This window comes from Notothenia rossii (assembly GCF_949606895.1).
Source record: "Notothenia rossii genome assembly, chromosome: 1".
In the NCBI taxonomy this organism is placed as follows: Eukaryota; Metazoa; Chordata; class Actinopteri; order Perciformes; family Nototheniidae; genus Notothenia; species Notothenia rossii.
This window is the reverse complement of record NC_136912.1, coordinates 88,040,396-88,111,805: the sequence shown is the minus strand read 5'-3', so window position 1 is coordinate 88,111,805 and position 71,410 is coordinate 88,040,396. Positions and strand designations below refer to the sequence as shown.

General features: G+C 42.0%; 4 protein-coding genes across 7 annotated transcripts; 3 read left to right on the top strand and 1 right to left on the bottom strand.

Moving 5' to 3' along the window:
• Positions 1–2,837: 2,837 nt before the first annotated feature.
• Positions 2,838–5,065, bottom strand: foxq2 (forkhead box Q2). The gene is made up of 2 exons (XM_079640678.1): positions 4,237–5,065; positions 2,838–3,608 (listed from the first exon to the last, which is right to left on the bottom strand). The coding sequence occupies exons 1-2, from the start codon at positions 4,732–4,734 to the stop codon at positions 3,234–3,236; spliced, it is 873 nt and encodes a 290-aa protein (XP_079496804.1). The 5' UTR covers positions 4,735–5,065; the 3' UTR covers positions 2,838–3,233.
• Positions 5,066–12,513: 7,448 nt separating this feature from the next.
• pias4a (protein inhibitor of activated STAT, 4a) lies at positions 12,514–29,593 on the top strand. The gene is made up of 11 exons (XM_079693354.1): positions 12,514–12,670; positions 14,330–14,714; positions 14,845–14,929; positions 15,033–15,074; positions 15,213–15,303; positions 16,251–16,379; positions 21,029–21,134; positions 21,301–21,374; positions 21,563–21,723; positions 22,673–22,824; positions 26,227–29,593. The coding sequence occupies exons 1-11, from the start codon at positions 12,644–12,646 to the stop codon at positions 26,490–26,492; spliced, it is 1,518 nt and encodes a 505-aa protein (XP_079549480.1). The 5' UTR covers positions 12,514–12,643; the 3' UTR covers positions 26,493–29,593.
• Positions 29,594–31,148: 1,555 nt separating this feature from the next.
• map2k2a (mitogen-activated protein kinase kinase 2a) lies at positions 31,149–40,595 on the top strand. The gene is made up of 11 exons (XM_079673707.1): positions 31,149–31,833; positions 32,478–32,688; positions 34,188–34,334; positions 34,470–34,547; positions 34,970–35,021; positions 37,039–37,163; positions 37,751–37,964; positions 38,170–38,234; positions 38,349–38,410; positions 38,716–38,761; positions 38,856–40,595. The coding sequence occupies exons 1-11, from the start codon at positions 31,745–31,747 to the stop codon at positions 38,964–38,966; spliced, it is 1,200 nt and encodes a 399-aa protein (XP_079529833.1). The 5' UTR covers positions 31,149–31,744; the 3' UTR covers positions 38,967–40,595.
• A 510-nt stretch (positions 40,596–41,105) lies between these two features.
• Positions 41,106–66,152, top strand: zbtb7a (zinc finger and BTB domain containing 7a). Of its 4 annotated transcripts, none has more exons than XM_079646567.1 (5): positions 41,219–41,257; positions 45,773–45,841; positions 53,709–54,272; positions 54,985–55,889; positions 58,353–66,152. In XM_079646567.1, exons 1-5 carry the CDS (start codon positions 41,234–41,236, stop codon positions 58,777–58,779), a joined length of 1,989 nt encoding a protein of 662 aa, XP_079502693.1. In that variant the 5' UTR covers positions 41,219–41,233; the 3' UTR covers positions 58,780–66,152. The 4 variants fall into 4 exon arrangements, with proteins under 4 accessions (XP_079502694.1, XP_079502693.1, XP_079502695.1 ...); XM_079646566.1 differs by lacking the exon at positions 41,219–41,257 and adding an exon at positions 44,405–45,531; XM_079646568.1 differs by lacking the exon at positions 45,773–45,841 and having other exon boundaries at positions 41,106–41,257.
• The last annotated feature ends 5,258 nt before the right edge of the window (positions 66,153–71,410 follow it).

Below are 71,410 nucleotides of genomic sequence, written 5' to 3'. Positions count from 1 at the left end.
TAACGCCGGGCTATTGTTCATGGTGGGACACAACCAGAAAATAGCAGCTGTTTTTTTCAACTATAGCGCTTCCTAAGCCTTAAATACTACATTTACTTCTGTGCAATCATGCTTTCTAATAGACTTAGCAATTTGGACTGCTCCAGGCTTTGGGCCTATTGAGAGTTTTTCACGTTCAGTTGCAGCACTAAACATCAAAATAAAATCTTACTAAAAGGAGGTCGAACGAACAGTAGTTTTACAGATTTAATTTGTCAATCACGTTGTTATATCCATTCATAACTTTGTACCGTCTACTTAAAAAAGAATTCTTATTTAACTTGAATTATCTAATTTCCTCTCTATCCTGGGCTATGTTTTTCTCTGTCTATGTTTTTTTCAACTGACATCAGGCCTTTTTATTATTCTTAATTATATGCAATTTTACAAAATACAGATATTAATATGCTTGTCTACTAAATACAGTACAGACATATGTTTTTTACAACGTATAGTCTACCTAAAATCGCCTTTACAGCAGCAATAAAACTACATTAAAATGAAAGATGTTATAGAGGTTCATTAGTGCCTGACCAGTTGCACTGCAGAACTATTTGTAAAACAGTTGTAGAGTTGCAAATAAGACATTATTGGTGGGGATGATTTATTACCATTCGTAGTTTTAATGCACTACAGCTCTAACTTTCTAGCAGTGTGTTTTGATAAAAGTGTGCTGCGAGACATTCAAACCAATTAATTTAATATTAGGCTGTACCTCAGATGAAAAACTGTGACCATTACATTTTTTTCTTTAAATAATAACTCCCGTTTGTGTATATATCGAATTAATTCAGCCTGGTCATTTTTGAGCATTAAGACTATAAATAAAATCCAACTCTTTTATGTTATTCCAACTACAATGTGTCAGTGTAACCAACAGTGTCACTGAGTTAATTTCATCAATTTAAAAAAAGACAAAAACAGACAGACTCCTTATTCAGTTAATTACATTTGTTTAATATGAGTGTGTTTGAATCATTTCAAACATGCGGCTAACTAAACATATTTCACACAAACCGAGCCACCAGCTGAAAAAACACCTTTTTTGTTGTTGCTGTGTATCTCTTTGATCTATCTACCTTTTCATGTTTTATCCTATGTTTTTACTGCTGTAGTCTATAGTCAAATCAATGAGATACATGTAAGCTAACGGGAGTCAGCTTTGGAATGCTGCTGTAAATGTGTTGGATTAAAACACAGCCATAATGTTTCATCGCCATCTCAGCAGGACTGATCTTCTTACCTCACTCTCTGCTAATCAGGAACAAATCTTTGTGCCTTAATCTACGGCCCCCCTGCACCCTGCCGCCCATCCCATTAGATTAGCAAATGACATGCACATATGAACACACACACACACACACACACACACACACACACACACACACACACACACACACACACACACACACACACACACACACACACACACACACACACACACACACAAACACAAACACAGCTTGTGACCTCAATCTCATTTTCGTAGAAATGTAATTAATTATAATGTTGTGTTAGTTTGTCAAACATAAATTGTGTTTTTAAGATCTCTAACAGGAAAAACAATTCAATTTTTAACAAATTATTTCAAATGTAGACACAAAAGCACAAAAAAGTACATAATTCAAAACAATATACACTTGTTTTGTTATTTCGATTTGTGGGTCTGTGTGTGTGTGTGTGTGTGTGTGTGTGTGTGTGTGTGTGTGTGTGTGTGTGTGTGTGTGTGTGTGTGTGTGTGTGTGTGTGTGTGTGTATGTGTGTGTGTGTGTGTGTGTGTGTGTGTGTGTGTGTGTGTGTGTGTACACCAAGCATATGCAACCAAATTAAAGCCTTAAAGCTGGTGAATTGAAGAGGATTTGATGCACAGTGCAATTCATGGGAATTAAGCAAATTAGGTCTCCAATTAGCTGCTGACATTGAAGATTTGGTAGACAACATTTAATTAGATGGATCTGTCATTGTTCTAATGAGCATCGCCTGAAAAAAAAACATGAATAACTCCCTCCCTCCCTCTCTCTCTCCCCCTCTCTTAAGCTTTATCCTTCTGACATATTGTTTGTGGGTTTAGAATCTAATTTCATGTCAAATATCGCCTTATTCAAATATTCAATAATTTGCAAATAAGAAGCCCACATGAGCCGAGACAAACAAACTTCAGAAAAGTCAATGTATGACCTAATCCTCTTAGGCTGGAGCACTGTGGATGTAAATGCCAACCTTTGCAAGTCAGAGAGGAATTTCACTATTGATGTGTGATTCGGACAGGTGGAAATTGACTTCATTCTTAATATGGCAGTATTTTGGAGTCACTTTATAACTGCACTGTTCCTGCTTAACAGACCCTTTAAATTGTAATTGTAACTGCAGAATGTCTGTCATTGTTTCACTTGCTTCATGTTTCTACCCCGACTAGTTTAGAGACCCTAAAAAAACCCTCCCACCTCTGTCCAATAAATCAGCGCCCCCTCCTCTCCCTGCCGCCGTCCCTTTCCTCTGCTTCCTTCATCCCCTGACCTCCCGTGGTGCTTCTCTCTCTGCAGCCGCAGTTATGGATTACACTGTGTGATAAGCTTCCTATTTCTTGAAACTATTTCGGATTGCTCAGATTATCTGGCCTCATATCCTTGGGAATCGGCTTTGGAAAGCCCGATTTTAGTCTCTTAAGGCAAAAGATTTTGCATCCCGACAGCTTTGAGTAATTAGCATCTAACACCGGGTGGTATTTTAGCATTGGGATCACTTTTAGTGGTATCTGCACTGCAAGTACACACACACACACACACACACACACACACACACACACACACACACACACACACACACACACACACACACACACACACACACACACACACACACACACACACACACACACACACACACACACACACACACACACACACACACACACACACACACACACACACAAACACACACACACACACACACACAGGTGTAAATTCAATATGATTTAATGAGATTTTACCAAAACATTCTGTGTCTAAAAACACTTAGAATACAAATGAAAAAAGGTGCAGCAAGTGCATAAGAGTCATACATTTTTATCATTGAACTTCCTAAAGAGTCACTTATTGTTAAATATAATGCAACATTGTCCACATCACCATTTCAACATCACCTAATGACAAAAATGTTATCAAATATAACTATATTTCAGTACTCTATTCACATTAGGGTACAAAGGCATGCAGGCCCGGGTTGAAGCCCCCCTGTGGCTGCAGACTGGACCACGGCCAGTAGAGTCTGGGGGCCAAGCAGGACAGAGGGAGGGTCTCGGTTTGAGGGCAGCACCAACAGGTCGTCCTGTGGGGCCGGGTGAAGGCGGGGTGGTAGGGCAAGCTCAGGGAGGAAAAGGAAAGCTGTCCCACCACCCTGCGCACCCTCCGCCGTGCCCTTCTGCAGTGGTAGTCCCCCTTAGAAAAGTTCTGGTAGTTTGTGGGGTGAATCGCCCAGAAGTGGCCTTTACCGTTGTCACTGCGTCCGGCTTTGATGAAGCAATCGTTCAGCGACAAGTTGTGACGCACACTGTTCCTCCAGTTTTTATCCTGTTGGAGTGTGAAAATAAATATACTTAGGCCAATAACCAAACCAGAAGAGTTAAAACAATAGGTGTCCCCAATTTAAATTAAGTGCATTAAGTGAGTAATCCTACTCAGGAGGCCACAGTTCCTGTTGCTGGAAGGATGTGCCATGGCGTGTCAAGCCCGTATATGATCGCATCAAGTCACATCACACCTTCAGTTACCTTTTTAGCACGTCAAACCACTAAACAACTTTAATCCAATAGCCTACATGCAATCTGTTGTTGGACCTGGCAAACGCAGAAGCGGTTTGCAACCTAGCAACAGGATTACTTTATTTGTGAATCTAGTGACACAGAGAGCACCTAATTGCCTAACCAGGCAGACAGATTACGCGTGCCAAATAGGTTGCTTTACTTTGGAAAATGGCTGCCATGTTGTTATTCGGCGACTGAATGAAACACGCTTAACACCGGTTCTCGTTATCTGTTTCGTGGTCGACTAACAAATAGTCCTAGCAAAATTATTTTAGAATGTGCCCACAAACAACGATCCCTGTAATGTAGCTTTAACATCAACTATCTTGTTATTTCAGTGTCATCTATGCCTGCAGAGTAAATAGATTATCACAGGAGAATTGACGTTAACATACCTTAGTCTTGAAGTAAGGGTAGTGGTCCATGATCCACTGGTAGATGTCACAGAGCAGCAGTTTCTTCTGGTCTGACGCCAGGATTGCCTTGGATATAAGTGCGATGTACGACTGGTTGGGTTTGTCCTCAGACTTTTCTGGACTGATATCAGTCGAGGTGGTGGTCGTCACTTCCCCCTCCCTTTTCTCTTGTTGCTCTTCATCCCCTTCCTCTTCTTCTTTGACTTTCCTTTCTTCAGTCTCTGACCTTTGTAGCCGCTTCTCCTGTATCTCAGAGCGAATCCCCACCTCTCCGGGTTTAGGAATCTGATGATTTAGCATGTTGTTCGCTGTCTGCTCTGCTGTACGACTTCCTGTCGCTTCTTCTTTGGAACCTTTGACTCCTTTATTGAACAGAAGGTAATCGATCGTGAAGCTCAGCCCTAACCTCTCTCTGCCGCTGGCGCGGCTGCTTCTGTCCTCCATTGTCATCTCTGAATTCAGGTATCTTAGACTCATTACAGACGTTGTGTTGGCTCCAAGCTGGACAAGTATCAAGTGATAAATGAAAAGTCTCTCTTTCCAAAAGTTTCACAGCATGGCTATTTTCAAAATGCTGTACCGTTTATAAACTAACCGCCTTGATTCCATTCGCTTCTTTCGTGGAAGTCCTACTGTTGACAGGATCACAGATAAAGATGAGCCTCTCAACTGTTGTTAAGCTTGATGCGCTTACAATCTCAACTTGTGGAAATGACGTCAGTCAATTAGTATTAACACGGCCACATTGGTTAGCAACACATTTTAATACAAAATGTTGGCCTCTATGATGAACCTGACAATCAAAACCAATATGCAACAGCCTTTTCGCTCTTGATTCGAAGAGTTGTGCTTCACGGTTGTGAAATGCCCCTATTTATATGACTGTGAATGTATCCCTCACAGAAATGGGTAAAGAAGGCACACAGGAGGTCCATGTGGGGGGTCTTAAATGAGGCGGATTATTTTTATTAACCTAACCAAATCTGAGTAATTACGGGGGATTAAACACTTTAAGATTTAGTAAGACATGGTGTGCAGAGGATGGGTGCCGTACATTAAAAAGCCTTTCAGACACCTATGTTATCCTGCTAAAGCTGTTTTGTCTAATTGGGGGCAACTTCAATTACCATAGAGCAGTAATTAAAGTGCCAAGTTAGTTGAGTTTCGTTTACAATAATTGTAATGCATGCAAATAAAGGTACTACAAATCCACAAATACATATTACACTAAAACATGTTTTAATTGTGGGGGCTTTATTTTTGAATTTTCTCCTGCCTGATTTAAACATGTTCCAAGGTAACACAAGATGAGACGTTTTGTCAAATAATTGATTTACTTGTTTTGGTTAAAACAGCATCGAACAACAACTAAAATTCTAATATAGCCCTGCATTCATCTGATTGTATGAGCTTTTTGCATCTTAAATTATAATGTTTATGTTTTGGTAAAATTGTATTATGCCACGCTGAATACCCCCGTAGCCTCCCCTTTGTAATATTGTATATAACCTCCCCAAACTATCTTTTGGTTTACCTCAGAAAAAGCCAGAAATTGAGAAATGCAGTTATGGTCAATTTGAACAAAGGGCTTAAAATAGAGAGCACTTGACGATTTGACAGGGTTACAGACCTAAATCTGTGAGTGTGGACATTTGGATTGGGACTTTCTTTCTACTAAGTGGGCAAGGCCTGATGTATTTACATATTTTTTGTATCTAACATGGGATATTAACAAATGTAACAAACCTATTTAGAGTTATAAAGGTTAGTTAGTTTGGGAGTTAGCGTCTTTTAGTTGACATTAGTTTAAACCTATGAAAGTTTCACGTATATTGAAGCTCTATAGCCAGATCTCGCAAGACTGTGACAGACAATTCATTAGTATCTTTTGTTTGGAAAAAAAGAATGTAGTGTCACGTAGTTTCATGTAGTGTTACGCTTACCGCTTGACGTACCGCTTGCACTCAGACTGTCAGGGAGATATCCTATATAACATTTTAATTTAAGTAAAAGTTCAGGGTAAAATATATATGTACAGTATATGTATGCATATATATATGTATTTGTATATATGTATACATACATATATATATATATATACATATATATACACATACATACATATATACATATATATACATGTGTATATGTATGTATATATACACTGAACAAAAATATAAATGCAACACTTTTGTTTTTGCTCCCATTTTTCATGAGATGAACTCAAAGATCTAAAACATTTTCTACATACACGGAATAACCATTTCTCTCAAATGTTGTTCACAAATCTGAAAAAATCTGTTATTGGGAGCACTTCTCCTTTGCCGAGATAATCCATCCCACCTCACAGGTGTGGCACATCAAGATGCTGATTAGACAGCATGATTATTGCACAGACGTGCCTTAGGCTGGCCACAATAAAAGGCCACTCTGAAACGTGAAGTTTTGCTTTATTGGGGGGGTCTGGGGGGGGTCCGAAAACCAGTCAGTATCTGGTGTGAGGGTTAGGGTTAGGGTTAGGGTAATGTTGTGAATCGAGTGGCCTGTGTTCGTCGTCCATAACATACGCCTGCCTATACCATAACCCCACCACCACCATGGGCCACTCGATTCACAACATTACCCTAACCCTAAAACTAACCCTAACCCTCACACCAGATACTCACTTGTTTTCGGACCCCCCCAGACCCCCCCAATAAAGCAAAAATGCACGTTTCAGAGTGGCCTTTTATTGTGGCCAGACTAAGGCACACCTGTGCAATAATCATGCTGTCTAATCAGCATCTTGATATGCCACACCTGTGAGGTGGGATGGATTATCTCGGCAAAGGAGAAGTGGTCACTATCACAGATTTTTTCTGATTTGTGAACAATATTTGAGAGAAATGGTTATTTTGTGTATGTAGAAAATGTTTTAGATCTTTGAGTTCATCTCATGAAAAATGGGAGCAAAAACAAAAGTGTTGCGTTTATATTTTTGTTCAGTGTATATACAAAGGCATAATACATACGTATATATATACATACACATATATATTTTGTATATATTATCAAGTGGTTTCATGACAACCAACACAAGTATCATGTTAAATTAAGCTCTGTTGCTTGGATATCACTAGATCCTGTTACATCAGCGTAATATAAAAGTACATAACGATTGATGTTCACTTTAGCATAATTACTAGCTAGCCGCTAGCTGCTAACTGCCGCGGCCGCCTCGTTAAATTATATCAAAATCCATCATATAAAAATCCATTACCATGCTGTCATGAACGCGCGGTGCTGTTACGTGTACAAATTGACGTGCTTAATGTGAACGAGCATTTTGGGGGGCGTGGTTAAAGTTGCGCATGCACTATAAGCGCACATACGGGTACTTCACTGGCATGCCGGGTTATCTGTGACGTTTCGCTCTCTCAAAAGTTGGGCTATTTTATCATCATGCGCCAATGAGCAACACTCATAGGAATGAATGAGGCCCCGCCTCCCACGTTGTATCCAGTTCTTATACATCCATGGTAATATCTATCAAACTATAGATCTATAGAACTAAGAGTACAATATACACTTTTCGCCAGAAATCGAATCAAAAAGCATTTTAATGGCCAAACTATTCCAAAATGTAGGATTTTCCAGAGAGGGTTATTTGTGAATAAACGTCCCTCCGGAGCGATTCCAATGAACGGGCCGGGAGCATGTTGTTTCTTACACGACCGGTCGTGTAAGAAAAAACACTTTAAAATGTGTCTCTGGGTCGAAATAAGGGCATGAACAATCGGCTTATATGGTTGTTTTTTGTAGGAGGACAGGCTGAACCAACTACATCATGGTCGCATGGCTGCCCATCACCAGCGCAAAGCTAAAGGCGGCTAATGTTCGGAGTGATGACATTTAGTAGTTTATTGTGCATACATTTTTTTTAATTATCTGAATCCATAGAGCTCTATTGCCCAATACATTTTTATGTTGAAATAAACTTCTAAAATGTTATAATTTGGGCTCTTATTGTGATGATATTTTAATATCAACAGTAAATGTATTTCATTTTTTGTTTTGTTAATCTGAAATAAAGAAGACTTGTTTATGTTGTTCATGTCATGATATATAAAGGTCATAAATCCTGGGATCAATACTTTTGAATGTTGACATAAATGTAGAATTGTACCTATAAACACAGTTAATATTATAAGCATTTTACAATTCATACGAGTCATTACATGTTTTTTTGACCAATTATGAGGTTTACTAAAGCAGCAATCCCCCCTTAAATCTTAATGTCCTACCTTAAATGTGCCTTAAAGTGGTAAATTATCAATTTAAATTATATCCATGTTTTATATACAGAACTTAGCATGAACATAAACAGATAAGGGTCTACGTTTTGTGGAGTCTATTTTTAGCAGTGTAAATGGAGGATTCCACTATCTGTCTGCAAAGCAGCTTTAGCGAAAACAAATGACTAGGATAGTGGAAAGAGGAGGGAGGGACTTCGCCGGCCGGCCGAATGCTGATTGGAAGGTCGTGTTGCCAAGAGACTCTGTCTGATTCTGCGCACCAACGAGAGAGAGCCAAAGTCTAAACCAAGGTTACTCTCCATCTAGTCTCAACCAATCATAAATGTACAGGCAACACCTTGTGTAATAAAAATGAATAGAGAGGCGAAGTCCCTCCCCTTCCGGTCAAGCTCCGTGGACCTTATTTCGGAAAAATTATGTATTGAAGTCAATGGGGAGAGAAAGATTTTCTTTTGATCCCGTTTGAATTGTGCAACGAATTACACATATTATGTTTGTCAATTTCAAAGATAATTTTTTTTTCAAAATTGTCAAAATTTTTGTAATTTGTCGTAAAACTGTGAAGTAACAATTTTTTTTGTGTGAAGCGCTCAATGAACTACAACTCTGGCCTTGCATACGTGACCAACACCAAGATGGCTGTCACGTTAGCACATTTCACCTCTTTCTTTCAGAATGGAGCGAAAAGTATTAAAAGAGGTGAAAATCACTACAAGTCTGGCCATGTTGAGAACTGTCCATACACAAAAGGGGATTTAGTCGGTTCCAGCATGTGGGACCGGCTTTACAAGATTTCGGTGAGTAACACGAGTGTAATGTGTAACCTTAATGTCAGCTAGCTAAATTCACTTACGCGACTCTGGGATTTGTAGTCTTTCTAGTTGCGTATTTTTCATAGTCTTGTATTTGACAAACTGTGACTTTTTTGACATGGAAAATATTTTTTAAGATTGACAAACATCATATGTGTAATTCATGGCACAATTCAAACGGGATCGAAAGATAAGTTTTCTTTTTCAATTGACTTCTATACATAATTTTTCAGAAATAAGGTCCCATGGGGCGGAAGTAGATGGGCGTGACTTCGCCACTCTATAGAGAAGCGAAGTCCCTCCCCTTCCGGTGGACCTCCATGGGACCTTATTTCGGAAAAATTATGTATTGAAGTCAATGGCGAGAGAAAGATTATCTTTCGATCCCGTTTGAATTGTGCCACAAATTACACATATGATGTTTGTCAATTTAAAACATAATTTTGCAAGTCAAAAAAATAAAAATGTGTCGTAAAACTGTGAAGTAACGCATTTGTTTTTGTGTGAAACGCTCAATGAACTACATCTATGGTCTCACACACGTCACCAACACCAAGATAGCCATCACGTTAGCACATTTCACCTCTTTCTTTCAGAATGAGGCGAAAAGTATTAAAAGAGGTGAAAATCATTACAAGTCTGGCCATGTTGAGAACTGTCCATACACAAAAGGGGAGTTAGTCGGTTCCAGCATGTGGGACCGGCTTTACAAGATTTCGGTGAGTAACACGAGTGTAATGTGTAACCTTAATATCAGCTAGCTAAATTCACTTACGCGACTCTGGGATTTGCAGTCTTTCTAGTTGCGTATTTTTCATAGTCTTGTATTTGACAAACTGTGACTTTTTTGACATGGAAATTATTTTTTAAGATTGACAAACATCATATGTGTAATTCATGGCACAATTCAAACGGGATCGAAAGATACGTTTTCTTTTTCCATTGACTTCAATACATAATTTTTCAGAAATAAGGTCCCAAGTAAGGAAGTAGATGGGCGTGACTTTGCCACTCTATAGAGAAGCGAAGTCCCTCCCCTTCCGGTGGACCTCCATGGGACCTTATTTCGGAAAAATTATGTATTGAAGTCAATGGCGAGAGAAAGATTATCTTTCGATCCCGTCTGAATTGTGCCACAAATTACACATATGATGTTTGTCAATTTAAAAGATAATTTTGCAAGTCAAAAAAACAAAAATGTGTCGTAAAACTGTGAAGTAACGCATTTTTTTTTGTGTGAAACGCTCAATGAACTACATCTCTGGTCTCACACACATCACCAACACCAAGATAGCCGTCACGTTAGCACATTTCCCCTCTTTCTTTCAGAATGAGGCGAAAAGTATTAAAAGAGGTGAACATCACTTCAAGTCTGGGCATGTTGAGAGCTTTACATTCACACAAGGGGAGTTAGTCGGTTCCGCGAGAGCCAGAATGCGGGACCGGCTTTACAAGGTTTCGGTGAGTAACACGAGTGTAATGTGTAACGTTAATGACATCACTTACGCGACTCTGGGATTTGTAGTCTTTCTAGTTGCGTATTTTTCATAGTCTTATATTTCAACAGTTTTACGACAAACTGTGACTTTTTTTACATGGAAATTATTTTTTAAGATTGACAAACATCATATGTGTCATTTGTGGCACAATTCAAACGGGATCGAAAGACAATCTTTCTCTCCCCCATTGACTTCAATACATAATTTTTCAGAAATAAGGTCCCATGGGGCGGAAGTGGCGTGACTTCGCCTCACTATTGTCGCACAAGGTTAGGGGCTATTTCCGGAATTAGTCGTTACTAATTACAGCTTTGCTGCCTGTGAATGTCTATGACGTGACGGAGTCCTTGGCCAAGTCAATATATATATTTTGCTCTCTTATAATAAATAGTTAAACTTAGAAATTGTCTGTTTTTCCTGGAATTTTTAACACAACAGTTTGTGTGCATGAGTTATGCTGATAGACTTGTTAACAGCGGTATAGATTAAACCCCCCCTCGCTAAAATAAATATCAGCCTACACATTTTCAACTCAGCCTTTAGATTACAGTCACAGTGTATTATTTGGATATATGTGCTTTGTTCTGCATATTAGTGAGGGAATTAATGAAAGGACAGTGAGGTCAAATCATGGACCATATTGCCCTCTTCTGTTTAAACGATGCAACATGTCATGCATACACAGTAGAGAGCAGTCTGTGCTACCTTTTTATTAGCAAGCCTTTGATTACTAATAAGCTATATTAATAGGCTTGTGTTATTTTCATTTTGTGTGAAAATTAATAAATATTACAATTGAGAAAAAATAGCTCTTACTGTAGAGAAATATTTAGTAATTAAGGTCTGCATTTTTAAACAAAGTTTAGATATAAAAAAAGCTGACTGAATCCTATATTTTATATATCCAATATTTGTTATGTATAAATCCTAATCATGGGTAGCCTTTTACATTATGCAGAGTGCAGTGGCAACACCAGCTGTTCTTTTTTTAATACAGAACATTGTTTTATTGACGTTTCACATCCAAAGTTAAGTTAAGTTAAACAAAACACACTATGTTACTTATTACACGATACTGCAATTCGTTCAATTGATCTGTGTGTTTCCATGAGGCTTTTCTTTGCCACATATGAGTTTCTGGAAAAGCAGGACTGGATTGCCAGGGGGAGTATACATGTGTCCTTAAGATACCATTTTTCTCATTTTGCAAAAAGCATGACAGAGAATGGTAAATGGGGTTTAGACAGGGTATGGCTGGTCTATACTTTTACCTGTAATCATATATCGTGAATTACTCATTTTAATTTAATTATGAACATACCTTAAACAAAGCATTACCTCCGCATGTCTCGGCTGGACGAATGACCCGAAACGGAGTACTTTGCTCGGACTGGATTTGAACACACCATGTGACCTCATCCACTTGACACACCGTGCTTTACATGCATGTTGAATTTAACACATTTTCAACACACACAATCCCAATATCTCAATACTATTAAACACAAATGTTAACGGTATCAAAAAGCTTTGACACGTGATATCATTAATTGACACTGAGGCCTATTGTGGAAATGAGACCTGTCTCTTAGTGTTTTTTAAAAGTTGCACTGTAACTTTAAAACATGGTTGTCCCGCCCACTTTGTATGTAGCTCTTCGGGCTCCGGTTAAAACATCACTGTGATTGGCTGAGGGTAGCCGTCAACCAAAGAAGGCTCTGTGTTTCATTGGTGAGAGACTAGTCGTCGTCTCTGACTCTCGCGGTACTGCTGCACGAAGATGGCGGCCGAACTGGTGGAAACGATGGCAAGTAGAGCTGGTTTAGCTTTGTTTTAATGGGAAGGAGGCACAGGAGTGTTGCTTTAAAACTCATCCCGGCTGGGGGAAACTTGGGGCTTTGTGTCAATGTAATTAAGAGCCTATACTCCTAGAAAATGTGGCGTATTACATTCACGGCAAAATGAACTAGCTTCTGTTGCTAATGTAGCTAGCCTGCTAGGTTATGTTAACCAGGCAAGTGCGTTGGTTTGGCTAGCATCACGCTGGCTCTGAAGGGAAGAAATTAATGATCTGACCATAAAAACACTGGAGTGGGGTTGCTGCCAGTATTTTCCCCTGCTCGTTGATAATTGACGTTATTAGGCTTGATGTCTGTATGTATGTAACCGGTTAGTTTAGGAAGATGTGCACCTGTCAAAATGTCCAGTTGCCATGATTGAATACCGACAGCCCAGTCTATAGAGAAGCTAGCTGGCCGATTAGCACAGGCTATATTGTTCAAGTGAGGCTATAGAAATGGCAACCCTTATAGCTGCATACAACACGTCCATAAGATGCCTCATGGACAGCCGCGTTTTTGTACAAATGTAATCAAGACACAAAGCACTTCTGCCACTGATGCACAGCAAAACAATGTCGGAGAAAGCTAAAGCATGTTACATTGCTCAGGTTTTTTTCTTACCACAATACAAAAAAACATCCTTCCGCATGCAGGCGGTTTTGTTATGTCTAGTCCAGTTTTAAGATAACCGACGCCACTTATTTTGTAAACACTGTACTTGTTAGTGTTGCTAATCGAAACACGGACAAATCGTGCCGACTAAACTATGTGTTTAGGTTTTGATTGCTTTTATATATGCTTTCTTTCATCGAGGTGTAAACATGGGCTTGTGATGTTTTTGAATTTAACAGAAACAGTCGATGACTTAACAGTAAATCTGATTTTATTGACTAACATCGTGTCCATCATTTATGGATCATATTGAAATATAAGTGCATTTTGTGTAATTATTTTAGATGTATCGATTTATATCCTCAAATTTAACAGCAATCTGAGGTGGTCATGCCTTTTACTTTTCAGGCTTATACTATTGCTTTGTTGTCAGTGTAGTTTTTGCCTCCGTGCTTTACATTTAATACGGTGAAATGCAGATGTGCAGTCATACATTTTAAATGCTTAAATATTTTTAAATAATGTTGAAATGAAAATATATTGTGATACAAGTGGTCAGAACAAGAAGGCAGGTTCAAACCTCTGTTGGATTAAAGTGACTAAGGGCAAGCTAATTTTAGCGGATATCTTAATGTTTGAGACTTGTAAATAATAATGTGTAGAGCCGGTTAAAAAATAGGAGATGTGATTAGACAGGATTTTCCACAAAGAATTTCAGTATTTCATTTTGACAATAATAGATAGTCAAACACTACACTCGGAAAAACGTAAAATTCGTGAAAAAGTCAGAAGTAGAAGAACCCAAATATGTTAGCACTGTTCTATCTAGTGAATGGTTTTGAAATATCAATTTTACACACTAAGTATCAATGCACCTTGTATTGTGACCTAACTTTTAAAATGGGTCTGGACTTGTACGTTTATGATGTTGTCCCTCAAACATCACCAATTTACAGACTTCATTGTCCCTCTATGGTGTTTCTCATGTTTTGTTTGTCTTGTCTTCCTTCTAGAACATGGTCAAAAGTTTCCGGGTCTCCGACCTGCAGACGCTACTGGCCTCGATGGGCCGCAGCAAAAGTGGGCTGAAACAGGACCTGGTAGGGCGAGCGCTGAGGCTCGTGCAGACCGAATACAGCCCCGAGCTCCTGAAGAATGTTAGGCAGCTCTATGAGTCGCGCTTCCCCAGAACATCCGGCTGGCTTGCGGCGAGGCGTCCAGAGGGCGTTCCAGTTGCATACTCGTCTCTAAGCTCCTCCCCCACTGCCACCTCTCAGGGCGCAGACTACCTCAACGGCGTTTCCAAACAGATAACCACCACACCTGCAGCAGAGGTCAAGCTGGTGCCTCTGCCCTTCTACCAAACTTTGGAGACACTGTTGCAACCAACAGAGCTAAGTTCGTAAACAGTTTGATCTTTCTTTATTCTTGTATTGAAATACATTTTTTGTATTTTATATATAGTACGAATGTTATGTTTGCATGTCTTGCAGTTTTTGTGATTAATTTGATATAATAATATTTACAGTTGCCCAGAACAATGAGAAACTGCAGGACAGTCAATGCATATTTGAGTTGACACCAAACCAAGCGGACCAGATCAGAAACGCAACGTAAGAAAACCTTTCTCCCCTGAACTTTATTGTTACCATCAGCTCTATTTATAAACTCTGTAACTAATGCTCAATTTAATTTGTCATTTTTATACTTTCTTAGGGAGCTTCGTCCAGGAATCAGATCAATCCAAGTGGTTCTTAGGTAAGTCCCCACTTATTCCCTTTTGAATATATATATATAATATGAGGTCCTCCCAAGGATGCTCAATGAAGAAATTGTTATATGATACTTGGGCAAACAGCATTGGAAATGTCCCTTTTTTATATCCTTTTGTTACAGAATCTGTTACACAGACTCCATCGGTGTCCAAGAGGACCAGTATCCTCCCAACATTGCTGTCAAAGTCAACCAGTCCTACTGTCACGTGCCGGTGAGTTGATTGATTCCTGAGACATGCCACACATTCAGCGTACAAATCTGACTCGAGCTTGGCTGTTCTTTGGCTCCTGTTAAATAGTTTCTCTGTCATTCATTTTAAATATAGTTAGTGAGTCACTAGTTTGGGTGTCTGGTCACGGCCAAGCTGGTCTCATGACGTATTGTAGGGATGAATTAATCCACCCTTATGGAGGCAAGGAAAAGTAGTATCCAGGTACAGATATTGTTGGATAGCCAGCATTAAGTAGGAAACTCTCCTTCTGGCAGTCTTAGTGTTAGAGTTGGAATATGGAAAAGCTAAAACCTCCGAAACAAGTGTTTGCTGAGTCATTCTTGTGTTCACAAGGTGTATCCACAGGAACTCAAACTGGAAGGACAACTTTCAAATGTTTTGAAAAAAACAAGAAAATGCACATTTTTGTGCTTTTGCATTTTAACTGTTGGTTGCAACATAATAACTCGAGTCTTAAGTGTTGTGCTTTTAAGCCAAATGTAGTAACAGTGACAGATTTGTTTATTACATTTAGGCAACAACAAAGATATGTCAATAGACAGACATGATATGAATTGTGTTTTATACAATATGTTTTTGTAATGAACCCCCTAAAGTTTGCAAAACAGCAAAAACAAAATGGTTATATTCTTGCCATTTTAAGAAAGCAATAGCAAGGTGATTGAAGAAGTGTGCCGAACAAGATGGAATATTGCAGTAACATTTGATGCTTAATATTGGATATAAACCATACTTAGAATTAATTGGAGAGCCTTCTTGGCTGCTATGCATTAGATAAACATTAATCATTTAGAGAATCGCATACAGGGAAGAATACAACAACACTGTAGAATGACTGTTCTGTAACATTTATTTGCAACAAGTACCCCAAAGTAACGTGATTACAATAATATTTGAATAATGATTTGGTATTTGTCTGTTTTCAGGGCTACTACCCCTCTAATAAGCCCGGCGTTGAGCCCCGTCGCCCTTGTCGTCCTGTAAACATCACTCCCTGGTTGCATCTCTCCAGCATCACCAACAGAGTCACCGTCACCTGGGGAAACTTTGGCAAGGTCAGAGTTTACTGCTGAATCTTATGTTTTGGTTTATCATTTCAAGCTGGGACAAAACGTTTTTTCTTACTTAATCATGTGTCAAACTTAGGCGTGCATGGTATTATTCAAGAATAAACCTCCCCAGGGCAAAGAGCAGAGGTCTGTACTACGAAGCCGGTTCAACCTAACCTGGATATGTTTGAGTTACCCGGTTTATGTAATCCAAAACAAACGCGCTCTCGCTAAACTATCCTACGACGCTGGTTATCAACTCTTTAACTCAAGCCCGCTTTGCCCTATCTAGTTACAGCGCGTTCACATAAAAGGGGTGGTATTTGGAGCATTCGACCAATCACAAACATGGACAAGCGTACTGACAGCGCAGCGCGTCATACTTCCTGAATGAAAAGTCAACTTTAATTACAGATATTAAGACGTTAAACTTTAAGCATCCATGACTTAAACACTTTATCCAGGATAAAAGCCACATAGCTGAATACAGCTGGTAAAAGAAAAAGTGTTTGAATGTGAACATTAACAGGTTTCAATGTCAATCAATCAATCAATGTTTATTTATATAGCCCAATATCACAGATGTTACATTTGTCTCAGTGGACTTCACTAAAGCCCCGAATGCCCAGGCCAGGCGACGCCACTGGCCCTAACTATAAGCTTTATCAAAAAGAAAGGTCTTAAGCGCACTATTAAAAAAAAAACTGATAGGGTGTCTGCCGCCCGAACACAAACTGGAAGCTGATTCCACGAAAGTGGAGCTTGATAAGATAAGGATCTGGCTCCCATTGTACTTTTAAAAACTCTAGGAACAACCCAACAACCCTGCATTCTTGGAAAGCAATGCCCTAGTAGGGTATAATGAGTTCAATAGAGTTCTTTAAGGTAAGATGGCGCCTGCCCATTAAGGGCTTTGTAGGTTTATGATATCACTCCCCCGTCTAAGACACGAGTGGATCTGACTTTGATTACATTTGACTCGAGTGTTTCGTCAACTTAATGTGTTGCTTAAAATAATACTTCTGCATACAGTATGTGACACTGTAAGTGTTGCACGGCCAGATACGGCTCAAGAAGCTGACTCAGATAAGGAAATATATGATACATTATGATGTGATATGAATGATAATGGGACACATTGACGTCTGCACTCACAGTGCAGTGGACTGTAGACTACGTAATGTTACTTTGATCCGGTTACTTATGTTAACTTGTGGCAGATATTCAAGTACCGTAATTTTCGGACTATAAGGCGCACCTGAATATAAGCCGCAGCAGCTAAATTGAATGATGTGTACATATATAAGCCGCACTGGACTATAAGCCGCAGTGCAATAGTAGCTACAGAACATGTGCTGTGTAAACTGTACTGTATCACATAGCGTTTCAGACACACAAACTTTTCAACTTTCAAACTTAAACGGTGCGCTCCCAGCGCACGTACCGGCAGTGATCTACAGCAGTGGTTTTCAACCAGTGGTACGGGGACAAACTGTCTCGCTCTCGTAATGTCTGTCTGTCTTGCTCTCGTTCTGTCTCTCGTACCACTCTCGGTTCCGCTTTTACTTTTGCGCGCTACCTGTCTCACTCTTTTCCGGCCTCCAGCTTTTCCTGCTGGAGCCCGCCGCTTAAAGGTGGGGGGCGCGGACCGGCCATAGAGCCCATAGAGTTAAAGGTGGTGGACTGTAACCTGTAAAATCCATAGATTTAGGAGGTCCCCTAGTGGCCGTTAGCTGGAAAGATCCATAGATTAGCCGCACCGTTATATAAGCCGCAGCGTCGAAAAATGGGGGAAAAAGGCGCAGCTTATAGTCCGAAAATTACGGTAAGCTTTCTTAACTCTAATGTTATAATAATCAGATTGCTCTGAAGATGGGAGGTGATATTCTATTCATTTTCACGTTCACACAGTCTGTGATTTTTGCCTGCCGTCTTTCTTGCAACGGCAGTCTAAACTGTATTTCCTTTCTCCTGCAATATGACTTGATCACTTTAAACTCCACACACTAAGCTCTGATTGGTCAGCAGGCAGTGCTTTTGCTAAGAGTTGATCTCTTAGCCTGCAACCTAACCTGCTCCGGACCAGGGGCCTATACTACGAATCAGGATTTTTGTTTAGCAAGCTAACTTCAGGGATTTCCGGTCCTACGAAGCTGGTTCACTTTTTAGCGGGCTAGGTAACTTATGCTGAGCGGCTAGCCTGCTCCGGAGCAGGATAGGTTCCAGGATAAGAGATCAACTCAGTGAAAGCACCGCCTGCTGACCAATCAGAGCTCAGTGTGCGGAGGAAATACAGTTTAAACTGCGGTTGCAGGAAAGACGGCTTCTTGAGCCGTATCTGGCCGTGCAACACTCACAGTGTCACATACTGTGCAGAAGTATTATTTTAAGCAACACATTAAGTTGACGAAACACTCGAGTCAAATGTAATTAAAGTCAGATCCACTCGTGTCTTAGACGGGGCAGTGATATCATAAACCTGTTAATGTACGCATTCAAACACTTTTTCTTTTACCAGCTGTATTCACCTTGCAGGTGCAACTATGTGGCTTTTATCCTGGATACAGTGTTTAAGTCATGGATGTTTAAAGTTTAACTTCTTCATATTTGACTAATATTATAGATGACTTTTCATTCAGGAAGTATGACGCTGCGCTGTCAGTACGCTTCTCCATGTTTGTGATTGGTCGAATGCTCCAAATACCACCCCTTTCATGTGAACGCGCACCTAACTAGATAGGGCACGGCTGGTTTGAGCGATCGAGTTGATAGCCAGCGTCGTAGGACAGTTTAGCGAGAGCGGGTTTGTTTTGGATTAAGTCAACCGGATAACTCAAAACATATCCAGGATATGTTGAACTAGATTCGTAGTATAGGCCCCAGGCTAGCCGTTCAACATAAGTTACCATGGAGATCTAGCCCGCTAAGAAGTGAACCAGCGTCGTAGGACTGGAAACTCAGAATTTCCCCTGAAGTTAGCTCGCTAAGCGAAAATCCGGCTTCTAGTTCCAGATAAACAGCTATGTGATGAATACACTCTTAAGAGCTCTTGTGTAAACCAACTAGGGATGAGTAATGGGAAAATTGAAATCAAACACAAAAATAAGCAGGTTTATTTTTGCAGTAATAGTGTTTTTCTTTATACGTGGGTTTTGGTAATGCCCTATTAATTATAACATACCTGCCCTACATTTGCCTGACAGATGACCAGCTGTGAGTGAAGAAGACATAGCCTTCATCAAAACTCTCATTTAGCTGTTTTGTATGATATTTTATACAGGGCTCTTGAGGGACTTTGTGTAATTTCCATGCAGAGATAGAGGCGTGTTATTATTGATCTGTTCTGTCATGAACATATTTCAACATCCTCCTTTAATCCACAACATGATTATACTACTTGTTAAAACCAACAGCAGCACTACAAGTGTGTTTCACTTGAAGACTGTTACTGATTTACAGGCAAAACAACCCTTTTTTAGGTTGTTTGAAGTTGAATATGGGCATACAGAATTGATTGCTCGGCATCAGGGTGTCCGCGGGGTCTTAAAAAGTATTAAAAGTTGATAAATCAATTTAGCGAAAATTAAGGCTATTAAACAGCATTTTCCAAGGTATTACATTTTGTAGCTTGTTTTCAATAAGTATATAAATTGTCCAAAGAGGTTGTATTCTACAGTCTGCCTGAATGTAATCATTGCGTAGCTGTGTAGTGTAATTCTGTGTAGTTTATTTATGGCATCCCGTTGGGTTTGACGTCATCTGAACCGGACATCACACGCTCACTGCTTGATGGCGCGCGAAGGCCCCTTTACGCCGGTTGCTAAACAACATCGTTATGGGGGAAATGCAAGTTTGCGTCCAAATGGTTGGAAGATAAGGAGGAAGGACAATCAATACTGAATATAGTCAATGTGAGGTAAAGTGTGTCGCCAATGTAACCGGTTAAAACTCAAAGTGGCGATGAGGTCTTAAAATGTATGGAAAGGGTCTTAAAAGGTCTTACATTTGACTTCAGGATTCCTTCATATACCCTGGGCATACTTAATCAAAGCGAGTCCATAACCTCATGGTTGGCCAACAAGTGGGGGAGGTGGGAATTTCAGTCCATCAAATAGCATCGAGGCATGTTTGCACTAAAGTTATTTAGTTGTTTACTATACTCAAAGTATTTAGGGAATTATAACAGGATCCCATATATGGTGAACATTCATTATAAGAAATAATTTGCTGTGCTACTGAAATGTGCCCATCTAATAAAAGACTACATCTTCCATTTAATACAGTTATGTAATCATGAGGGTTTCAAAGTAAAAACTTGCCTTTTTTATTGGGGCGGCTGTGGCTAAGTGGATAGAGTGCTGGACTTCGAACCAAGTTCAAGTCCCACTGCAGTCAGCATGTCGTTGTGTCCCTGGGCAAGACACGTCACCCCAAATTGCTCCTGTGGGGATTGTCCACAGTACTGAATGTATGTAAATCGCTTTGGATAAAAACGTCTAACAAAGGACATGTAATTCTTCTTCTAACAGAATACCAAATCCAAGTAGATTTATCTTCCAATAATAATTTTTTTGTGTTAATGTTTCCGTTTTCTTGCCTGGCTTTGAGGTTCATTTTGAAATAAGTGCTCACAGCCTGTGAATGTGTGTTTCCAGCGGTACTCTGTGGCAGTGTATCTAGTGAGGGTCTTCACTGCAGCAGACCTCTTCAGCCAACTCAAGCTCTGCTCCGTTGAGAGTGCAGAACGCTGTCGTGAACGCAGTAAGTCTTACCTCCATACTCTGCAGAATGTTATGCACAAGTGACTTTGAGATAAAATAAAACTACACGAGGCAGACTCAAACTGTATTGCGAGTTTAATTGACCTTACTATCTCTGTAAAAATACCCTGACACTTCTGGATATTTTGTCTATCATTTATGTATAGTCCAAGACAAACTACGCTATGATCCAGAAAGTGAAATTGCAACCACAGGCCTGCGGGTTTCTCTCATCTGTCCAGTGAGTACACTTTTTTATAATTCCTGACACGTGAGGATGTGAATATGTTTCTCTGCCTTACAAGTTTTCTGTTAGTTCCGCAGTATCAAAGACCAGTTTCAAAAATGTTTTTCCTACAATGAATCTTGAGCTCTTTAACATGCCTCCCTCCCTCCTCCCTCCTCCCTCCTCCCTCCTCCCTCTTGCAGTTGGTGAAGATGCGTCTCGGTGTGCCATCTCGAGTTTTAACTTGTGCCCACCTTCAGTGTTTCGACGCAGTCTTCTTCCTGCAGATGAATGAGAAGAAGCCAACATGGACTTGCCCAGTCTGTGACAAGCCCGCTCCTTTTGAACTGCTCACTATTGATGGGTAAGGAGACGAAGCATGCTCTGACTCGTCCTGCCCCCGCAGCACCATCTCCCGCTCGATAAATTCTGGAATTTACAATTTAGTGTAACTCTAGCTATCTGTGGGATGAAGCCAGTGTGAGGAAAATGTTCAAGCTGCTCCGATGTTGGTGCATTGGTACAAGTTGAAACCAAACTATGTTTTCATTGGCGTGACAGAGGGCGGTTATCTGCTGTGATTTGTTATTAGACCTGCCTTCAGGTCAAATATTTAAATTGATTTGACTTAATGTAACAAGGCTGTAGATTGGAGAAACATGTAATTGTGGGATTCAATATGACAAAACATGTTATTACAGTATTAATTGCTCAAAGTGATTCTCAACACAAATAGTAATTAGTACTTTCAACAAATTATCGTTATTTTTTACGGTATAGGTGCAAAATGTTTAGCAATGACTGGTCTGCAGTGTTATGGACAGCCTTTGAGCTAAATTCTTTTTTTTATATATATTTGTATCACTGTAGCAGTAAACACAAATACAGCTGCAGTTTATTGTATAAAAAAAGAATTAATGACAACACTTTCATCCACAGCCCTTTGGGCATGTAGTGTCCTGCTTATTGTGAGCAACTCTCACAGGCACTCCCCTGCTCTCACAAAGACTGAACGCATTGTGTTACGTTTTGGCTCGAGGTATATTTTCATTCCTTGTGTGAAAGTCCCAGCTTAACTCATCTCTAGATTACAGTTTCAGCAGTTTGGTCACTAAATGTTTATTGAGTCATTTTAAGAGAGGTGTTTTGGGGCAGAGACAATTACAACATACAGTTTGAGTTGTTAATAAATGGCTTGATTTGTTTTTCTTCATGTAATTTAATTGTGATTTAAAATAAGAAATCCAACCCATGCAGACCTCTTCTCAGTGTATGTTTTGAGAGGTGCCTCTAACCAGCAGTGTGTATTTCAGGCTGCTAGCTGAGATTCTGAAGGAGACGAGTGAGGACATCGAGGAGATCGAGTACTTAACCGACGGCTCCTGGCTACCCATTAGTGACGAGGAGAAGAGGGACCGAGAAAGAGAACGCAGCAACACACCGGATTATCCTGTTGTCGATATATGTGAGTGACTGTTACGTTCGCTATTGGGCTAGGGGAGCCAAAGGGGGAAATAACACGACCAGAGTGGTATTGGTAATAATTATAAGTGGTTTTATTACACCAAGAGAGATCTTTAACAAGGAAGTTTATAAACACAACAAAACCCTCCCGTTACACGGGGTACAAATGGTGACTCAAGAAGCTGCACACACGCACAGTTGTAGCTGGTCTACAGGTGCTACTTACCTGGGTCTAAGCTAATACTTGTTAAACAGATCACAACAGGTGCTACTCACCTGGCTCTAAGCTAATACGGGTTAAACAGATCACAACAGCTGGTCAACAGGTGCTACTCACCTGGGTCTAAGCTAATACGGGTTAAACAGATCACAACAGCTGGTCAACAGGTGCTACTCACCTGGGTCTAAGCTAATACGGGTTAAACAGATCACAATATTACACAATACGAAGCTACAACACTCTACTTGCACTCGGCTAAGTATCTGCGGATTACAGGGGGAGCTAACAGTATAACACACACAAGAAGTATCGCAATGCTAGAGGCGTCTGTCTCCCAACACAGAGCCTCCCGAATGATCTCCGTTCCCAGCCTTTGTACTCCTCCCCCCCCCGGGGAATGTGCCGGAAAGGGCGGGGATTGGATAACGTCTCATCCAATCACCTCTTCGGATGCAGCGAGGGCGGGACGTCTGCGGCTGTAACACCCCCTCCCTTAAGACAAAACCCCGCAGGGTTTTTGATGAACCATACCCCACAACATAACGAACACAGAACACATCACTACAGTCTGGACAGAGCATCTGCAAACACGTTCTCTGAACCCTTTTTGTGTCGGATCTGCAGGTTGTAGTCTTGGACGATCAGAGCCCACCGCATGAGACGCTGGTTGTGATTGTACATGCGGGACAAGAAGACAATGGGATTATGGTCGGTAAATACTGCAACTGGCAAAGAACTAGATCCGACATAAACTTCAAAGTGCTGGAGAGCTAACAACAAAGCAAGGGTCTCCTTTTCAATGGTAGAGTACCGGACCTGATGTTTGTTGAACTTACGGGAGAAGTAACAGACAGGATGATCCACTCCATCCGCATCCTCCTGCAGTAACACAGCACCGGCCCCCACTGCACTGGCATCCACCTCTAGTGTAAAGGGCTTAGCCAGATCGGGAGCAGCGAGCACAGGAGCGTGACTTAAGAGTGTTTTTACGCATTCAAATGCATATTGGCACTCAGGGGTCCAAACGTAGTCCGCCTTGGGACTTATCAAATTAGTTAGCGGTTGGGCTACAGTGGAAAAGTTGCGACAGAAACTGCGGTAGTAGCCTGCCATGCCGAGGAAACGGCGGAGGTCACTCCTGGTGCCGGGCACCGCACATTCAGTCACCGCAGCTTCCACTGGTCGGACTTGGCCTTGCCCAACCTGCTTCCCTAAGTAGGTGACAGTAGCTTTCCCAAACTCACACTTGGCCAGATTCAAAGTAAGAGATGCTTGTGCGAGGCGGGTGAATACCTGACCCAATATCTGCATGTGCATCTCCCAGGTGGGAGTGTACACAATGAGATCATCTAAATACACATTACAGTTATTTATTCCTGATAATACAGTATTCACCAGTCTCTGAAAGGTGGCAGGAGCGTTACACATACCGAAAGCCATGACGGTGTACTGTAGGAAACAGTCAGGCGTAGCGAAGGCGGAGATTTTCGAAGCACGGTCTGTTAAAGGTACCTGCCAATAACCTTTAAGCAAATCCAATTTACTGACGTATTTGGCGGAACCTAAATTGTCGATGCAGTCCTCCATTCTCGGCAATGGATAGCCATCGGGCACCGTAACAGCGTTCACTTTACGGTAGTCCGTGATAAAGCGCGGAGAACCGTCAGATTTAGCCTCTACTAGGCACGGGGAGCACCATGGACTAGAGCTCTGTGTAGCTAAGCCATTAGCTACCAGATATTCCGCCTCCTGTTTCATAAGGGTGCGCTTGGTCGGATTTGCACGGTACGGGTGCTGCCTAATCGGCCTCGCGCCTTTTACATCGATGTCATGCGTTATCACATTAGTTTGTGTCGGGACATCCTGAAAAAGGCACGAGAATTGAGCCACTAACTGGGTTATGTCATGCTGCTGCTCTGCCTGCAGATGACTTAACGTAGTGGGCAGCGTCTCTATCATCTCCGAGTTACATAACCGGGCACCCGGCTGGTGATGGGAACGCATCACCAAACCGTCATCAGATGGGCCGGAACTATCTGTAACAATTAATGCGGAAGCAGCTACTCTTTGATTACCCAACCCCCCAGACTGGCTGTCAGCAGCGATGCGCGAATGATAACGTTTCAACATGTTAACATGGCAAACGCGCGTTTTACGTCGTCTCTCCGGAGTGCAAATAACATAATCGGTGTCACTAAGACAGTCACGGATTTCGTACGGCCCGAGGAATTTAGCGGAGAGCGCAGCGCCAGGGATAGGCATTCGAATGAGACGTCGCCGCCACGAGGGCCAGCGATCGGCTCGAGGTTATCTAGAGTCACCAAAGCGGCCGGGGCACCCCGGAGAGCACCCCGCATGGGTTTTGGGTCTGATAAATGCACGCATCCCCGAAGGTCAGCGTTCGTTCGCATGTATTAGCTCTAGAATTGCCACAGTTATCCAAGTAACGTTAGAGCGATCAAAGGAACCATAACTGATTTAATGAGCCATTCGCAGTTTCACTGTACCGGCCGTGTGTACTTAGACTTGCATGGCTTAATCTTTGAGACAAGCATATGCTACTGGCAGGATCAACCAGGTACGTCGGCTGTAACAGTGACAAACCCTTTCAATTTACAGAGGCCCTAGTATGCGTTTTGAGGTTTTCCCTCTCCTGTAGTGTGTTATTATTATCTCAAGTCCTACAAGGCTAAAATCCCAAAGTTCCCTCCAGAGGGAGTTTCTCAGTGACAACACTATGTAACACTCATGCTTCTATTGGCTAGCGCTCCAAAACATTGTACATGACAGGCTAAGGGGCGGGACATCTCTAAGCGGTTTTCCAACCACAACAGAGTCAGCCAGCTAACCAATCAGAGCACTCTGGGCTCTGGTTTCACACAGAGGGGGAAAAGAGGTGCTGCAGCACAGGCAGACCTTTTTGAACATTAAAGGTGGGGTCGGTAATTTTGGAGAAACCAGCTCGAGTGCGCTAGAATTTGAAAATACACTTGCGGAAAAAAATCTGCCACTTACATACCCCACCTTTAAAGCAAGTCAACATGTCACAGTAGAGGCACAAAGTATGAACTGAAAATGTGCATTATGTGCCCCCTTTTTTTTAATAAATTGTTTTAACGTGAAGATGGTTGACCATTAATTTGTGTAAATGTATCCGTTTTAAAATGTCTTTCATGTCTGCAGGCATTCCTGAAGCAAACGGTCATTCACCGGCCCACAGCAGCACCAGCCTGACGGGCAAATCTGGAAGCGGTTCTGTGGCGGGGGGCTCCGGAGCACCTGGGGTGCCGGGGGGAGGCGCGGTGGTAGATCTGACTCTTGACTCCTCCTCAGAGGAGGAAGGGGGCGGGGCAGGGGGAGACAGTGAGGACACTGAGGACAGTGCCGACAGTCCCGCCCCGAAGAGGGGCCGGTACAACTACGACAAGGACCTGGTCACTGCCTACTGACCCCACAGCTCTCTCCCCTCATAGACTGACACACACACACACAGACAGAGAGGAAGGGGGCTCGAAGGACAGGAACACTCGAATCCACGAGATGCAATGACCCTCCCTCACCCCCAAACGTCGGAGCCTTTTAGCAGCTCTGGTTTCTACCCAGTCAGAAAACACACAGTCCAACATGCACTGTTAACGAATCTTCAATCTAGAGTGATTAGGATTCCTCTTTGTACTGCTCACCACTGGAAGTAACTCTTTTTGGCCAACCGTCACCTTGCAGTGAATATCTGTACCGTCCTGCCTCTACTTAGAGACTGAATGGATCGTGCATCCCCCCCTTCCCTCCCTCCTCTCCCTCCTCTCTCTCTCTCCAGACTATTTCCTCTCTACCAACTCATCTCTCTTTGTATTGACTTGGAATCACGGGCTCTTTTAGCCATTGGCGTTCGATGTGTACGTCTCTGATTTTTGTCACATTTGTGATAAACAGGCAAGTTGAAAACAGAAGCTCTTCAGCTGTTTTTGGTTAAAAGGTCAAAAACAACAAATAGAAAATGTGCGAGAGGACAAGACAGAGATATCAGGAGTGTGATGCAAATTGAAACCTCTCCAATTGACATAATTCTCTGGAAAGAAATAAACACAAAGCTTGAAAGTTTTTTTTTTCAGGAATATATCCTTTTTTAATTATGTAAGGACAAAACACAAGTGTGTGATACTTTCCATTTTTATTTTGTCCTTTAGCTAAAGAGAACCTACCTCAGTCATAAAAAAACTTAGCAGACTGATCAGAGAGTAGCTAAGAAAGAAGTGGATCGATCGATGAAGCCAATTTTACACTGGAGATTTTGTTTTCCTACATTGTTCTTTCTTTTTATTTTTTTTATTCCATCTTTCCATTCAGCTTTGTTCCCTCTGCAATAACAACAACTTTGTTAATGAGAGATTTGTGGATAGCCAGGCTAACTGAAGGTGTCAGTGAGGCCAATAGTTGTGGCTGGGATTGTGCCACTCTGTAAAACACAACTGCAGATATTGTGCTGTTACAGGATTTATTAGGAGTGATATATCAGCATTGCAAATTGTAACTCATCATAATTACTGTGCGGCAGCTGTGCCAAAGCAGATCTATTTTAAGAATACACTGACAGGTAATGGTTGTGAGATTTTGGTGCCTTTCTTTTGTTTTTGTTGAGTGATGATGATTTGAGCCCATTGTTTTACGGCTCTCTGAGCTGGCCAGCAGAAAACCCTGTCTGACAGATAGTGTTTTATTTCATGGAGGATTTCCTGGTCCGGGATGCAGAATAAAGTCAATTGGCAATGCTCTCTGATGCTTTTGATGCCCTCAGACAGTAGTATCATATTTATTTAAATGCCTTGCATTTTCTTAACAGTTGTGTGTAAAGCTACAGGATATTTGGCGTACAGACGGGGAGTTATTGGTGGCAGAAAGCAGGACTTGTGTTCTGCTGTGGTGTGAGTGTTATAATTGGTCCAGGCTAATGGCTGGTGCTGGTGATGAACACTCCTTTTTCTTTCCCTCTGAATGCATCCGACCTGGGTCAAAGCACCACTCAGAGTACTTTACTACGGTGGGTTCAGCATGTCTGACACAACCAAACTTAATGAAGTGTCAATAAGTGCAACCCCACCTCGCTTAAAGTCATTGATTGGATTACAAATGGTCTTGTCTGGAACAAGTGGAGCCGCTTCAACCAACAATCCCCTCGGCCACCGCTCAATGTAGATAAGGTCACATCTATTTGCTGGAGTAGAATTGGCTTTTAATTGCTACATGCTGTAGGCATTCAACTAATATTCCTCTGCACCTGCACTAGTTTCGTCAGTATGTGATGGCTGTTTCTCAGAAGGATATCCATGCCGAGTTTAGGTTGTCTGTGAAGGAAGGTCATCAATGTTTGCTTGAAGATGAGAAAATGTGTTGCTAGAGCTGTTTGCACTCATCTGATGCTTCATTCCAACTTTAAGGCTTATTTATTTCAAAGCCGTCATGTAATGAGTAAAAATCAAGGATCCCTGACCATCGTGATCAGTGCTCCTCAAACATCTCATGCGTGGGAGTCAGAAAATGCGGAAGTGGTCGAGTAGTGACCCCAATGAGCTCTGCGTTGTATGTTTTCCTCTTTTTATCATCACACTGTCAGTTTGATCAGCTGCACAGAATCTGGTTTTCTTTTGCCTTCCTCATAAACACAGAAAAATGAAATTTTCCTTATTAATCCGGGGCCTCACTGTCACTAGCGCATTCTCCCATAAGGTTGATGGTGAACGAACAGGTCGAGTCAAATCTGATCTTCCATTTCTCTCTTCCTTTTGACACACTTTGTAGAATCAATATAATGTTGAAATTCTTTTTGATTATCCACATAAATTTGATCGATGGCTCTTCGCCTGTAATACATCACTCTATCCCTGAGAAGGATCTTCCATACTGCTTTGAAGAGAAATGATGTAAAGAACTATAATATCTGTCTTTAACAAGGCAAACCGTATTTGTAAGTAACTGCTATACATGTACAACAATGAGACAGTTCATTTGATAAGCAAAGAAGGTCATTATTTGAACTCATCTTCTAAATTTTTTATTTTCTTGCCTTATGGTTAAAGACGGCAGGTTGATTCTGTGGACCTGAGCCGGAAGTGTCTGCAGATGTTTGGGAGCTGGAGAGAGCTGGGGGTCTGGTCTTTTTCTAGTGGCATCTCTTCTTCTTATAATACTGCATAAGGTAGCATGGGCAGAGGCTTACAATCCATGATGTAAATGTTTTGTTTGTTGTGTTTTTTTATATGTTCATATTAAAAGACAATAACATTTAAATAATATTTTATTAAGCCTTGAATCACCTCCAGTTGTTCAGAATGGCAAACAGACAATAAGAAGCTGTTGAGGGCAGCAGCACCTGAAGCTGATGCCACAGAGGACTGGGAGGTGGAGGTCCAGATTATTAGTGTCCTGTACCAAATGCTCAGATATGGAGACACATTTGATGCCTGTTGAGGGTGAAACTGTAAAATTTCAAATGATCGTATTCTAACAGCTGTTATTGACGTGTGGAATTAATTAAAATCAGTTCTTAAAAACATGTCTGCCCTTTGTTTTGTTTTGGAATGTCTATTTATTCAACTGGTATCCACATAGGCAAAATACATCACATATTTTTTCAGCACTGATCTCTGCAGGTCTAAATTATTCTGAAATGTACTCACATAAGCCTTACACTTTGGGTTTTAATTACATTGAAGTAGTTGGAGACTACGAAGGAAGGAGGTGAATGATGGGGGGGAATGATGGGTAACATCAAAATCAGCAGCCGCCAGCTTATATAACTTGTGTTAAGTAAAGAGAAATAGAAAAAACATGTTTAGTCTTAAGTGCTTGGTTATATACCAATATAGTGATATATCCACTAAACCAGAACTCATCTTACATTTTGGATATAGTAATATGTGTGCGTGTCTTTGCCTGGTTTTAAAGGCTGCATTGCAGTAAAGTTGTGATTTAATAAATGTATTGGATTTGTAGCTTTTTTATTGTTTGCCTTTAATAACTTGGTCAATAAAGCTAAATTGTGAAGTATACCAATACCAACCATTTCCTACGAGACACAATGTGGCCCCTCAATGTAACTCTTAAGAGAAGGAAATAATCCTATAGATACTAAACCAAAACCGGGAAATTGTTTTTATTATTCTCCAACATAGATGCAAATCGTTTATTGAAAGTTAAGTTAGGGGAAATACCTCCGGTAAAATACTATAACTTTTCAACACAACATGAAGCAAAGATTTCCCAACCAGTGATAAGCACATGGAACATATTACCTAACCGTAAAGATGTTTCACAACCACTGCAGCCTTAAGTGGCTCCATTTACATGTTTTATTCAGCCAGGGAAATGAATTTACTTTTGAGTATGAATTTTTCTTTTCATTGCATACTCTTCAATCATAAATTATTTATCATATTTGGTTCCTCGTGTTACAGTTGGGCAGTGGCGGTAGAAATATTCACATATTTTAATTAAGTAAAAGTAGCACTACCAAATGGTAAAAATGTCCCATAAAAAGGACATTACGCTATTAAAAGGTATATAATGTATTTTCCAATCATGTATGTTAAAAGACTGGACTATGATTATTGATGCATATCATCTCATAAATCATCTCATAAATAAACATTGAAATATAATTATAAGATAAAGTAGTTAAAATTGAGATGATTCATATTTTGTAATAGCCAATAATATGCTAAGTAACTAGAAACTAAAGCTGTCAAATAAACGAACAAAAGTACAGTATTGACTTTAACACATAGTGGAGTAGAAGAATAGAGCAGCTTCAAATGAAAGAAAAAGGTACAGAACCTCAAGTATTTGAGTAGCCTATTTTAATACATTACACAGAATACATTATTGCCACTCGGGGGCAGTGATGTACTGTGCAGCTTGTTTTCAGACTCCAATTTAAACACATAAAAAGGGGGAAGATAAGATATTGTTAAACTGTGATTTTATCTTAAAAACAACATACTGGAGCTGTTATTACAAAGATGTTGCATCTCCCATGAGATTTCTGCATTTCTCACTCAAACTTGTCAGATGGCCTCAAGTCTCGCGATATTTCGATGGCCTCTCTCTGTGGGTGTCATACACAGGTCTGATGCTGCAGCTGCTGCTTCCTGTATTGAAGCACCACCAAACAGAACCAAAGCCCTTCTCGCTTCAGAGCCCAGTGCCCGGTGCTGAAACAGGGAGGAATTTGTAGCTGAGGTCCCGCGGAGGGAAGAAGCCGAGTCGGTGTCCCGGTGAACCCGAGGCGGCCCGGTGAGAAGCGAGAGGCTCGTTTAGGACTCTAGACGCAGGGCACGATTTTTACTGGAGCTGGTGCTAGCTAGTAGCAGCAGCTAGGTGGTTAATGGCAAGTAGCAGCAGGTAGATAACCTAGAAGAAAGCAGAAAAAAAGAAATGTTTTTACTCCAAAAGCTATAGGTGCACCGTAAAACGAGCTGACTTTACGAGACTGTTCTCGATATGGTAAAACAATACACAAATATCTGACTGACATGCTACCGAAAGTAAACTAACTTTGCTAACATTAGCTAGCCACCTATATCTGACCCTGTTGCTTTTTTTCAGACAAGAGTTTCTTAGCAGGAAAACGTTAGAATAGACATTTCACAGCTTTTACTGCAGGTTTGTGCATTCTTGGAGAAAGTAGTTTGGGGTAATTGTTGAAATGGCTCCTAAAAGAAGACCCGTTCCCCTGAACATAACGCCCATCGGGGAGGGACAGGCCACCTCCAACACCGTCGATGTTGCTTCTGAGTGAGTAGACTTTATGTGATTATAAGATAAATCAAGAAGGTATAATTCAGCTGTTTTAATGTTGTGAATATTGTACAATATTGCATTTTGGAAATAATTTGTATTTTGTGCAAAACAACACATGCAATGACCAATATACCACATTTGTTTCTATGTGATGATAACCGTTTGTGTGCTGTCATTTATTTGTATCTTATTATATTCATGAAGGTGAATGCCTTAATACAACCCCAATCGTTCAATTTGTCTTAATTTAATCTTATTTGAGTCTTACATTTATACCAAATAGGAAATGCATGTTAGCACATCAAATTAACTCAGATGTTTTTTTGAAGAAGCATGTCACCAAAATAATTACTGTATTTCATGATTCTTAACGGTTAACTTCTGATGTATGTTTCTCTTTATTATAGCAGTTTTTTAGGCTGGTTTAACATTATTGTAACTTTAATAACACAATAAACTCAATTGTTATTGTTTGGGGAATAGTAGTGAATGTTTTATAAATGCTCTGTGTATGTATGTTATCACCAAGCACCGCATCACATCATCAAACAACCATTTAGACAGTGTAGTTAAATATCCCTTTATTCCTTTCTGTCTTCTTTTATCTGTTTGTTAATCTATGAACCATCTCCTCACAGAGCCAACCTCGAGGCCTTACAAAAGAAACTGGGTGAGTTGGACCTGGACGAACAACAGAGGAAACGACTGGAGGCCTTTCTCACCCAGAAAGCTCAAGTTGGGGAGCTGAAGGATGAGGATTTTGACCCCATATGTGAATTGGGCGCCGGGAACGGAGGAGTGGTCAACAAAGTCCGCCACAAACCCTCGGGTTTGGTCATGGCCCGGAAGGTAAGAACTAACATTTGTCAAATGTGTTGTTGCAGGGGAAGCGAGAGAGTTGAAGGGAGCTAAATCAAAACACATTCCAGACGTGTTTAGATCATCATTGCGTCTCAGGACTGGTGCTGGTTTGATTTACTCCACCCACTTTTATTTAAAGCGCACTAACTTTCTGTAGGAGAAAACACACCTTGTTTGAATACAAAAATAACACATTCACCAAAAATTATAAAACTATAACACAGGTCAGTTTTTCCGAACATAAATCTGAATTTTGAAAGGCTGATTTCACATGACCTATCCATGCTTAAAACATAAATGTGTCTCTTAAATGTTCTAAACCAATATATATATATATAACCAATTAAAGCTTATCACAGATGAATCATTTATACCGTTAACATTATAAGTCAAAACATTTTTGCAATGAACAAATACCAGAGATATGTTTGAGAGAGTTAAAAAGCAGGTCCGCAATCGCATGGTTTAATTTCTTTCTCTTTTTTCGGCTTCATCCTGGTAGTTTTTCTTTGTGATTTTTAATCCCTCAAATATTTACGTGTGAATCTGCATTAATGAATGCAGTATTTCCTTGGAATTCACAGCTTTCTTTAAGCAGCTGCTGCTTAGGCTATTTTCTCCCCTAATTTGGTCATAATGAAAACGTGTAGTGTTTACAAGTCAGACAGTTATTGGGACACCGTACAGACACTGCAGCAGCACCTCGAGCAAGCACCATCTTGTAGAGAGAGAGAGAGAGAGTAGAGACTGTTAAGCCCTTAAGTTTGTAGTAACATGCAAGGTTTTTTTCTTCCCCCTAAACGTTTTTGCAAATCTTGAGAAACTTTTTGGAAATATGGGAATTTGTCTTTGCTATTTTGTGATTCTTTAGATTATAAGTGGCTGTACATTTTAAGACATTCTGTGTACGTGGACTCACTTTGTTTTTAATGTGTGATTGTTTTTGTATTGCTTGATTTTAATTTGACTTTAACTGTATTTATTTGCTGTTCTTTTCTTTTCACTATCTTTGTAAAGCGACTTTGAGCACCTGTAAAAGCGCTGACAAAATACATCTATTATTATTATTATTATTATTATTATTATTTGTCTGTTGTAGTACCATCTCAAATAGTATGTGTTGTGATTACTACACACAGGCAAACAGCATAGAGTTATAGTCATGTTTTATCTACCCCCACCTCTGAAATATGTTACCATGAGATATTAGGGGGCGTGTGGTGTGACGCAGTGGGTTGTATGTTGGTGTTCAGATCAGGGGGTCACAGGTTCAAACCCCACTGCAGTCAGCATGTCGTTGTGTCCCTGAGACACTTCACCCCAAATTACTCCTGTGGGGATTGTCCACAGTATCGAGTATGTAAGTCGCTTTGGATAAGAGCGTCTAACAAGTGTAATGTAATGTTAAACCATCAGTGAATGATCTGAAAGCATCTTTTTGTTTCTGTCTGAGCAGCAGTTTATGTTCTCAACCTTTCCCTCTTTAGTTGATCCACCTGGAAATCAAGCCTGCCATCAGAAACCAGATTATCAGAGAGCTGCAGGTGCTGCATGAATGCAACTCTCCCTACATCGTGGGCTTCTATGGGGCCTTTTACAGCGATGGGGAGATCAGCATCTGTATGGAGCACATGGTGAGAGACAAAGACTGTTAGCAGGGCCATCTCACAATGGACACACAATTGATACCAGTATTTTGTCTTGTAGTTCTTTAATTGTTTCGAACAAATGTGTATGTTTTATTAGAATTCTGCAACTTTTCTCTACAGGATGGTGGATCCTTGGACCAGGTCCTGAAGGAAGCCAGAAGAGTCCCAGAAGAAATCTTGGGAAAAGTTAGCATAGCTGTACGTATCTCATTTATTCTGTTGAATTCAACCATGTATGGTTAAACATTTTTGTTATTCTAAGTTTATCATTTTGAAATGAGTTACAATTTACATTTTGAAGTCAAATTTAAGATTGTTAAAGCTTGTTGCTATACATGGGTTTGCAGATTGCTCTGCTTATTATGCTTGTCCCTTTTGGTATTGCCTAACTAGCTGAGTTTCGTTGAGTCATGCATGAGTCACTACTGTATTTTACTCTGGAAAACCGTTTGCATAAATTCAAAATAACTAAGCTCTGTAAACAGATTGGCAAAAATAATGTTGTTCATTTTCTTTTAAATCTGTGTAGGAAAAGCTTATATTTGAATGTGTTGGATATACATTCGATTTCGCTCTTGTATACTTTTAAGTGAAATGTTTCATTCGTTTTTCCTCTCCAGGTTTTGAGGGGATTAGCCTACCTGCGGGAGAAGCACCAGATCATGCACAGAGGTAAGGAGCTGCTCTAGTCCCAATAAATTACAATTACCATCAAAATCCCTGCAGCAACATTTTTCACATTACTGCAGAACAACAGCTACAGAGTGCAGTCTAGAAAATGAAATAAGTAATTGCACTATTTCTGAGTTATGAGGATGAGGGATGGTGTGGATATTAAAGTCTCTCATTGCCTTCAGAATGAATAATGCTCAAACCACGGTGCCTTTTTCAACTTGAAGAGCGTTTGACTTCAGATATCCTGGCAGCAAGATCACAAAAAATGTTGATGGATATACTCTCAATTATATTTTATGACATAGCAGTAACTGAGAATTACACTAATAGTTTTTCACTACAGGCTTACCACTGCGTATTATGTGGTCTTGGAAGACCATTAAGCTAATGATTTTAATTAATTTGTATTTTTTATCATTTTAATTAGGATTAAGTAGGATTTTTATGCCAAAAATTAATGAGCACATTGACTTCTTATTACCTGCCACAACAGTTATTCGCTACCACAGGGTGAAAGATGAAAGCAAATTAGCCAGTTTCTAATTAATTCTTCCTATTATTGGGATATACCTTTTCGTGGTCACTTTTTAGTTCAATAAAAATTCAATTTAGTTTTTTTCGGCGTCTAATTACATTTGTAGAACTTCTGTTTAGGTTACTACTTCTGGCAACTGTGCCTTCTTTTCAGATAGCGCAAATTATGATTTGGATGAAATACATTGTAGACGTGCTTAATGGAGTTGTGTTGTGGTTGATATAAAGAGTTTCCCCCCTTTGTATTAGTGGTGGCTACATTTTACCAACGCTTGTGAAGCAACCAGTTTAGATTTAGACCCTGTTTAAGCCTTGCTGCTCTCATAGGTATCATTTTTATTTCTGAATGTCTATGAACATTTTGTTGTAAGTGAATACCCTACAATTGTCCCTGTCCTTTTTTCATTCAATTATTTTAAATTAATTGTCTTCATGCTTTTTCCTCCCTATGCACTGCATCAACACATTTAGAACGAGCACCACAAGGCAAGCTTTTGTTTCACAACATCACAAGTTCCTGATCATATAAAGTTGAAGCATTGCGACAACAATCCTTGGTGAAACCCATTATCATTGCATTCTAATCAGAACAATAAACCATCGCAGAGTGTAAGGCAGATACGTTTTCGATAGCACACCAAAGAGCAACAATGGGTGTGTTTTTGAAAAGCACTGTTACATTCAGACCTGCATAGTGCAGTCTCACTGTGCTGCAGGGTCGGTGGTACTACGACAGTTGTCTGTGAGCTCAGGCGGTAATTACAGCCTCTCAGATGTGATTATACAGCAGCCGCGCCCTGCTGACCCCTCCCTCCGTGTCTCCCTCCATCCTTCTCCCGCTCTTTCATGCCACTTCTTTCTGAGACACTCTTCACATGTCCTTGGTAGGTGGGGGGTGTCACACCACAGAGGACAGATTGCAGGGCTCAGTCATACCCCATTATTTTGCAGGATGTTTTTCAGCGATGAGCAGTATAAGTGGAGGACCTGGTCTTGTTTATAACGGGCTCAGCTTGAGATGTTACTGTTCTCTCTCCTCTGCTCGATCAACACGGCACCGCAGATAAAGCTTGCGTTCCGTGCAGGCGATCCACAGGCCTCATGGCAGACAGTAGCTGTGGTCTAAATATTTGTTTCTTAATTCACAATATGTAGCAAAAATATTTGTAGTTTTTTTTTTCAATCTACTGAGAATGCTTATGTTATGAACATTCTTACCATCCCTGGAGATTTTTAGACCTAATGTTAGCATATACTGGCATGAAAACATATGCAATAGACAGACAAATACCGTATACCCATACAATGATTTACCCTACATATACCTATACCTTGTAAACACTCCCCTCTCATCTTGATTGAACATTGTAGCACTACGTCGAGTATGGACAACAAAATTAGATGTGTATGAAGACGCTTCTTCATTATTTTAAATTTAACGTACATTTGTTTATTACTTCACGTCCCCTCTGCCACATAGATGTCAAGCCCTCCAACATCCTGGTCAACTCTCGCGGGGAGATCAAGCTGTGCGACTTTGGTGTAAGCGGCCAGCTCATAGATTCCATGGCCAACTCCTTTGTTGGAACACGTTCCTACATGTCGGTGAGTCAGCTCCACACGCCTGCGCCCCCACCCCTTTTCCCCTGGCCCTATCCCCACTTTCCTTCTCCTCTTTTCTCACATTGCTCTTGTTCTCAAGGCCCCGCCCTCTGCCTTCCCTTCCCCTGGCCCTCCCTCACTCCCCTGCCAAGAACTGAGGGCTGTGCCCAGGAAAGGGTTCTTTGGCAATGAGCGATGCAACTGTGCTCGCTCTTTCTTGTCCTTCTTTCCCCCTCTTTCTCTTAGACACCTGGTAGGTGCAGTGCCGAAAGCTGCCTGTCATCCTGTACCCACGAAACACCAGTGCTGTACATACCTTTGATCGTAAATCCCAACACACACCTGTCTTTACTCATCCTACTTCCTTAAGCAGTCCAATGCTACTTTTCCTTTCCTGCCAAACCCAACCATCCTCTGTCCTCTTGCCCTCACCACACCCCAACTCTTCTTGCCATAACGCCCCCCTCCCATTATCCAACTCTGCCACTTCCTGTGTTTTTACCATCCAGCCCTCTGCCCTACCCTCTCTCCTGCCTGGTGTCTTGGCTCTACCTGCTCCACTCTGACGTAGATTGTGTGTTTCTCAACAGCCGGAGAGACTGCAGGGCACACACTACTCGGTGCAGTCTGACGTGTGGAGCATGGGTCTGTCCCTGGTGGAGCTGGCAATTGGCCGCTACCCCATCCCCCCACCAGACGCCAAAGAGCTGGAGAACATCTTCGGACGGGCCATTATGGACAGGGCCGACGGAGAGCCTCACACCAACATGCAGAGGCCCAGACCCCCAGGCAGGCCTGTGAGCGGTAAGAAGCACAAGAAACATTTCCAAACTTGCATTTACATATAAACAAGCTAAGCATTGTCAGCATTCTTACATTCATGTTTTCAGGATAACGCTTTTAAGTATACTTGAATAAAATAACTTATTGTAACTTATTTTATGGCAGAAATGTATTTGTTTGAGAGAATGTATTCTAATTGTTTCCATGTTTTGCAACTTCTCCACAGGACATGGGATGGACAGTAGACCAGCCATGGCCATCTTTGAACTTTTGGACTACATTGTGAATGAGGTGGGAGAAAGCACTGATAAGCACACATTTTCATCTCTCTTTACACAAAATCTCATTGTATATTTACATAAATTGTACTGTTTTTTTTACCTTTTTTTTGTTGTTTCTGCTCAGCCGCCACCTAAACTGCCACTTGGGGTCTTCACCAATGACTTCCAAGACTTTGTGACAAAATGGTGAGCACCGACAATGACATTTATAGAGTGAACAGAAAAAAAAGCAAAATCTTGTTTATTTGCTTTTAGGCAAACATAATGGAAATAGACATTGTTGAGAGCTTAAATGTCTTGCCTCCCTGTGTTTTGAATGCCATGTGACACAAAGACAGAAATGAGTTTGGATTATAACGCTTATTTTTTGTTATGCACATGGTGGAAACTAGTCTATTGTTTAAAAGAAATCCTACTTACTCCTTCATTTACAGAAACCGGTATACAGTCACTCATGTAAGTATTGTTTTTTGTGTCATTTGTGTCCTCAGTTTGATCAAAAACCCAGCTGACAGGGCCGATCTGAAGATGTTGACGGTGGGTACCTGAATTGCAGTTTCTCTTTATCTCATTGTGTCATTCCCCAGTTATTTTTTGTGACAATCGTTTTCATTTGCTTTTGCTTTTTCAGAGTCACACGTTCATAAAACGCTCAGAAGTGGAGGAAGTGGACTTTGCCGGTTGGATGTGCAAAACCCTGGGCCTCAACCAGCCCAGTACCCCCACCCGCAGCACTGAGTGACCCGGCCCCCCACTGCCTGACACTCCCTGGGGTCTTGCTTGCATACACATACTCGTAAACAAGCCATCACTCACATTGGCACTTTTCCCCTCTTGCTCTTGGGTGAAATGGTTTTGCCCCTCCCATTTATTTCCTAACCAGCAGCAGGGCCCGTTGAGTCATTGTACTGTAACACCACGGCTTCACCATGCCAGTGTCAAAGGGTAGCCACAGCTCACTTTTCAACACTGCTACAGAGGATTTAAAGCACTGAGTGGCTGCCATTGTGTCATCTGAATTTGCATGGATTGACAAACTTATTTTGTATTGTTGAATATTCTGTATTAATATTTTCTATGGCAACAGTTGGTGGCTTATGGGAGTTGTATTTTAATAAATATCCTGTTGTAGAGATTTCAAAACAAAGAAATCCAAACATGTCACCTACTTGCAAATTCTTAATTCGTTTTATTGAACGTATATGCTGCTATGCTGATTTAAAATCCCTTTGTCAAACTTCTATATACTAAAAACGTTCTCTGCAGAGAACTTGCGATTACCAATTTGTAATAAATAAAATGTGTTAGAGTGCAGGACAAATCGACGCATAGTCATTTTCCCTTTTCACTAAATGACTGTTGACTCAAAAGATCCCTTTGGAAAACTATCACAAACCAAAGAGAGAATTCATGACTAAAAGTTTTTCAATGGCTGATCAGTTTTTTTTTCTTTGCGTATGCACATTCAAGAACATATCAGTGTCCTTTGAATGTTTTGATTTGTTTCCTTCAGTGAACTACACTCTGATTGTTTCCTCAACGTACATGCCCCTCCCACACTGACTCTCACGCCGGAGGAGGCTTTATGCTGTGGTGGCCTGACATATGCGATAATGTCGTTATTGACATTGAGAAAACAAAATGTATTCATGGGATAATATAGCATGGTTTGTTATTTTTCTAATACCGTATGTGTATTTGATTTCCCAAGATCATGATAGCGGTTGATTATCTGGTGGTTTTATCAAAAGCCTGATTCTCTGCAATTTCAATCATGTTGATGGATTCTGACTTTTTTTTTTTCTTTGATGTTGGGTCTGTACTTTCCCCCGAAGTGTATTTGGTTATGTTTTCACTGTACTGCTACGTGTGGCGCTCTTACTCCAGCCTTGAGGCATGCTTTTGGGAAAAGATGTGCGATGAAATACATTTGAAAAGCTTTTCCCTGTCATTTGACCCAATGAATTGGGGTGAAAATAAAACCCAAAGTTTAAATGGAACTTCAGATGTTCCCAGTACTACAGAGGGTTTGACTGAACACTTTAACCCAGGTCAGTGTTGGTCACATGGTGGTGGTGTTACTTGCTAGCCTGCCGTTTTGCTCGAGCACTTGTATTCTCTCTGCTTATGGCTGCCCTTTCTTACTTCCCCAAACATTTGCATTTGTTCAGAGCAAAAATGAATGCATTGTCACTTGTATGTGTACAAAGCTATACACAATAAAGGAGTACTATGTTGCAGTCTTAATATGCAACATTTTGATTTATGTAAATGACAAAGGAGAATAGTCATTTTATTATAATATAAAAACGTGTTGGATATGGTTATGATGTATAAAAAAAGATTAAAATAAAACTTATTTGTGAATGTACTGTAAGTTGTTTTTCATTTATGACAGCTATTTATATTCACTCAGTCATTTCCATGTAGCTAAGTCTGATAGATTTACCAGGAATTGTAACTCTAAAACATGTGCATCCCCTTTCAACAAAGCAATAATTACTGCACAGATAACCATGAAGAAACACATATTATAATACAGTTACACATTTGCTAACTATATTTTTAATGTCACCATATGGATGTGTTATTCTGTCATATTTAGCTTGATTCATGATTTTGATAAAAATAACTGATGGTTGTCAGGACTGTATCCTTTTTTTCAGCACTTTTTGAGTCATTTTATTGGGGGCTACATTCCGATGCATTAAAATAAAAACGTTTCTCTACTACAGCTTTGCTCTTGAGTCATAAGAAGGTTTTAACAGCAAATGTTATTATAGATAATATATTAATTGCTTAATTGTCAGATTTGTATATTTAGATTAATTTACTTTGATTGTATTCATCTAAAATGTGATCTCGTTTCTGATTGGCTAAAAATCGAAACGGTTCGAGGTATCAGCGTGCAAAGGGCAGCCAGGTAACCATAGCAGCATCTTTACCCGTTAGCTAAGTTTACTGCTAGTACCAGTTAGCTAGCTTTGAGTAAAGTCTGAAGGACGGAGGATGACCATTTCTGACTTTCTTAAGGTAACTAATGCTTTTAATGTTTCTGTTTCCATTACATGTATTATACATATTTTAAAATATGTATCGTTTTTTTCTTTGGCGCCAACTCAGTTTATCATAGAATGGTTGCATGGAAAAGTTAAGCTTACGTTAGCTTATAGCTACTTGTACTGTAATGCTATATTTTGTATTTTCAATCTGAACATGCAAAAATACTAGAAAATAAAGTTATCAGCTATATGTGGTTAACAACAATTTCCCTCGTTATTGTTTTGTAATTGAAGATTGAAAATACTCAAGTAAAGTACAATAAATGTACTTCGTTACTTTCCACCACTAACTAATAACTCTTTCAGTCATCAGACAAACTGATCTGAATATGGGGATTCTTGTTAACGGCCTCCTTCTTTTAGCTAGTTTTATTCAAAACCATCATTCAGACAGTAAGGTCAAACACAAGTTTGACGTGGAGTGTCTGGATTTAAACAGGAGCCGTTTGTATTTGACTGAAAGATACAAATGTCTGGCATAATTTTAGACTCCAATAGGCTAAACTAATTTTGAGTATTAGTAGTTAGGCGAAAACTGAATAGAGGGCAACTTTTGTAAATATTGTGTTTTTATGTCGAAGTGTATGTCCTGCTGTCTTCATGTGACTTAGGATGTAACTTATCCAATTCCATCCTCTTCACTTAGCTTTGCAAATTATAGCAAGTGATGGCACCAAACGTCCAAATACAGCAATTTATGTGCGTCTCTGACGTTTGAAAGCTGTGACTCCCTGTGCTTAAGCAGAGACAGTGACTATAGTGCCCTCTAGGCAGAGGGTGTGTCACTACCTCACCCTTCCAAAAGCCCCTGTCACCCCTGCATGGTTATCTGTGCTGAGCCTGTCCCCTCTGAGACTGAAGCCAAGGAGAAATAGTTCAAACACATTATCATTGTAAAAAGTATGTTTTATATAGTAATTGTGTGCATTAAATGACCTACAGACTGTATTTTCAGAGGTGTGTTGGGATGGTTTCATGTGCAACAGAATCAATTGAATACATCTTGTGCTCAATCCCACTCCATGGTACAATAGCTGGCTTGCACTTACTGTGGGGGTGGCTGGTTGAAAGTGGCGCAACATCAAGTGCAGTTGCTGTACATTTTTCCATGGGAACGATTTCCCATAGTGAATAAGTCATTTTTCAACTAACTAATGTCTTCTCTGATGCCTCACCTGTTCAAGCTTGGCAGGTATTGTGTACAGAGACCAGGCTGAGCCAGAAAGTACATGAAGGGGGTGCTGGCAGCCCCTACTGTATGTGCTGGAATGTGCCATGGCTTGCTTTTGGGGTGGGACACCATGACCTCAGGCAATAAGATGGGTGGGTGCAACTCTACTCGCATTGAAAAGGAAAGGAGCAGTGAGAGATGAAACGGTTGAGAATAATTTACACAAGCTACAACTGTTAAACAAAAAATGGAGTGTCCAAAGATGCACACCGTGGCTTACATTCACTGTAAAACCACAGAGAGGGAAGGCATGGGTTAAAGATTTGTGTCATCTCTGGTTGAGTTTATGACTTGGACAACTGTCCACTTCTGAGCGCAAATACATTTCCACTTTACTTTTACTTTACATAGGGAGGAGGGAGAGGAGTCGGAGGGGGAATGCTGTTTCTTTAAGAGAGAGGGAGTGAGAGTGAGTGAGAGAGAGAGAGAAAGGGAGGGACCTCTTTGCCCTCCAGAAACCAGGAAGGGAATTGAGTTGATCTGCTGCTGCTTGGTTAGCGCATACGGGGCTTTAAGCTGCACAACAGTGAGAGGGAGAGGAGGAGAGGAGAGGGCTGAGCTAACCCACAACAAGCTTCACCACGGCCATCGCAGGTGAGCTAAAGACACCCTGCCATCCCTGTGCTGTCTGCCCCGGGCCTGGCGGCCAGGGGGGAGCAGGGCAGAGGAGGAGAGGAGAGAGGGAGGAATGAGGGAGGGGGACAGAAAAGAGAGCAGGGTGGGGGGGTTGGCCGGAGAGGAGAGGTGGGTCGCAGCAGTAGTCCCTAGTCAAGGTTCCTCTTTTTTTTAAATCCTGCTAAAGTACTTCCTCTGTATTGCTCTTTACCTCTGGGGAATCTACAGATAAAGTTTATAGGATGTGTTCAAGGCATTAACTTTTCAGGCAGGTGGAAGCACTTAGAGGAGGAGGAGGGGGAAGGGGGGGATGGGGGCTCGAGAGAGAGAAAGAGAGAGAGAGAAGGTGGGGGGTACTGGACGAGGGTTAGGAGAAACAAAAAATAATTGTATTGGACAAGGTATAAGCCATAACAACAACTTTTCGGGACAGTGGCGATTGAAATGCTCAGTGCTGGACAAGTTGTGTGCTGTGTGCGCAGGACATGTTGTAGTGGCATTAGGCTGTTTGTAATAGGAATAAGTCATCATTTAGGTCAGCAGTTTTGAAATGTCACTAGAGTGTGAGTCAATAACGGAATCCACCTCTGATGTTGCTGCTCTGACAGTTGAATTTTATTTTTTTTCATACGAAGCTCGGCCCCGTTTGATGGCTGGTCTGTACTTTAATACCTGGCAGCCTGCTAGCAACATACTGTAGTGTATAATTCAGCCCTGAGTGCTTACGTTAGAGCAGGCTTGGAGATAGTGGGGGTGGAGGGGGCAGAGAGTGCTGGGACTCGTAGTCCACAGCAGGGGCTGTAAAGCAGGGCGAATGAGATTTCAGAACTCTATATCCCAGAGTGCCTTGCCCATGGCCATCCAGGAAAGAGAACAGCTGCCAGCCTATCCCGACAAGGAGGTGTGGTGAGTGAGCAGCTGTCAAGCCAATGAGAGCAAGGGATGCAGCAGTGCCGAGTTGTGGGCTGAAAATGAAGGGGGGGCTGAAGTGGTGGTGGTGGTGCTTTCGGGGCGGGGGACTGGGGGGGGGGGGGGGGGGGGAGTTAGGTGTCTGTTAGTGTAGGATCAGGCAAGGGCTTGCCTGTATGACTAGGGCCACTTGCAAGTTTCCTGTCTGGTAAAGCTCCAGCCCTGCCCAGAGACGGAGGCAGCAGAGCTGGCCAGCAGGCAGGGGAGGCAGATAGGCTGCAGGAAACATTTTATGCCTATTTGGTAAGCACTCCAAAGACATCCACACACGCACATGCACACGCACATGCACATACACACACACACACACACACACACACACACACACACACACACACACACACACACACACACACACACACACACACACACACACACACACACACACACACACACACACACACACACACACACACACACTGTATCTTTGGACTGTGACTGAGAGGAGAAGAGAAGTGAGCAGAGGAAATAAATACCATAGTGTGTTGTGTGTGAAAGAGAGTGAGAGAGATGGGGCTTGATAGAGTTCAGAGTTCTTGACCCACTTGCAGATAAAGGAGGGATCGGCAAATAGGTCAGTGCTGAGTGTAAGGTTCGACACAGAATACTGCTCATAGAAATAGTTTTTGTCATAAAGTTTTCATCCACATCAGAATAACTTCCTAACTAGGGGTATTCATTGTGCCTATAAGTGTTGTTTCCATCCTGTTCTGGCAGAATATCCTTAAATGTTTGTATCTACTGTTGTGATTAAATGGCATTAGTGCTTCCATCTTTAAAAAGATGCTCATTGACAGTTACGCATCCTGTAGGGCTGTTTTTGTGGTGGTAGAGTAATTTCACCCCAAAACATTGCATCAGATGTTTGCTAATGTGGCAGAGAGACCGTGTTTATTACTGACATAGTACAGGTTGGTGTTGAGTAATAGTTTTTTGAGAAACCACAGTAAGTGACACCTTCTTATTGAAGGGAAGAACATGCACCACATCTTGCGACAACTGACTTTCACTAAATTCACTCATGCCAAATGTATGCAGCATTATAATTCAAAACTTAAGCTTAAGTAACTTTGGGATCTATGCTGGACAACTTGATGATTGATTTACATTTTTCCCTGCCACTTTCACAATGGTCAATCTCATGACATCTTTTTTCCCAGTCTACTCCCCCCCTCCTTGCCAACATCTTGTTGATTCTAATCTCGCCTGCCGTGTCCTGCTATCTTGTGGCTCGTGGTTTAAAGACTTCACAGTAACCCTGACTGTCTTTGCTCAATAACCAGATGCATCTTTTTTGGCTTTGCATACTTGTTGAACCCGTTTTTTATACGTGTGGGCGCGGAGAGGGTACAAGAAGAGCCCGGTACATGAAGACGCCCAAGTGCTGGGAAAGTGTTTGGAATGCTTCTAAGAAGCAGGCAGCAGGCAAGGTTGATGCCATTTTTTATTCATTTCAATGTCACAGATTATATTAATTACAGTAAATGTTTTCCTGATGCTACTCTCTAAACCACTTCCTAGGTACTACTATGGAAGAAAACTAGAGTTCATTCAAGTAAATTCCAGCAAGAGGTTAAACTAGGACGCCATATGTTTTTGTGTGTGTGTGTGAGTGTGTGCTAATGTGCATGCATTGCACGCATGCGTGTGTGTCTGTGTTACCAACAATAGACTCCAGGGGAATTGCAGGGGACTTCAGTGGCTGTGGGCAGGCCCAAGACACCACCCATCAATTTGGCGGTGAGGCTGAATACAGTTTGATATTCCTGTATGTTTGTGCCTACACCACTATGGCCTGAAACGAGCAGGTTCAGACAGACTGAGAAGACAGGTTGCGTGATGTCGCCGTGGCAGTTTGGGGCTTTATTCTAGAGTGAAATGTTGGCTGTATACAATGCAATACATGTAACGGTAATGGCATTTGTTCAAAATTATTCATGTGGTAAAATTATGTATTGTGGCCCATATGATGGAATTAAAACTTGAGTTGTTTTGAACTTTATTCCAAACAACATCATATGTTGGCTGCTGTTCTATCAATACTCATTGATGTTAAAACAGTTTGAAAACTTTCATCTGCCTCTCCCTTGGTGAATGCAGCTTCACTTCCCCCTAATGTTTAGTTCCCCTGGTCAGCTGCTCAGTATACCACAGCTTCCAGCCTGGCGAGGCAGACAGACAGACCCCTCTCTGTTGTTTTTCTGTTGTTGTGCCGAAGTCTAGGGGGGAGTAAAGGGGCTTCTTCTGTTCTCTTCTGGGACATTTATTATGGAGAGGCCAACACAACCTGATCAAATTAGTGGGAGAGGAAGAGGCATGTTGTTCAGGGTGGGGATGAAGCTAGACTTACATCTTTACACATTTAGATTTAGATTTACACAATTAGATCATTTCTTTCATGGAAGGTTTTTTCATTTTGATTATACTGTCAAAACACGAGTATGTATAGTAAGTGTAATTGATTGTTATATTGAAATTAAACACTGTAGTGCAGATGTACCAGATCCTGTTTTAATCAAGCCGAAAGGATGGCTGATCAGGAAGCCGATATGTGACCAATTGGACACTGTCTGCATGTTGATTTAGTGAATTGGTTTGGGATGAAACAGGAGAATAGATGGGTGGGTTGCATTGGATGGACCGTGAGCGAGGCACAGGAGGGTGGGTCTAAGATGTTTTGCCTTCTCAGCAAAAGAAAGGGGAAGTGGGCGATGTTGTGGGTACTGTTCAGTGCAGAGATGGAGCAATGATGAGATGAGAGCGACAGATGAGAGGAAGAGAGAGAGAGGGGGTCAGACAGTAGGGACAGAGAGAGCGAGCAAGCAGAGAGCTGGTCATCTGATAACAGAGCGGGTTCTGTTACACGCCTGTCACAGACTCACAGGATGTCCTCCTTTCCCAGTTGGGCTGCACATGCACAAAGTGGTGCATCCTGGGTCCGCTGGAGTTCTGTGTTAGCGCCGTCTGAAGCCATGTGATTTTGTTCCACTTCCTGGTTGGCAGCATGGCAGCGTCAGAGCATGTTACCCAAGCTAAAAGGAACTCAGACCATGGATGTGGTTTTCTTACACTGCAGCTTGTGAAAGCCTACTGTCCGTCCCAAGACATGCGTTATAGGAATCATAACGAATGAAACATCGTCCAAAAGACAATATTTTCCTGACATTAAACTATAAAGTGTATTTAAAGCAGTATAGTTTTATTTGTATTGATATAATAACCTTTACTTATCAAAAGCAAAAGTGATGCAATGTTTGATTGAATGACTTGGTTATGTCGAAACACAGTTGTATTTCTTTGTTTGCAGTAAACCCCCCAACAAGTTAAAATGATTTATTTTTGCTGATAATACTACTAGTTAATTTAGGTTTTCTCAACGGCACTGTAATTGTTTATGCCGTACATTTTAGTGTAGTGGCATTGAACTGCATTACATTAATAATAATATCATATTATCATATAGGAATATTATGTTTCTAATACTGTTTGTCATATGGAGAAGAAAATATTAGATATTTACACTATACTGAAATTCAACACTACAAACTACATATCTAAATGAAAAGAGTTTAATCATCATCTAATTTCTCTATTGTGTGAAATACTATTTTGAAATGTTAAGTCTAATGTATAAATTCACACTGTTGTACTGAATCAACAGTCTTTTATGTTCTAGCCTGTGGCTATACAGTTGATCTAACTGATACAAACAATAAAGAAAATACAAAATAGACATATTTACGACAGCGTGAAAGTTTGCACAAGTCCTTTTCAGCACTTACACTTTTCACTTTTCAAGGCCCCTTGCTATCTCGCATGGCAAACATAGACCTTTATAACATCGTAAAACCCCTGCTTACTTCCTCACATTAAACTTTGCCCCGAGTTGTGGGTGGTTACCTTCCCTCTTATTGAAGCAGGTTACACCAGGTAACTTAATTACCTAGATCTCTCTGGGTTTATCATTGACATCTGAGCCGGATTCCTAGGCCACCATACACTCAGGAGTTATGATTAAGCTTTAGAGTTTAACGCCCTGCCTCGCCCACTACCTTTTCACCTGCTTTGTGTCTCTGTATTGGCTTTGCTTCCTTGTTAGTTTCTAGTGAAAGCTGTCAGGCCGAGACCAGCCTATGCAGTTTTATCAGTCACTTGCCCTCTTCCTGCTTCACTCCCAAAAGGACCAATCAGGTTTCCTTTCACTACCGGCAGCAGTGAATCGCTTGGCTGTGGCACTTGCTCAAAATCCACTCTTCCAAGTAACTGCCACCCCCTCCCCACTCCGATTATCTTGTATTATCTTGGTCCGACCTTGAACCCACTTGATCTGACTGAAGTGAATCCCTTGCAGCAGGACGGGCTTGGCAGGTTTGTTGCCATAGAGCTGAGAAAGTTGGTCAAATGAGGACATGGCAAGAAAGTCAAACAATAAAGAAACGTTCACGGAGGCATAGTCAAAGGGCCGACTCAATTCTTCAACTTGTTTTAATATCCAGATTTCTCAGATGTTTTTAGTTATGTATTTTGCACTTGCTGCTCTTAATACTTACACTTGCATGCATGAACTCCTCATCTGAGTCAAATGTGGAGTAGCCTAAAAACGATTCTCTTGTAAAAGCTAGTAACTTCCCGAGGTGAACGACTGCTCTGTTTTTAAGTGCTAAAGGTGGTACAACCTGTACTCCATTAACATTTATGGGATCAATGATTCAGTTATGTTTGCTCTGATTGCTCTTGCTTGAAGTTTGATTGCTCAGTAGTTTTTAACTGTGAATTCTTTTTTCAGCCAATCCCTGTTTGCATGCCAAAGTCTTTGAAACTGAAAGATCTGAATAAAAGGAGAACATTTGCTTAAACATATACTCAAGTTGTCCCAATATGTTCTCAAGAATGCAAACATTAAGTTCAGTACCAATTGAAATAATTGTGTATTGGTTAATAGTCTAGTTGTAACTATGTTTGCTCTTTGCTTTTCATGAGGTCGATAAAACCTTAAAAAATGTTTAAAAGGCCATCAGGCTTAGGTTTTTACTTTATTGTTTATCTTAGAAACATCTGAGGTTGCACAGGGTTAACAGTTTGTTCCTTTGTATTCAGGAATGACTGGTATGTGTCAGCCAAAGACGGAGATACTTTGAGAGTAGAGATTCTGCAATCCTTAGATCATACATATTGGACATGGTTAAAACAAAACAAAAAACTACTGCAAACATGAGTAAGCAAAGTGGGCGTGACTGGCTAGTAAGAACACACACGGCACAGTCATTTGAAGCAACAGCTAAAAGGAAACTGCTTTACAGGAGACCGGTGTGGGTAGTTTAGTTCCTGAAGTGTAATTTTGATATCTTTCCTTGCTTTGTGTAGATACACGAGAGGGGGTATAGGGGCGTTACGGATGACATGGAGTCGGAGAGGCAGCGATGGGATGGGTTGATCCTCTGTTAAAGCAGTTGTTTGACTTGCAAAGTAGGCCTGGGTGCTCTCTGACTGGGCATTGAGAGAAGCCCTATCCCTGGAAGTGGAACACCAGGTACACGGACAGCTGCGGGGCTGCTTTGTGCTGGGTTGCGGGGCCTTGTCACCCACAGGCATGAATTAATGATAAGGAATGTTTCAAGCCATGAGGAGGTGTCAGGATCAGGTTTGTTCCTCTGTGTTTCCTCTTTCTTAGTTCTCTTTGCGGGGTTATTCGGGGACGTGTGTGTGTGTGTGTGTGTGTGTGTGTGTGTGTGTGTGTGTGTGTGTGTGTGTGTGTGTGTGTGTGTGTGTGTGTGTGTGTGTGTGTGTGTGTGTGTGTGTGTGTGTGTGTGTGTGTGTGTGTGTGTGTGTGTGTGTGTGTGTGTGTGTGTGTGTGTGTGTGTGTGTGTGTGTGTGTGTGTGTGTGTGTGTGTGTGTGTGTGTGTGTGTGTGTGTGTGTGTGTGTGTGTGTGTGTGTGTGTGTGTGTGTGTGTGTGTGTGTGTGGAGAGATAACTCACTACACAAGTTTGCAGCAAAGCCAGGTCTAGTTCAGGTGCTGTGTGTGTTGGAGGAAAGAGGTAGCTCGGGTCTGGATGGGCTCTCAGAGATCTATTTCCTCTGAAGGACGTGACCAGTAGCCTTGCGATTGCCCTTTGTCTTGCTCTTTCTTCCAGCTCCATCTCACTCGGATCTCTCTCCCTCCTGTGCCATCTCTCTTTGTCTTCACCCTCGCCTCCCTCCTCTCTGTATATTCAGATGAGCGCTTGGATAATAAAATGTGCTCATGCCATGTTTGACATTCCGTTTTCATCCGCGCTTTGGGGAAGACATCGGCAGTGTTTGAAGATGCCTGGTGGTGAACTGCGTATCAAAAAACGTATTTTAGTTAAGGCAGATACACAGTAACAATTCAACACTAATCAAACAAGCAACGTTCAATATTTTAAATATACAAACTTTATTTGTATCCTTATGTTTGCTGAAATGAAATCATTGACCTATTTAGAGGATCATAATAAGTTTGAACAAACATCTTCCGCCTCTGGCTTCCCGTTGCTCTCACTCGTGGGCAGACATAGCTGACGTATCCAGATCTCAAGGTGTGGAGGAGTCGAACAAAACGTAGGGGAGGAAAGAACAGGTGAACACGGGTGAACAAGTATGGGAGAGGGGAGAGTCATCCAGGTTAGGCAGGTTTGGTAGTGGGGTGTAACGTACAAACATACGAGGAAGGCTGATCTGAAGGAATGCCATTTGAATGGTTTGCTTTTACAGAGAGCAACACACTCCCCCTCCCCCCCCCCCTCCACGGTCTCACCCCCTGCTGGGTCTCCCTGGCAGATGGAGAGGGTGGTGGTGGTGGGGAGTGGGGTTAGCTGGGGTGGATGTCCTATATGTCTGTGTATGTGCGTGTGTGTTTTGTGCGTTATTGATGTCTCCCTGATGTTCCAGTATTTGCATGTGTGACTGTGTTAATAGAGAAATCAAGGATGGCTTGTTTGGCTGAAACCCCCCTCCCCACTGCGCAGGCCTCAGTCGATCATTTTAATCTCCCCCCACACGTGAGCGAGAGGGGACAGCCTTTCCTGAAACTTGGCACAAGGTACAGGGTGGGGTAACCAGCTCAGACCGGATTGACAACCTCCCTATTTAATACGGTTGCCTCGCAGCTTGTTGCGTGTCCTCTTCCTCCTCTTGTGGAGTTTTTCCACAGGGTATGCTTTGGCAGCCCCCCCCCCCCCTCCCTCCTCTCTTTTCCTCCACCTCTCTCGCTAACCTCCCCAGCTCTCAACTGACACAGAATGAACAAGCTGCACAGTCCATCTCCCAGCATGCACTCTGATCCCCACCGTCCTCTGCCTGTCTGTCCTCCACAACCTCTTACTTGGTTTCTTGCACACACACTCGTAGATTAAGGGTGTAAACAAGGAGACACACATATAAATAATACATAAACATATCCACCTAGTCATTCATCCACCCGACTAGGCTGTGGCCTAGTCATAGAAATGTTTGTCTTGACGGAGACGTGATAATGTCAAGGAAAGACATGAAGGGGAATTTATCAAAATGTGAGGACTATATATATAATGCATAGGAAATGAGTACAGTGATAAACTAGTATAGTACAAGTTAAGTCCAAAACAGAATCACAATTCCAAGAAAGGATTTGTGTTTAAATGTACATAGTGTTCAATAAAACAGCAAAAGCAGATTTCTTGTGCGGCCAAATTGTGCGTCGCTTTAGAGTTTGCTGCTGCAAGGAATTTCGGGAAGACATTTCCTTTTTTTTGGTATAGGATGGTCTAATGTTTCTACCCTCTGCTAAAGCATATAGAAAAGGGAGCATGGAAACACCTGTCATTATCTTTTAGATAATTCAAGATCTTGTCATGACTGCAACCCTAAATACTTATGGGTCAATCAGTTAGTTCTTAACTGAGTGTTAGTTCCTTATTGAGTGACAAAACAACCACAGCCATGTTTCTTTAGCAAGCAACATTCCTGGTCGGATGCATTCAAAGTTATTCTAAGCTACTAGTTATTCAGTGCAACCAGAAACACATTTTTTACATATTGTCACAAAACGTGTTTAACCTGGAAACACCTGTTGTACCATTACCTTTGCTTTAAACCCAGTTCCAAGCATTTGTCATGTGTGGCACTGTGGTGTGGCTGTATGGCTTCGATCCACTTATTTGGGACACTTGCTCCAAACTCTTGAGTCAAGTGAGTGCAATGTTTTGAAATTACAGTTTTTTGCTACTATATTGCGTGAGATCTTCCTTCCAAAAAAGATTAAGTAGTGTTCAACATATCTGGGAACCTCTCACTGTGAAGTTCAGTTTCAGGTCAGGAAAAAATACTTTTTGAAAGCTTAATTGTCAACGTGTGAATGCGAAAATCGGTGAAGAAGTTTCTCTATTGGCAAGATACTTATGAATAAACATAACATGTTTGGGGCAATCATTTGAATTTTTGTATTAACAAAGTCAGTACACAGTTTACTTGGATGAATGTCATTAGCATGACATATAGGATAGAGGAAAGTAAAGCCCTCTGCAAAATGTAAATGGGTCATATTAGGTTGCAGACTAATTATCCATCAACCACCTATATGTATACTGGTATGCTACACTTTCAGGTTATAGCAGGGTGTCATCTATTGCAGTATTTTGTGTTTGCCAGTTGTTGCCTTGATTTTATAGACATTTTTAATCTTTTGTGGTCCCTTCCTTTTTCTCAGTTGTGGCATTTTCTTTTGACATGACATCCATCAACATGCTCATTACCAAATCTGTTTTAGAGCATGTCAAAATACTAATTAGCACAAAACCACATATGACCCGACTTTGATGATTTAGCTAAGCTTCTTCAAAGTCTGTTGATGTGCATTTTGTCTGTACGTTATGGACTGTGCACTAATCTTTACTGAAAGATATAGTTTATACAAGACAATGTATACTACTACCTTTGCGTACTGTTGTTTCTTACTGTAGGACTCCTTTTGTATCATCACCTCATTAGGTTCCTCATCTTTGTGTATGTTAAGGGACGGGCCTCTTTTTAGATCTATAGAATATTACTTATGAGGTGGGGGTCTTACACCCAGGATAATCCTGCTCTGATTAGTTCATACTAATCATAATGAGACTGCTTGTTTTCAAAGGGACTGTTGCTCCAGAGAGCAGCCAGAGCTGTTGATTGTGGAAATACTTTTTGTTGTTATACTCTAGAGTAGGAATGAAGTGTTTTTGTACGGTGAGGTATGAATACTGTTCTGATTGCTTGTTTCATAGTTTAAACGAACAAATATTTATTTTGTCCAAAACACATTTTGTATGATATTTTCTTTTAATATGCCTCCATGTTTTTATTTTGGACAACTAAATTTGAACAGTTAAACAGATGGACTCAATTGGGTCAGTATTCTCTGTATAAACGTCACATTGAAGTAAAATCTTTCCTCTATCAAAGTGTTGTGCGTACTGGTTCTGGAGCATTCCTGTGTGTGTTTCTGACTGTGGTTAATCAATGAATCAATACTTCTCTCTCTTTCTTTATGAAGAATGTCATAAACTGATTTATTATTTCCTCTGTGTCTTCCTCCCTCCATCCCCTCCCTCTATCCAACTCTTCTCTCCGCAGAAAGGCAGACGGACAGACGGCAGGACGGATACACGGGTGGGGGCTGTGCTAGGCGGCTCGGCGGCAGGCTGGTGGAAGATGTCGTCAGGAGCCGGTGGGAGGGGTGGACGGCGGCTCAGAGGGACAGCAAGCAGCGCTGGTGGAGGAGGGAGAGGAGGTGCAGGAGAGGCAGAGGAAGGCCCCGTGGGGATCCCTTTCCCCGAGCACAGCGCAGACATCCTGGGCAGCCTGAACAAGCAGCGGCTTAGCGGCCTGCTGTGCGATGTGCTCCTGGTTTCCCAGGAACTGGAGTTCCCGGCTCACCGCTCCGTCCTGGCGTCCTGCAGCTCCTACTTCCACAAGCTCTTCACTTCAGGAGCCGCCGCTGACCAACAGAACGTCTACAACATCGACTTTGTAGTGGCGGAGGCTCTGGGGGCGCTGCTGGACTTTGCCTACACAGCGACATTGACAGTCAGTCACAGCAGTGTTGCTGACATCCTTGCTGCTGCACGCCTCCTGGAAATCCCACCGGTCCAGGACGTCTGTACACACCTGCTGGACTCCAAAGTGCTCTCCCCGCCGGTACGAGACCTTTTAGAACACATATAACATAAGTGACATGTGTTAAAGTCAAATTTAAGCTTTTGGTTGAAATGAATTTAAAGCACAGATGTGCTGTCATTCAACATTAAGTTCTCTTGCTTCAGCCACTTAGGGAATGAGGTGTCTGCTCATCATACCACCACCTTCATTAAATAGTCAGCATAGTCAAGCTTACATCATGGCCTTTATCAGTCTCTCCCACCGTGCCAAACACACGCCCACAGCCTTTGGGATCAGCACTTTCTCATTCTAAAACAATAGTGTGAATGGAAGGAGAGCGTGCTATAGTGCCAACTACAGACACAGCATATCGCAGCTACACCTCAACATTATCAAGTGGAGCTGTGAAATGCACATGCATGTGCTCATGGCTCAAAGAAACCACTGATTGTGCATCCACTATACACGGATAGGAATCTGCCTTTTATGAGATTTACTGTTGTAGATTTAGGGTTTTTGTTGTCAGCCTTCACCTTAGCGACCAGAAGCTCTATAGCTCGTCATTCAGTCTGTCTACAAACATTCACCACCCTTAAGCAGCAGCAATGTGCCCTTGTTTTTATTTTGTAGTTATTTATTTTCTAAATAAGTACTGTACTTTTGTTTCCACCTTACTTTTTTTTCTTTGAACTTTTCTGACTTTATATTTCACCTGTACTCACTCTCTATGTTCCCTGTCATATTTGACTAGGCGGGCAGTGAGCGAAGAGATGAAGATGAAGAGGAGGAGGGGAAGGGCAGAGGAGGCAGGGAGCAGGGGAACCGGGTTCGGGCCCAGGAGTTCCTGGAGTTTTACCTGAGAGGGGCCCACTGGAGCAGCAGCTGCAGCACGCCAGAGCTCAGGGACCTGCCCACACATCTGCACTTTAACCACGGTAACGGAGGGACCCCCAGCAACGGGGCTCCTGCTGTCCTCGGCAAGTACTACTCCCCCCTGGCCCTCGCCTTGGCCCATGCCCCCACACAGGAGCAAGACGAAGAAGACGACGAGGAAGATGAGGAAGATGAGGACGGGGAGGCGGTGCAGGGCAACGGAGCAGGCCTGGGGTCAGCTTACTACCCTCCATCCCAAAACGGCCACGTTCACCTCCCCCCTGAGTCTAGGCTGGGGCAGGAGCCAGAGATGGAGGATGGGAGCAGGGACGCGTTGGCGAGGGACAGGGGGTCTGCAAGTGCCCTCCTGCAGCAGATGATGGACTCCATCGAGAGGCAGAAGGATCGCGCAACTACGGGGGAGGAACAGGGAGATGGGGACGACCCAGACATGGAATTTTACTTGAATTATTTTAACAGCACGCAGCACGAGGATCCGGTTTCTGCTGCTGTATCACAGGGAGTGCCGCCGCTCTGGTTATCACGGGGCAGAACAAGCCAAGACAGAGCAGGAGGAGGAGAGAGGGGGGTGGGAGAGAGAGACAGCGGGGGCGCAGGAGGAGGAGGAGGAGGAGGCGAGAGGAAGATGCGCTCTAAGGCCTTCCAGAAATGTCCCATATGCTCCAAGGTCATTCAAGGAGCAGGCAAGCTGCCCCGCCACATCCGAACGCACACGGGAGAGAAACCTTATGAATGCGCCATCTGCAAAGTGCGCTTTACCAGGTAAGCCCAATTAATGAAGCGACTACCCCCGTGTCACATGTACTAAAAGTCTGGGACTTGGCACTGTAGACAAATCGCCCAGCAGTGGGAAACACCACCAGGACAGGGGTATTAGTGCTAACCAACTTAGGAGCATTAAGGAGAGGAGGCAGTGAGAATCCAAGTGTTTACCTTGGTCCATGGACTGACCGAGTGTCCTTAAACAGGTTTTTACAATCTCACATAGTAGCCAAATCCAGAATGACACGTAGAATATTCCAGCTTTGAGGGAGGGTCATATGGTTATACAAGTCTGTTTTATTGTGACGGCGTTCATGGCAAAGTCCTGTAACGTTAAACGTAGGGGTCCTATAAAAGAAGGGTGAGCCATGGTAGTGTTATCTAGTGAAGGGCTGCTATAAAGTGCTGTGTTCTGATACAGGGGGGGGGGGGTTACAGGCCATGGATGGTGCTCTTGGTGTTCCAATGTAATAATTTGAACTTTTGATCTTTGGTTATGTTGATTATCGCCCACGGCAGAGTAGATACACCACACCCCTCCTCTCTCTTTTACCCCTCTAATAAAATCTGCCATGTGCCGCTCAGAAAGATGGGGCTAGTCTACAGCAGGGGAATTCAGTGCACTTGGTTTCCCTGTATTCAGAAGTGTGACCTTTTCCTTGAAATCATTCCTTAAATTAATTAATCAGTGGACTTGTGCTTGAAATAGATGCAGTTGCCTAGAAATACCCAGAACCTCTGCTGGCATGGCAGGTAGGGAAGACCAATCTGAATTTGCCTTCTAGCTAAATTCGACCTGCAATGGGACGGGGTATTGTAATCTTAATCCTGTTTGATCAGGGTTAAGAGTGTCTCTCGCACGATAATAAATCACTCCTGTCCTTTAAATAATTCACCTGCCGCTTTTTTCCCAAGGCTTTGGCCTGTGGGTAGTCATGTGTGTGTTCCTCCTGTACATATTGCTTTTTTATTTTTTAGATTTGGGGCACCATTTGTATAGATCAGTAAGAGTCGCAGTGGGTTTGTTTGTGTGACAGCTAATCCACTTACTGTGTGTGTGTGTGTGTGTGTGTGTGTGTGTGTGTGTGTGTGTGTGTGTGTGTGTGTGTGTGTGTGTGTGTGTGTGTGTGTGTGTGTGTGTGTGTGTGTGTGTGTGTGTGTGTGTGTGTGTGTGTGTGTGTGTGTGTGTGTGTGTGTGTGTGTGTGTGTGTGTGTGTGTGTGTGTGTGTGTGTGTGTGTGTGTGTGTGTGTGTGTGTGTGTGTGTGTGTGTGGAGTTGTCTTAACTACGCTTGTTTGTTTAGGAGCCCTCTGTCCTCAGTGCAGAAGGGTTAGACGATTAAAGAGCTCAGGAGCTGGAGAGATAGTAAGGGCTAAAGGGGGGAGGGAGGGACAAGAGTCACATCAAGGCCAAGGCAGCCTGATAATAGCGGGCAGCAGTGTACCATCACAAAGTAAAACATGTTCCAGGGTGTAATGATATCAATTTACAGTTACAAAGTCAAGTGCTTTGTTTTGACTAGTGATGGACTTGTAAAGTAAGTGTTGGACTGAGAAGTGACAACTGCTCTAATACAAAATGCAATCAAATGAAAGCTTGTGAGGAAAGAACTAGGCTGAGAAATTGAGACTCATCTATATTTCAGCTGTCCTCCAAGATAAACGACAAGTTTTCCAAATTATGGCAAAAATCATAATCTCGATTATTTGGGTCAATAATTGATATCACGATTATTAAAAACGATTATCCATTTACTTTGAAAACATCAATTTATTGAAAAAGAAAAAGGTGTAGTATGTTTTTTAACTGTTGATTACCCTGAACTTTAAGTATAACTCAATTGAAAAACCAATACAATTTTTTGTAAATAAATAATAATACAAAATAATTATCGATTATGTGGTTTTCATAATCGTTGCAAGCCAAAATCGTAATTGAGATTAAAATACGATAAATTGAGCAGCCCTACTTTGGCTACACTGAAATCCTTTTTTTATATTCACAAAACGTTTTTTTTTTTGTTATCTCTCAATTGATATAGTTTCATCCTAAAAGAGAAGTTAAAAGACATTTTTTTTAAATGCAAACTGACACAGTGCACGTTGAGCTTTCTCCTCAGTCCACAGTTGGCTCTTGTGTGCAGTTACTAAGATAAAGATGTAACGTTTATGGCTTCTCCTCAGTTCGCCTGGCTGCCCTCACAGAATAATCCACATTGGAAGACATCCAGAAGATGGCTGTTTAATAGGAAATAAAACTATCCAAAGCAGATTAAGTTCACGACAGTATGTGGATATGAGAATGAATAATAATTTGGGAGTTAATTATGTATTTGATAAGAAATGACGTGTCCTGATAAGTACCTGAGTGTTTTAGATTCAGCACTGAGTTTGAGCTGATCCTCTACTGCATTGTAATTAGTTGTATTTGTATTCTGATGGGATTTTGTTTATAATTTCCCCAGGCAGGACAAGCTCAAGGTTCATATGAGGAAGCACACAGGAGAGAAGCCTTACCTGTGTACGCAATGTGGAGCCGCCTTTGCTCACAACTACGACCTGAAGAACCACATGCGCGTGCACACCGGCCTGCGCCCCTATCAGTGCTCCAGCTGCTTTAAGACTTTCGTCCGCTCGGATCACCTGCACCGCCACCTCAAGAAGGACGGCTGCAACGGCATCCCTTCTCGCCGAGGTCGGAAGCCTCGGGTGAGAGACCCCGGGCTCCTCGACGCCCCCCCGAGCCTGCCCAGCCCCGGGTCCGACACGAGCCCCGGGCCGTGCGCCATCAGGGAACGGCGGAGCTCGGAGGCATCGTCAGCGGCAGAGATGGAGGGGGCTGCCGAAGCCCACGCACACAGTCCTCAACTGGAGGAGGAGGCCGGGCCCTGAGGCTGCAGGGGCCACAAGGACACTGCTGGACACCGTCACTCTGCACTGCCTGTGAGACAGGCCAGTGAACAGAGAGGAGTAAAAAAACATGCTAAGGCAAACTTTAAAAAAAAAAAACAACAACTAACTATTCCTCTATAAACCAAATCAGGGTGTCACAAAAATTCTAATCTTTATATTTCTTTCTCCTTTCACTTTAGGAAATGGAATAGACTTGCAAGCACTTGAGTCGGTTTATCTGTTAAAGAGCAAAGAACGCTTCAATTCATGCACCCATCACGTCCACTTTCTGGGCCATTTCATTCTTTCTAATATTAAGGTTTTTGTACATTGGGATATGTGCTTAGGCAAACGTATGATAGCTCAAAAGAAACTCTGAGCAACTATGCAGTTGATTTCAATTTGTATTGGTTTTGTCCTCACGGCCTTCAAGCTCTAAGCAAGGTGTCTATGAAGCTCCTTCTGGCTGCTGTACGGGTGAAGCGAGGACAAACCCTCCCAGTGAAAACAACTCTTTTTCTATTCTTTTGCAGGTGTGAAATGTACAGTTACCATAGAAACAACATTGCCACAAAATGGCATATGCAAGGAAAGCTCACCACAATTTTGATGCAACAGTTTTCTCTCTTTAAATGTTCCAGAAAGAATCAGACAAGGGGTTTGATTGAAGTGTTACTTACTCTATAAAATGCGTTTTAAGAATCTATGTTTTGTTATTTTGAAAAACAAATTCATATTGAGTCAAATCCACTTTAACGGGGGCTCTTCAATTGCAGGCCTAGGGGAAACGAGGGGTGGAGGGTTTGTGTTTTTAAAGCACTACCATGGTCTTATGTATCTGTCGGATTGACTCCGTTGCCTCTTATCCCTCACAAACCTGCAATTTCAGCATTTCTGTTTTCCCTTTTTGATTTTGTCTTAATTTAGTTTGGGTCGTTGTTCCTTTCTGTTGACTGCTTTGGGTACTTGACACTTTATAATTGTATGCATGTATATACAGCAGGTGGTGATATGACATTGGTCCCCTCTTAATGCTGAGGTGTACTTAACAATCGGGTTTTTCCTCTTAGGCTTGATGTCATATTTCTCACGGAGTGAAGCTTGTGGGTGAACGAAAAAAACCAACCTGTATGAATGTCTGATGAGAAAAACCATTGAATCACCTATTTGTCCTAAACTTAAAACACTTGACTTGTACACTTCCTGCCCAAAGGACGAGGAGGTCGGATGAATGAATGTGCACTTCTTTCGGATTGTGTCCTTGTGTGACAAGGCGCGGGTAGCATTTAACCAAGCGCAGGTTAAAGGAATGGCAGGGAGCCCGAGCGAGAGAATGACAAAGAGTACGAAGAAGAGATAGATGAGCACCTTTTTTTCTATGTTTGCACAGCTTTACTAAAGATATCCAGCAGAGCGAGAGAGAGGTATATTTAAAGGAAGAGGGCTGGTGTGAGAGGAGGTATATGTATCATGCTTATTCCAGTCCTATGTGCCCTAGGGACCACACAACCGTGAGGCAACCTGTATGATGAAGAGAGCAATAAATACCTGTCCAAGTTGGGAGGCCAAATAGGAGCGCAGCTGCAGCTGGATGATGGGGGAGGGGAGCAAGGGAAGGGGAGGGGGATCTCACAATGTCTGTTGCATTCCAAAAAAATAATCTCCCCCAGCTCAGCCACGTTTCCAGGCGGGAGGGGATCAAATCAAGCCTTTTCTCTCCCTCTGTAGTCCTCTAATGCCCCCGAACTAGCCTGGAGGGGATATTATTATATTAGAGCCTGGTGTTACTGTGGGGAGGACGCCTGGTGCTGGCAGTTTAGTGTGGGAGTGTGTGTGTTTGTATGTTCTGTGTGTTTGTGTACATGTGTGTGCGTGGCAGCCGGGGTCGCTGTGGCCACATCATCACTGTGTGAGTCAGCCACGGCCTGTTCAAACATGCACCCTGAGCTGCCAGCCCCAATGCACTTTCTCTGTCACACACATGTTCACACACACTCAGATACTCAGCTCACTTGGTCCAGGTATCCCGTGGAGAAGGGGAAAACACCAGAGCTGACATATCGGTTTGAATATTGTAAGTGACTCCATACAGCTGGATTTGTTAGTCTTAAAATATCTAAAGTTGTGTTTTTGTATAACCCCCCCCACCCCCACCGCCCTGTCATTTCTGCAGTATAAATCGGTCCCTTGCACCTTAATTGAAAAGACGGTTATGAATGCACTTTGTTACTGAGGGGGCACTATTTCAACCAAACGGGTACTTTGAAGCAAAGCAGTTGCAAATGAGATAAGTCCTTTCTTCTGTCTGTCGAGGTGAAGTTGAGCTCCTTCACTGGTTTTGATCAGGTTTTGATGACAAGCTGCCAAACTCAATTTAAAACAGAGATCAGAGCTCTCATAAAGAGTTGTTCTGATTCACACATGTTGGGTTTTGTGACCTTGAGAAAAGACTAAACCACGTAAGTGATAGCACTTGAAATCTAATAAGTTGTCTTTCTGTCTTAGGAAAGGAAGGGGACAGAAGCAGAAGAAGAAAGAGCACTGTGTGTGTGTGTGTGTGTGTCTGTGTGTGTGTGTGTGTTGGCATGCATTTGAGTTGTGTGCATGTGCTGCTGGCTGGCAGGCAGGAGGGTCTCGGGACAAGCTTGGATAAACAAACGTTGCGTCTGCCCCATCTGTTCAACAGCTCCTCTCATAACTACACGTGTTCTCAGAGGAACCGCAGTGATAATAGGTGCACGGTTCCACAGAAGCAAAACGACCATACTGTAAAAACAACTCAATGGACAATTGCTTGTTTACATCACGGCTCTCTTGGTTCAGATTTGAAAAACGCTTTGTTCACCCTTGTTGGTCATCGTCAGTGGTTGGCCAGGCCTTGAGAGTCTTAGTTTCTATTTCGGTTCTCCGTTATGATTAAGGAGGGGTTCATTAGCGCACAGTTTGACTCCTATAGGCAGACAATGCTAGCTCTATGTGATATTTATGTAATAAATGGACCGCTTAAACCAACTTTGTCTTGATGTGGCAGAAAATAAAACCTGTTAGCAATCTTAAACATTGGTTTCTTTGTACTTAAAAAAAAGTCTTATGTGTTTTGTTAATTAACCAAAGCCCTCAATCTTAGTCCACTGTAGATAAGTCTAATGTATCCAGCCTCCCTGACTAAGTGACACACAGAAGCCCTCCTCTTGAATGCATATGCAGAAGTGTGTGTGAAATCATACAGATATTGACTTGAGTTAGCTTTCTCTCGCTCTTTCTCTCCTTGTGGACAGTAGAATCAGAGGTTTAAAGATGTATAGTTTATTTCTGTCCGTCTACACTTAAAATAACGTGTTGTGCTACTTTTTTTTCTAACAATTGTACATGGCTGCGTGTGTGTGTGTGTATGCGTGTGTGTGTGTTGGGGTCATGGTTTTGGGTTGCTGTGCCAGGAGGGTTGGGGAAATGGGTGCTTGGGTGGGGTTATGGATATAAAGCCTGATAGCACTGGAAATGGTGCTTTAGCTGAGAGAGCAAACGTTTGCACTAATGTTTAATGTCCTTATCCTGCGTATGGGAGAAGGGCAGGAGACCTCAGAAAGCCTGCGAGTTTCCATGAGCACAGAGCAGTGTGGTTAATACTCAATGGTCTCATGGAGTCCATGCAACCCCTCCATAGAAATAATCATGTACAGTATATTAAGAGATATACAGACGTCCAACAAATACCAAAGGAGAAGAAATGGCTTGCGTTGAAGTCATTGGACATTTTAAGCTACTATCTAATGTTGGATTTATAGAGTTTTATTGTTAGATCTGAAGGCTCTTGAAAAGAGAACTTCTGATGGACACTATGGTGTGATAACAGCAACAAATGTTTGCTGTTCATGTTAAGAAATATTCCAAATATACAACATTTAGGCACTTAGAAAGTAGCGAAGCCTCTCCGAAATCCATTTTAAATATTTAATTGTGTCCTGGTCTGAAGGCTGAGACGTACTGTTTGAAGGTGCCACAGATATGGAATCAAGTTCATTTAAGAGATGGGATTTTATCAAGTTCATGTTCAGTCAAATGATGAGAAATGATATGAAATGATAATGAAATATATTGTTATTGTTAAACACTGTTATTTTGATTCTTGCTGAAATGTTCAGTTTACTTCTGGAAAAAGGTTGAATTGAATTCAAATGTTCTAACGTTGAAGCAGACTGGGACTCCGTGGCCTTGTCTGAGCAGCACTAAGCTTTTTTTTTAATTTCATTTCTTGTTTCCAGACAGTTGTATTGTGCAGTTTGGGGCTGAGGCTAACTCCCACCAGGTGGACGCTGCAAACGTCAAGGGCCACAGTGTGCCTTACGTGGGCAGGAACCGACAGAACTCACAACTTAATTTCATTTCTTTGTTTCCATAAACAAAAAACTTTTCTTCCGACATATTAAAACCAAAATGCTGATTGGCTTGGAACTCAAATTGATCATGTATCTGTTTAAGCTTTACTTGAATAAATAAATATGAACATCCACCTCTTCAGAGCTCAGTCTCTGTCAGCCTCTATGGATCCTCCTGGTGGGCCCCCTGCCTCGGCCCCTCACTAAGGTTACTCTGACCCAGGCTCCACTGACACACTCTCTGAACTTTAATGCAAGTGTTTTTCCAAATTGACCTTGTTATGTTTGTCCTATGCTGTTATCAAAGAGTTTGGGGGAATCTATCTGAGAAGGCCATAAAACAAAGACGACCAACAACAACTATGATAACTGTAAATAATCAAGCGAAGCAGGGCGGGGTGACTGTTAACATTCAGATTCGTGGCGGCAGACGGGGGACTATTTGCTTTGCTTCGTCATTTTCGTGTGTTTTCCATCAGGCTCTTGATGCACAGCGAGCTGAGCGCAGCATATGCAGTGCGGCACTATGCGCAGCGAGGCTCTGGCACTTACACAGACAGCCCTGGGTCCTTCAGAGAGGCAGGCTGCTGTCTGTTGGCTGCTCTCGGCCGGGTGGGGACAGTTTGCACTTGGAGTCTCTCGGTCTCTGGGGGATACAAAGGTTGGCATACAGGGAGGAGGATTAAATACGGGTGGTAGGGGAAAGCTGGATGTTGTTTTTCAGGGATGAGGTTAGAAAGCCCAGGTGACGGACTATTTGCTGAGCAATCGTCCTCTTAGCTGGTAGGAATGCATGGCCACAATATGATAAGAATTGTAACCCAAAGGAGGTCACCACAGATTCACAGAATGCTGCTGATCTCTTTTGTCTCTATGTAAGTACTACTCAGGTGGAAAATACACTGCTATGCATTGGGTCTCAATGTTTGCTAAGTTCATGGTATGTCTAATCAACCCTCCAAGTTACTTCTCTGTTTCCCTTTCATGTTCACCAATATTTACCATAATAGTTCCCAGAAAGATGAGAGCAGGAACAGCTCCCCCATTGTAAAGTGGCTGTGACCAGCCTATTTCTCCATCTAATATTGATCCAGTGGATTGTTTGTTGGAGGGAAGGAAGGCACTGGAGATTCACTCTAAGTCAGTAACATTTCTGAAAAGAGATGGGGTTGGGAAAGCACGGGGGAGAGTATGTTCTGCTTCTCTCTTCTCCGCTCGCTCCCCCTCTCTCCGGACTCAGAGTCTACATCTTTGCTGCAGACCGGCCTTTGATCAGAGATCACACGTCCTCAGCAGGGGAGTCTACGGGAGATAAAGGGGGGAGAGGGTGAGCTATAGTTTCAGTCACCTAAACTCATTTAGGATACATTCCATAGCTTCATACTGTGATTCCAGCATTGGAGTTTTTGGCAGGTGTGAAGGATGTGTGTTGCAGACGGCAAGAAAACACGGTCAACATTTTAAGTTGGCTGTTTCAGTCTGCCTGTCGAGCCTCACTCTCCCTCCGACATGTAGACAGACAGTCAAGAGGCCCCCCAGTGTACCGCTATCCAACTGCCTTTTTAAGCTTCTGCGATTGTAACAAAAGGCACTTTTGCGAAAGGCCATCCTGAAATGTGTGTGCTTTTATTTGATGGTTATCACTATTGTTATTTTGTTTTACCTGTTGATGTCTTTTTTTTTTTTTTTCTCTGGCAATGATTATTTAAATGAAAAAAGAAAAACAATTTGATGAAAATGTGAAAAAAAAATGAAAAAAGTAGAATATTTGGTATTGGAGGTGGTTTTCAAGCTGCCACCTCGTCTGGACATAAACAACACTTCTCTGTTAAAGTACCAACATACCTGTTTATATGCAGCTTATTGCATAGTCACACCAAGGTTGGGGGGGGGGTACTGGACAGATCTCCCCTCACCTGCTCTGCTTATCGTCTCAGCTCTTGTTGGGAGAAAGGTCATTTGATCTCATTTTGGGAGACTCCTTTTCTTGAAAAGAAACCTGTATAACAGTTGCAAAGCTTTCTGAGAAGGCTAGCTGTGCTGAATGTTAAACATGCAGTGTGTATCCACTGCAGAACCTTTTTGTCTGCAATAATTCCCTGTGTGTAGTTAGAGGCTGGATCTGGTATCCATATAGCGCTTAAATGATTATGAAAGACGGATAAAATGGCCAAAAGACCATCATGCACTTTTGCAAATCAGTACGAAAATGTTTTTGGCCTTTGTCAAATCAAGATGATCTCAGTTAGAAGAATATTGTTGATCATGATAAACATTTAATAAATCCATTTGGTAAATTGTGTGACTTGGGAGAGATACTATTTATAATAGATTGATGTGTAACTGTGATTATCATGATAATCCTTTACAGAGGGATATTCTTTCTGATGTACATTTGAAAATGGCAGAATGTGTCCCATCCTCTAAAAGCAGGACATGAATCACAAACGCACACAATCACACCCGGAAGGAAGCGGCCGCTCCACTTGTCTCTGTGTGCTTAAACTTTATGTTGCACATGTGACCACACCCGGCTCTGTGTATCACAACAAGTGCGTCCCAGAGGCAGAGCACCTGCTGTGGCATCACTAATCGAATGGAGCGCGGCCAGAGAGTGCAGAGGCCGCTTTCTTCCCCATGTGATTCAGTGGTGTTTACTTTTTAAATAAGCCCCTTTCTCTTCACAAACGTCTTTTTTCTTTTCTTAGCGTAGCAGTCTGTCGGTCCATATCTGTTGGAAGCTGCAGGGGAGGGGGGCGGGGTGGGATATTGGTGATTTCTTTTTTGGGAGAATTTGCACTTTTTGGCAATGAAAATATATTGTATTGTATATGAGACCACTAAATCCACACAGTCTAAACCATATAATTCCATTTTGTGTCATTTTTTTTGTTTTGTTCTGTTCTTCTTTTTTTTAATATATCCAAAAATGTCTGGCATCTGGTTGTCTGGTTTAAAGAATATACATCTTTCTATTAAAAACAATGGTTGCAAACATTTGACTGGACCGATTGTCTCTTATTCTGACCTATCAAATATAATACAAACGTTAGTAATAATATTTGTGTTGGTTCCTGTTCAGTATCTTATCTGTAATCAGTGATTTACGGTCAACACACTGGTGCATCATGTAACGAAACGCCCTTAATATATATATTATTTTTAATTGATACAGTTACAAGGGTGGTCAGAATAAAAGGAAACCCTTTTTTTAACAATTGTTTTTTATTTCTCAACATGTCACAAAACACGTTTTCCTTGATATAACAGAAGGAATGCGAGTTGAATCGTGTTATTGTTCTGTTCCCTGTGCATAGTGCAACATCTTCTGACAGCTCAGTTCTCCACACTGACCACAAGGTGGCAGCAGTATCTCTGTTATCACGTCTTGGGGATGCAGTGATCTTCAGAGTGCAGCCACACCACTGCTCTGTTTCCTTCTCTCTTTGCAATCTTTCTTTGACTTTCTTACTCCCCCTCTTTAGTGACCATGACAGCACATATCAAGTTTCATTTTATCTGATGCATAACCATGCATTCAAGTCACACAAAAAAGCATCCCTATCCAGTGCAGACATTGTGTTTTCACCTGACTTTCATTAAGAGATATTGTCGTCACCTGATTTCAAAGGATATTTACTAACAGAAGTCTTTTTGAGGATATTTATATTGATGTTAGGCCACCTATAGAGTTTCATATCTGATGTGTCCCAGAAGTCCAGCGGCAGACTGCGACCCTGGGCTGATTGTCACCCTGTCTTCCTGTTTGTCTCGCTCTGTCTCCCTGAGGCGGTCCTGGGGGGTGACAGAGGTCACAGAACAGCTCATTAACCCCACCCCGACAGCCCACACATTGCTGCAGTCCTCAGGCCCTGGCTGCACAGACACACACAACACACACACACATTTTATAATGCTCCACTAATAGCACTTAAGTCGACTTAAGCCCCCTCTGGAAGCAGTATGTTTTCAGGGATGCGCCATGAGACATGTATGTGTCTTGCATGTTGTGAAGCGTCACCACATTGAAATGTTTCCTCGTAGATGTGGCTCTTATTTGTGTGTAAAAAATACCAAGTTTGCTTCTTCTTTTTTTTATTTTAATAAAGCCGTTTTCAACATCTCCTAGGATAAAAATCCATACAGAGTAAATATGTTATTGTATGACATGTTTTATTCAATCATCTTCAACCGGTTGGCCAGATGTCTCGAGGCTTCAAGTCATTAATTGTTGTGTTTGTAAGGTATCTAAAAGCACAGTGGGATATGGTGTTATTTTCCATGTTCAGACATCATTGTTTCAGTCAAAACATATTGGATAAGAGGAACAGCAGCACTTCAGGGGCTGGGAGATGCCTGGGAGCTGTTGTCTGCCGTCTCTAGTGGTATGATTCCCTCAATCGTGTGTGTGTGTGTGTGTGTGTGTGTGTGTGTGTGTGTGTGTGTGTGTGTGTGTGTGTGTGTGTGTGTGTGTGTGTGTGTGTGTGTGTGTGTGTGTGTGTGTGTGTGTGTGTGTGTGTGTGTGTGTGTGTGTGTGTGTGTGTGTGTGTGTGTGTGTGTGTGTGTGTGTGTGTGTGTGTGTGTGTGTGTGTGACTGTTTACATGTTTGTCTATATGCTTTTGCGCATAGGTGGGGTTTTATAATTGTACATGCTTGTGCACATATGCATGCATACTGGCGTCATTAAGGCTCACAGTAAATGAGCCTCTTACTGCCCTCACAATGAACATTTTGAGACAGGCTGTAATGTAAAGCAAAACAGCTACACACACGCACGCACGCACACACTACCCTCATTTTCACCGGTACACACCTTTCTCCAGGGATATAAAATGCCCCTGCCTCTGCACACTGTGGGACATGAGTTTCATCCAAACTAGCTGCCGCCCTCAATAAAACCCACGTGAGCAATCTCTGCAGTATAGATTTCCAGTTTCTCTGAGGGTATATATTTTTTCAGATCAGGTGTTTAAACTGCTCAATATGACAATAATTAGGCAGCGCTGGAGACATGTGTTCTTTCTTATGTTGATAAGGGACATTGACCTTTAACCTGTGCACCCCTGAATCCCCCCCCCAGCACCGTACCGCCCCGTCCCCCCCCAGGTCCCATGTGTCCCCGGCCAACACCCCCTCTCTTCTTGCTCTGTCCAGCTCCCATCAGGCAGGATGGGGGGGATTGGACAGGCTTGGAGCTTTGCCTCTGGCCATCTCTCCTCCTCCCCAGAGAACAAGAGGACTGAGGTGCCTTTAAACCACTGCGGCAAAAACCCTACCAAAACCCTGCAGTCATTAATATGCAAAAATGCAAATGAGTAGGTAATTAAGAGCTGGAGCTCTCTGGAGGCTCTTTGATTGCTAATGAATTCTAATCTGCAAAGAAAGGGGGGAGGGGAGGAGAAAAAGAGATGAAAGAAAAAGAGAAAAACAACAAAAAAGAGAAGCATCAACCCGAAATGTGTCATATCCATAAGTTTTCATATCGGATTTGAATTTCTAACCTGAAAGCTGTAATCATTAGCTTAGTTTGTGAGACGAGAACTTGCCGATATGTATAAAGCAGAGAGTATTTTGGGGAGTATAAATGTATAATGACGAGTCTTCAAAACAAATGTAAATCAAGTTTATTTGTTGTATTTTTTGAAACGCCTGTGAATTGAAGAAGTCATGCAGGTTATATGAACGATGTGAGTATCAATGGGCAGGAATGTGTTTGTAATGGACACAGTGTAGTCATTGTGTAGATAAAGCTAATTAGAGGCGAACATGACAGGCGGGCAGACACTTCTGACCGGCGGCTAGCAAAGAAAATAGAAGGTCAGATAATCTTAACAGTGTGTTCTCTGCTGCTAGCAGCTGTGTGCCGGAGTAAAGGAGATGTCATTTCATCACTTTTGTGAGCCATAACACATCCCCACTTCCACTCTAACCCATTCACACTGTCACTCACACGCACACACACACACGCACACACACACACACATACACACACACACACACACACACACACACACACACACACACACACACACACACACACACACACACACACACACACATACACACACTGCTGTTATTGTTGTTGCAGTGCTCCCACGACACCAACAATCTCTGCTTCCCTCCCCCACACGGGCTCACATCTATCTCCCTTTCACTCCCTCTCCCCCCCCCCACCCCTGTCCTGGGCAGCCCTGACATGCCTACTTCAATTGATTTAGAGTCAATTCAGCTTCTGATCTGATTGTTATCATGTGATTTTTCGCACACCTCCCCCTCGATATATATGACTACTGTATTATTTTGAGATTGGGGAAGACATTTTTTTTTGGCTCAGGTAGCTCCTCTTCACTTTGCACTTTCTCTATCTGCCACTCTCTGTTCCTCTATCAAATTCCTTCAACCCTTCAAATTCAACCCTCACCACAGCCTCCTATCTTCTACTTCCCTTAGCCATATTGTCTGGTTGTGGGCTGTTAACTGCCCGGCTTTGTTAACAGGAAACTGGTCTTTCTCTATACCTGGAGCGAGGGTGGCAGAACAGGGCATCCATACAACTGCACAGTAATGGGATTTCAAGATGGCAGGGAGGGGTCCCATCAAATCAGCAGAGAGAACAGAGGAAGCTGCATCCAGAAAAAAAAAGCCATTGTCAAATGAAAGCAGAGCCAAGTCAAAATGATTTTCCTTTAGTAAATAGATTGTTGATTTACGTTGTGTTTGCCTGTCTGTATTGGATCCTGTCTGGAATGGTTGTGTTTGGGAGGATTAATGTCATGGACAATCCCTCAAACTCATTTTCTTTCTCACTGTGGAGCTCTGTGGGAATTACGGTTTCAGGATAAGGAAGGAGAGGGACAATGCGTTTCACTGCTGGCCATGGTCCCATTAGACATGACGTTGAATCCTGGGTTCAGATACTTTGTTTGAATTCGAGAAGATACGCTGCACAGACTTGTTCCAAAACAACTGCTCTGCTTGGCTTTTGTTTCCAAAACTATCCCTGAAAGACGACAGCATAACCTTGCAGACTGTTGCCCTTGCTGTTTAAATCACTCACTCCCCACATTTCATTGTTTTTTTGTTGGAAGTCGGTGCGAGTTTGGGTGTTTTCTGCCAGGCAAGCTGTAATAAGGGGAAGAAGCTTGACGGGAGTCAGTTTATCATGAGCACAGAGAGCACAACAGATAGATTCCCCCTGTCTCCTCCCCTTCAGCACAGATAGACTCAGAGCATGGGCACTCAGCCAACACTATCAATCTATCCGCTCCTACCCCCAGCCTCTAACTCTTATTGGAGGACAGCTTCCAAAGGGGCAAGGAAGCATGAATCATAGCCCGGCTATGAGAAGCTGTTATGCCTCTAAATACACGTGTTGTGGCTCAAAAATGACTCCGTTTGCTTCGCCATTAATGACTATCTCGCCAAGTGATTGTCCCAGCCCTGTAACAAAGTTGTAGTATTTAGGAGGAGCTGAGGCTGTTCGGGGAGAGGGGTTGTTGGTCTTGGCCTAGTTTTCTTGTCTGATCAGAAACCTGTGCACCTCTGCCCTTCCCCCACCCAACCCTAAGCCTCTACTATTACAGGCTGTGAGGGGCTCAGTGTGGAACGAGGTGAGCAGCTTGCCTCACCACCGAGCTCTGTGTGCATTATGCTTGCTGCCTATACTGTATGTTTACGGGCTTATCAAAGTGTGTGATATAACCTGGTGATGTGGTTCGGCTTGCATGGCTGACTTCCTATGAGCAGAGCCAGATAGCAATGAGCGCTGAAGGTGTATTTCACGTGAGAGTGCTGAGGCAGGTAGCCAGAAATAAACCCAGCTGTGGGGAAACAATGCATTGCTTTTTGATTGGAGTTTAAAGCGGCTAGAAATAAAGGTGACCTATGTGAGGTATCTATACTATTATGCATGGTTGCCCTCCTTTTTCTCGTCATCCACAAAGCATTGTTGATGAAAAACAAAAGAGGATTAAGTATACTTATTAAACCATATTTTTTTTTATCGTGAGAAGGTATGTGACTCGAAATATCTGTACATATATTTCATGAATATGCACAAATATATGTGAGATTAGTACCAATGTGACAAACATATGCAAATTTGTCATGTGCATCTGTTGTTAATTACACATATAAAGCCGGGAATGGCTGGAAGGAATCATCGAGGGCATGTGTGACAGCATCCCTCCCCATCCTGCCGTTAACCGTCCATTGTACTGTGAATACATTTTCAGATTATACATGGCCTGTTTGT

Excerpts from the sequence above, each read along its gene's own strand:
- map2k2a (XM_079673707.1), top strand. The coding sequence starts at position 31,745 with ATGGCTCCTAAAAGAAGACCCGTTCCCCTGAACATAACGCCCATCGGG. Across the intron at positions 34,548-34,969 it reads TGGGAAAAGTTAGCATAGCT|GTTTTGAGGGGATTAGCCTA; the intron begins GTACGTATCTCA and ends TTTCCTCTCCAG. Across the intron at positions 37,965-38,169 it reads CCCAGGCAGGCCTGTGAGCG|GACATGGGATGGACAGTAGA; the intron begins GTAAGAAGCACA and ends ACTTCTCCACAG.
- pias4a (XM_079693354.1), top strand. The coding sequence starts at position 12,644 with ATGGCGGCCGAACTGGTGGAAACGATG. Across the intron at positions 15,075-15,212 it reads TCAATCCAAGTGGTTCTTAG|AATCTGTTACACAGACTCCA; the intron begins GTAAGTCCCCAC and ends CTTTTGTTACAG. Across the intron at positions 16,380-21,028 it reads CCTGGGGAAACTTTGGCAAG|CGGTACTCTGTGGCAGTGTA; the intron begins GTCAGAGTTTAC and ends GTGTGTTTCCAG.
- zbtb7a (XM_079646566.1), top strand. The coding sequence starts at position 45,385 with ATGCATCTTTTTTGGCTTTGCATACTTGTTGAACCCGTTTTTTATACG. Across the intron at positions 54,273-54,984 it reads CCAAAGTGCTCTCCCCGCCG|GCGGGCAGTGAGCGAAGAGA; the intron begins GTACGAGACCTT and ends ATATTTGACTAG. Across the intron at positions 55,890-58,352 it reads TGCAAAGTGCGCTTTACCAG|GCAGGACAAGCTCAAGGTTC; the intron begins GTAAGCCCAATT and ends TAATTTCCCCAG.
- foxq2 (XM_079640678.1), bottom strand. The coding sequence starts at position 4,734 with ATGAGTCTAAGATACCTGAATTCAGAGATGACAATGGAGGACAGAAGC. Across the intron at positions 3,609-4,236 it reads ACCCTTACTTCAAGACTAAG|GATAAAAACTGGAGGAACAG; the intron begins GTATGTTAACGT and ends ACACTCCAACAG.